Source organism: Tamandua tetradactyla, chromosome 7, assembly GCF_023851605.1.
Source record: "Tamandua tetradactyla isolate mTamTet1 chromosome 7, mTamTet1.pri, whole genome shotgun sequence".
In the NCBI taxonomy this organism is placed as follows: domain Eukaryota; kingdom Metazoa; phylum Chordata; class Mammalia; order Pilosa; family Myrmecophagidae; genus Tamandua; species Tamandua tetradactyla.
The window spans coordinates 29,787,505-29,855,948 of record NC_135333.1 but is presented as its reverse complement, the minus strand read 5'-3'; the positions used below and the strand labels follow the sequence as shown (position 1 = coordinate 29,855,948).

The following is a 68,444-nucleotide window of genomic DNA, read 5'->3' as shown; positions in this document are numbered from 1 at the left end:
CCATCTAGGAGCAGCGCGGATGGACGCTCCAGCCTTGTCCCTGCCCCGCGGAAGGCGAGTCCAGCCGCTCCTGGGGTCCGCCGGCCGCTCCACACACAACGGGTCTCACGGCAGGAGCCCGAGGCTCAGAGAGATTGTGACTGGGCAAGGTCCCCACAGCCTGCGCTTCTCTTGGACTCCGATGCCTCACCTTGTTGACCCACAAGCAAAACCCGGATGTGCGTGAGGTGCGGCTTCTCGGGGTCTCGGACCCCTGGTTTGTAAAGAGTGGGGTAGTGAGCCCCCCGAGATGACCCCCTCCCAATTCTCCTACGCGGAGAGAAACCCTAAGAAACCAGACGGCCATTCCGTTCGCCCTGTGCATCTCGCTGCGTTCCAAACGCTGGTCTTTTAAAAATGTCGAGTGTTTATCGTTTTTCTCTAATCACTTCCATATGTGTGAACTATTTAACAATTTAAAGTATATACTTGCAAAGTAAAAGCTTTTATGCAGAACTCTAGTTCTCCTCTGGAAGGCAGTGGCTGATGGTGCTTTTTTCCATATTCATCCAGAGATGATTTATGCATATATATTTGCATATGGATATAGATATATGCATATATAGATCTATATTCACCCCTCTTTTTTTTTAACGTTTTTTAAAATTGTGAAATATATATACAAAAAAAGCAATAAATTTCCAAGTACATTTTTTTTTTTTTTTTTTAAAGAGAGAGGGAGGAAGGGAAGGAAAGACAGAGAGAAGGAAGGAAGGAAGAAAGGGAAACATCTTCAAACATTTTCTTGTTTTATTGTATTTTGTTTGTTTGTTTTTTACATGGGCTGGGGCTGGGAATCGAACCGAGGTCCTCCGGCATGGCAGGCAAGCACTTTGCCCGCTAAGCCACCGCGGCCTGCCCCTCCAAGTACATTTTAACAAGTAGTTCTAGGACAGATTTTAAAGTTTGGTATGGGTTACAGTTTCATGATTTTTCATTTTTTCTTCTAGCTGCTCTAAGACACTGGAGACCAACAGAATTATCAATATAATGATTCAGCAGTCATACTTATTTGTTAAATCCTATCTTCTCTGTTATACTCCTTCTCTTTTAATAACATATGTACATAAAAGCAATAAATTTCAAAGTATCTTGCAACAGTGAGTTGTAGAACAGATTTCAGAGTTTGGTATGGGTTACAATTCCACAATTTTAGGTTTGTATTTCTAGCTGCTCTAAGATACGGGAGGGTAAAAGAAATATCAGTATAATGATTCAGCACTCATACTCATTTGTTAAACGCGACTTTCCCTGCATAACCCCACCATCACCTTTGATCTTTCTCCCACTCTTTAGGGGTATTTGGGCTATGCCCATTCTGACTTTTTCATGTTGGAGGGGACTGGCAATTATATGGGACAGGGATATGGAACTAGCTGATGTTCTGGAGAGTCTGGCCCCTCTGCATTTCAGGACTTATGTGGTCCAGGGACCCATCTGGAGGTTGTAGGTTTTGGAGAGTTACCTTGGTATATAGTACATGGAATCTTTGTAGAATCTAATATAATGCCCTAGGTGTTCTTTAGGATTGGCAGGAATGGTTTTCCTTGGGATTTGGCAAGGTATGATAGGTAGCGATGTCTAACTGAAGCATGCATACGAGTTACCTCCAGTGTATGCTCTCAACTCTGAACTCTCTCAGCTACTGATTCCTATTTGTTGCACTTTTTTTCCCCTCTTTTGGTCAAGATGGAATTGTTGATCCCACGGTACCAGGGCCAGGCTTATCCCTGGAGGTCATCTCCCATGCCACTGGAAGACTTTCATCCCTGGATGTTATGTCCCATGTAGTGGGGAGGGCAATGATTTCACTTGCAGAGCTGGGCTGAGAGAGAGGGAGAGGCCACATCTGAGCAATAAAAGAGGTCCTCCGGAGGTGACTCTTGTAAGCTTCTCTGCTATACACATGGGCTTCACAAGAGCAAGCCTCAAGATCAAGGGCGTGGCCTATTGATGTGGTCTCCCTAATGTTTGGCACATTATCCGGGCTTTCCCCAGTGGTAAAGTTTAATAGTTCCTTAATTTTTCACCCATCCCTCAAAGTCAAAGGACTTTGCCAATACTTTTTCATTATCTACTTAATAGATCCTGGGCTGTATCCAGGCATTACATTAAGCTACACAGGATTAGAGACCCTCATTCTTGTTCTGGGATACCCCTCTCTTTTTAGACAATGGTGGCATACATTGTAATTTGCTTTTGTCACTAAATGACATTTTGGCAATTATTCCATACCATTACATATAATATATTCATTTTGGGGGTACACTTGTTTACTGAAATATCTGCACAGAAATCTTACGTGTACACAAAATGAATGCACCGATTAGCTGGCATCCAGACAAGAAGACACAGAACATTACTAGTCCCCCTTTGTGCTCCCTTCCAAAAGCTCCCCCCAAATAACCACTGTCCTGACCTCTCAGACTGGTCTGTTTTTTTATGTGATGGAATCATTTATAGTATATCCTCTTTTTTGTGTGATGCTTCTCTGGCTTAACGTTGTGTTTGTGGGATTCACCCACATGGTTGCCTGCCATATGTTATTCATTCTCATCACTGTCTAATACTCCACTGCGTGAATATACCACGGTTTAGTTTACCCATCAGGCAGTGGCTAGTTTCCAGGTTTTAATGGGTAGTTTCCAGGTTTTGCCTGTTACAAAGAGTGTTGCTATGAATAATCTAGCGCAGTAGATGTCATTTGCTCAACATGTGTATACATTTCTCTTGGGTAAAAAAGTAGAATTGCTAGGTCAAGGGTCCACATATGTTCTGCTGTAACAGAAACGGCCAAAAAGTTTTTCAAAGCGATTGTACAATTTACACTCCTACCTTTTCTGATTGGGTAACATCCCAACCAAATACTTGGCAGGATCTGCCTTTTTTGATTTAGCCTGTCTGGTGGGTGTACACTACTATTGTATTGTGGTTTTAATTTGTATTTCTCTGATGACTAATGAAGTTGAACACCTTTTCATGTGTTTATTGGCTATTCATTTGGGTATCCTCTTTTGTCTGTTCAAGTCTTTTGCCTCTTTTTCTATTGGGCTGACTGATTTTTCATATTATTTGTAGGCGTTCTTTATATATTCTGAGAAGGAGTTCTTTTGTTGAACATAAGCTCTTAATTAGTTCTTAATATGGTCCAGTCTATTATTATTATTTTTTAATGGTTAATGCTTTTGTTTTTGGTTTAGGAAAGGTTTGGTTGTTCCAAGGTCATGCTTTCTTCTAAAGCTTTGTTGTTTTAATCTTTCATGCTCAGGTCTGGAATTATTTTTGTTTATGCTGTGAAGTAGGTGTTGTGTCAGCTGAAAAGTCGCTCCTCCAAAGATGTCCACCTCCAAATATCTAGAATCTGTGAATTACCTTATATGCCAAAGTCTTTGCAGGTGTGGTTAAGTTAAGGCTCTTGAGATGGGAGATGAGCCTGATTTATCCAGGTAGGTCCTAAATGCAATCGCAGGTATCTTTATAAGAGGAAGGCAGGGGGAGATTTCACACACGTGTGCATGCACACACACGCACACACATACCAGAAGGCCAGGCGAAGGTGGGGTAGAGAGAAATCTGAAGATGTTGGCCTTGAAGATCAGACTGATGTGGTCACAGGCCAAGGAATGCCAGCGGCCCCCCAAAAGCTGGATGAAGTCAGAATAGATTCTCCCCTAGAGCCCCTGCTGTTTGAAGCCACTGACTTCATGGTGATATGATACAGAAGCCACAGGAAACTAATACAGGGGTGAAAATACACTTTTTCTCCATATTCTATCCGGTTGACCCAGCACCATTTACTGATAAAAACATCAGTTCCCCTCTGCATTATGGCTTCACCTTTGTCATAAAGTAGGCAGCTGTTACGTGCGAGTCTGTTTCTGGGCTCCATTCTGTTCCATTGGTTTGTTTACCTTTTGTGGCACCAAAGCCACGCTGTCTCTGTTACTGTGCTATTAATAGTTCTTGGTATCTGGTACAGTAGATCCTCTAGTTTTGTTCTTTGTTTTGTACTATATAAATGGTGTTTCCTTTGTATTTCCATATAAATTTTAGAATCAGTTCATTAATTTCAAGGGGAGATCTGTAGATATTTTGACAGATTGCATTGAATCTGTACAGTAAATTGGGGAGAATTGATAACTTTACAATATTAAGTCCTCCAGTCCAGAAACATGGCACATCTCTCCATTTATTTAGCTTATCTATACTTTCACACAATCATGTTTTAATTGTTTTTAACCTTTGAAAAAATTGAGATATAATTACCTGCTATAAAATTCACCCATTCAAAGTATATGTTTCTGAGGCTTTTAGAATATTTGCAAAATTGTGCAAACATCACCGGTATCTAATTCTAGAATATGTTCATCATCCTGAAAAGAAACCTCAACACCGATTAGCAGTAACTACCCATTTCCCTCTTCCTCCAGCCCCTGGAAACCACTAATATACTTTCTCCATGGATTTGTCTATTCTGGCCTTTTTATAAAATTGAAATAATGCACAATGTGGCCGTTTGTGTCTGGCTCCTTTCCCTTAGCATAATGTTTTCAAGTTATGTCTGTGTTGAAGCATGTATCAGTACGTTCCTTTTTAAAACCGATTCATATTCCATTGTGTGGATAGACCAAATTTTGTTTATCCGTTCATAAATTGATAAGCAGTTCAATTGTTTCCACTATCTCCTATTATGGCTAATCTGTTGCGCGCACACGTGTTTTTGTGTGGCCGTCTATTTTCAATTCTCTTGGGTACATACCTAGAAGTGAAATTGCTGGGTCATATGGTAACTCTACATTTAACTTTTTGAGAAACAGTTGGAACCGGTTTCCAAAGTGGCTGCACCATGTTACATTCTTGCCACCAATGGGTAAAGCTTCTGATTTCTCCACATCCTCATCAACACTTGTTATTTTCTGTCTTTTTGATTATAGTCAGCTTAGTGGGCGTGAAGTGGCCTCTTATTGTGGTGTCAGTTTACATTTCTCTGATGATCAATTCACAATGATGTGTCGTAGTTTTTCATGTAGAGGTTTTGTACCTCTTTGTTTGATCCCTGGGAAGTTATTTTTGATATTCTTGTAAATAGCTTCATTTTTTAAATGCCATTTACTAATCGTGGCTAAGTAGATAGAAATGCAGTTGATTTTTTGTATCTAGCTGCCTTGCTAAATTCAATAAATGGGTTGAAAGAGATGTGTTAAAATCTCCAACTGTGACTGTAGGTCTGTCTGTTTCTTCTGTTAGTTCTATTAATTTTTGCTTATATTTCGAAGCTCTGTTATTGGGTGCATGCAGATGTGAAATGCTATCTTTCTGCTTTATGGGCCCCTTTATCATAATGAAATGCCCCTTTTATTTCTAGTAATGCTTTTTAACTAAAAAGTATTTACCCGATATTTAACACTGGGACAACTACAGCTGCTTTCTCCTTTCTCCCTTTCCTATCCCTTCTCTCCCCTCCCTTCCCCTCCTCTCTCTCTCCTTCTTTAACTTTTTACTCTGAAATAATTTCAAACTTATAGGACAGTTGCAGAAAATAGTACACCAATTAGCTTTATATTCCACGGAGAAGCGGCTATAGGAACACCAACTTTTCAAATAATTCTTGAGTTTACTTTGTGTCCGTAAACAGAGCCTGAGAGCCCACACATACACATAACATCTGGGGCCGAGGAAATGTGTGTACAGCTTCTGATTTGCTGCTGGTGCTTTGTGAACAAAGTGAAAATAACAATTGTCAAGTCACTTGCAAAAAGCAATTAAAATAGGGTGGGCCACGGTGGCTCAGCAGGCAGACTTCTTGCCTGCCATGTCAGAGACCCAGGTTCAATTTCCAGTGCCTGCCCATGCGGAAAAAAAAAAAAAGCAATTAAAACAATGAACACAATCAAGCTCACCTTAGAGCTAATGTGTAGCATCCTGGCTGGCGCTGGCTTTCTCTAAGGATGTATGCCACCTCCACGCCTCCAAGAAGCTCATCTGCCTGCTCCCTGGAGATGATCCCGTGAAACCTATGGGGCAACAAGAGCTTGCTGCAATGAACAGATCTCATGCAAAGCATGGCCCACAAAGAGCTAGGACAAAAAGCACGGTGGGGCCACAGAATCTACAGCCCCAGCGGAATGGAGAGGGGCCCGATGACTGCACACCTTGAACACCGACATGGCCCCGCCTCTCAGCATGCACTCAAACAGGTAGTAAGACAAAAGGAAGGATGCCCAGTCCACCTGGCTTTCTGCGATTGTTTTACTCTCAAGCTGAAAATTAGCTGAAACTAAAAGCCAGGTAAGACTCCCTTTTTAACCGTGGGGAATATAACAAAAGGCCAATTACCAATTTAGCCCTCACTCAAAGAGAACTATGTATTAACCTGATTGCAAATGAACACTTATTGATTATCAGCCCAACTTGCTGAAGGTGCGGGGTGTTTTTAGAGGTTCGTTGTCTGGAAAGAATTGTGAGCTGTTATCAACTTTCTTCCGTTTCTTTAAATTTTAGGAGCAGCAGCTTAGGGAAATGTTTGGAAAAGGCACCTGTTTTTCTTTTTGAAGATAAAGATTATTTTTTTTTCTATGACTCAAAAAAAAAAAAAAATAGTACAAAACCCAATACCTCACTAGCATTCATTAGGTTATTGTCTGCATGGTATTTCTCTTTCTTTCATTTTCTTATATTTAAATTATGTCTCTTGTAAGGAACAGTTAGTTGGGGGTTGTTATTTCTATCCAGTCTGACAATGTTATCGTTTATCTAGATTATTTGGAATCATGTTTTAAAAGCTCCTTGTTTTAATTTAGTCAATATGAACCAGCTCATTGTAATAAAAGATGAAGTAATCAGTCGTTTGCAATTCCCCCCATTTCCCTCCCCCTCCCCCTTCTCACTTAGTGTTAGTATTATTTTTACTTTGCCAGGATTTATAACACTTAAATTCTGTTTTTCTACCATAATCTCTCCATTTGCTCAGTTTTAATTCTGTACTGAAATAGATTTGATGTTCACCCTCATTCATTTTCCCATGGCATCTCCATTTCTGAGTTCATTTATTTGGAGTTGTCTCTTGGTTGACTGTATGCCGCTGTCAAGTAGTTTTTTTTAAGAAGGGATCATATGTGCTTTAGATGGTTGCTTCTTTCTACTGTTAATTCAGTTACACAAAGATACCCTGTTCTAGTTGCTAGCTGCCGGACACAATATACCAGAATCAGAATGGCTTTTAAAAAGGGGAATTTAATAGGTTGCTAGCTTACAGTTCTAAGGCTGAGAAAATATCCCTATTAAGTCTATAGAAATATCCAATCTAAGGCATCCAGGGAAAGATACCTTGGTTCAAGAAGGCCAATGAAGTTCAGGGTTTCTCTCTCAAGTGAGAAGGCACATGGTGAACACGGTCAGGGCTTCTTGCTCATCTGGAAAGGCATGTGTCGAACACGGCGTCATCTGCTAGCTTTCTCTCCTGGCTTCCAGTTTCATGAAGCTCCTTCTTCATCTCTGAAGGTCGTTGGCTGGTGGACTCTCTGCTTTGTGGTCCTGCAGCATTCTCTGCTCTCTCTGAATCTCTCTCATTCTCCAAAATGTTTCCTCTTTTATAGGACTCCAGAAACTAATCAAGATCCACCCAGATGGGTGGAGACATGTCATCACCTAATCCAGTTTAACAACCATTCTCGATTAAGTCACATCTCCAGGGAGATGATCTGATTACAGTTTCAAACATACAGTATTGAATAGGGATTATTCTGCCTTTATGAAATGGGATTTAGATGAAAACATGGTTTTTCTAGGGAACATGCATCCTTTCAAACCAGCACATACCCCTTCCCCTTCTCTCTATATGTATGTATGTAGATAGTTAGATAAAGCAAAACCAAATAATACAACTGTGTTTTCTTCATTTTCTATAGTATTTCATTTCACTTTGCCTCTTCTTTGATCTGTCTTAGAAAAAGTGGGTCTTTGCGAGATTTCATTCAATAAACTGTTTTCCACTTCACCTCCAATTGAATATCTAAAAATCAAACTACCAACAGCATCAAGTGTTGGTAAGGATGTGAAACTGGAACTCACACTGTGCTGGCAGGAGTGTAAAATTGTACAAGCACTTGGCAAGACTGGAAGTACCTACTGAAGCCAAACACGTGCCTCCCCTTTCACCACGCAGCCCCGCCGCAGGGTATGCACTGACAGAAATGCACGTTTATTGAAAGAGGTATAGGCAAATGTTTGCAGCCACACTATCCATGTTGGTGCCCAAAAAGGAACTACCCCACAGCCCATCAGCAGTATATGTACGTGATTGAATATGGAATACTATACAGTCATGAAAAAGAGCTATTTAGAGATACAAGTAACTACACTGAAGAATCTTGCTGACATAATGGTGAATGAAAGATGCCAGACGCCAAAGAGCACACACTGCATGATTCCATTTGTGTGAAAAACAAAAATAGGTGAAATTAATCTATGGTCTACTGCCGTTGAAGACCCGGCAGTGGTTGCCTCTGGGGAGGTCTGGATGGGGAAGACCATGGGGTAGGCTTTGGGGTGCTGGAATTGCTCTGAGTCCTGGTGCCTATCTTGGTGTATTCGTTGGTAAGAACCCATTGAATTGCACCCCTACAATCTGTGCATCTTGCTATAGTCTATACCTAAATACAAAAGAAAAATCAAAGCTTTAAAAAAGATTCTGATCAAAGGAGAAGGTGGAGTTATACCTGAGAAGGTAAGGTTTAACAAATAAGCATGACTACTGAATCGTTATACTGATATTTCTTTTAGTCTCCAGTATCTTGGGACAGGTAGAAGGAAAAACCTAAAATTGTGGACCTGTAACCCATACCAGACTCTGAAATCTGTTCTATAACTAATTGTTATGATGTGCTTTGAAGTTTATTGCTTTTTGGACTATATTAACACAATTAGAAAGAAAAGGTTCTGAGGCATAAGGCCACCTCCATGCAAGCCCCAGAGACCGAATCAGGTGTGCATGGGCTGTGCAGCCTCCTTGGCTGACACTCTGCTCCAGCCCCAGTCACCCCCATGACATGAATTTCCCTAAAATGTCTGCAATGGTATTTCCCACCTCACGCAGGCTCTTCCAGAACTTCGCCCTTCCTTCATCAAGAGGTGGAGTCCATGTCCCCCTGGCCCCGGGCTCAAACCTGTGACAGGAAAGGATGACAGAGTGACACTGGCTAACTTCCAAGGCAAGGACTTCCCTGGGCTCTTTTGACACACGTCTTTGGCACTGGCAACCACCATATAGGAAGTCTGGGTGCCCCGAAGCCACCGTGATATAGAGACTGTGCAGTGAGACCACAGAGAGCTAGAGGGGCCCCCGAGCAGTGCCAGCTGTCCAGCCTCTTGCTAACCTTTGACCTGTCTTATTTGATGCCATGTGAGCTGAGCTGAGTCCTACCGAACTGTAGACTCATGAGCCAAACGATCGCTGTTGCTGTATGCTACTGTGTTTTGGGGTGATTTGATATGCAGCAATGGATCAGAAGAATGCCTGGCAACCTTGTTGCGCATGATTCTCCCAGGTCCTCTCTACTTCACTTGGGCCGAATGCCCTGGATGCAGTGTCTACTCCGCTCGCACCAGCTACCTCAGACGTACTGCCTGCTGCGGAATGCCCACCTGTGTCTGTGCTGCAGGAATCTGCTCCACTCTTTGAGGCCCAGTTTCCACTACACCTCCTTCAGGAAACCTTCCTGCCTGCAGTACCGGGCCGCGTCTAAAAGCAGGCAGACTCCAGAACCAGAATATTCCTAAGTTCCCGTCCCAGATTTCCCACTTTCCAAGTCTTCTTGGCCAAGTTATTTAACTCTGAGCCTCAGTTTTCTCACTCATAAAATGGGGATAAGAACAGTGTCCACCAAACAGGCGTGTTGTGAAGGTTAAGGGTATTCATCTCTGCAAAGCGCTCAGAGCTGTCCCTGGAGCACAGGGAGGGGCCTGCCATCTCTGAGCTCTGTGAGCCCATTCAGCTTGTGGGACTCACTGGGAACGGGAAACCTATGTTTCATTCACTCACTATGCACATCTCGTGAGTGCCAGCTGCACGCCAGGCTCTGCACGCAAGACCCCCAGGATGCAGCAGTGAATGAGGCAAGCACCCTCTCTGCCACAGGGGCTCACACTCTAGCAGGGATGGACAGACAAAATGCCAGTTCAAGATTATGATGAGAATGTCAAGGGGAAAAAAAATAAAGGGTTGAGAGAAAAAACTGGAGGCTCTCTTTTTCCAAAGGACGGCCGGGAAGACCCCTGGGGGAGGGGGACATATGAGCAGAGAATCCAAGGGGGTGGAGGAGCCAGTAATGGGCAAAGGGGAGAGAAAAGCATCCCAGAGGTGGGGGTGCTTGTTGGGGAGATGCTGCAGAGTGCCAGTGGGCTGGGATGCAGGCTGGGATGAGAGTGGAGGAGGGGGCGGTGGGGGAGGGAGGAGAATCCGCTGCCCCCCTGCACTGCGGTCTTCCCAGCAGGTGGGTACGCAAGGAAAATAGCCATTAGCTGAGCACCTATGCACAGGGCACAGGGAAGCCCTTTTTGGGCATTGACTCATTTGGTCCCCTGACCAGGCCTAAGAGGACCCATTTTACAGGGGAGAAGTCTGAGGCTCAGACACAGGGTTCGAATGCAGGTGGTCTGGCTCTAGAACCTGGGCCCCTGACCCCATGCCTTGCTGCCAGTTCTCTTCACTCAGGATGCCCCCATTGCACAGATGGGAACAGGAGGCCAAGAAAGGAGGTGTCTGCTCCCCCAAGTCCAGTCACAAGGGAGGGGCAGAGTCAGGATTTGAAGCTGGGTTTCTTCATCCACAGGCCAGCTGCTCGTTCTCCCCAGAGGATGTTGAGGCCAATATAGGATCCCTGTTGGGATGGGGCTTCTTGGCCTTGACCCCGCCTGGGGGTGGGGGTTGGGGGAGATTTGCGTGAGATCAGATGAGTTCAGCACCTGACACAGGGTCTTGCTCCTTCTCTGAACCCCAGTGGGATGATTATTCACTCTCTCTTCCAGGCAGGGCTGCCCACTCAACTAGTCTCCCTGGCTGGAGGGGGGAGGCTGAGTCACGGGGCTACGGTGAAGAGGCCTGATGGCTCGGAACACTGCAAGTTACAACAAGTGTGGAAATGAGGGTCTCTTTGGGAAAACAAGGTGAGATTTCTCACCTCTGTGCCTTTGCACTGGCTGTTCCTTTGTACCTGGACCACCCTTCCCTCTCTTGCTTTAGCCTGAGATTTTATGGCCCTGGGAGGAGCTTTAAGGTGGTTGGGTGTGGCCTATTCCCTCTGGGCAGGGTCTGGGCTGATTCATTTGGGACCCCAAGGACCCCAGGGGGGCTGGGCACAGAGACGAGAAAGGGAAATGAACAGGCAGGGGAGAGAGGGTCATGACCTGGGCTGCTGGGCGAGGGGCCAAGGAAGGGCAGACTGTCTCCCCCAGACTCAACGCAACACCTACACTAATGCCTGTTGAGCTCCACACGCACTAGTTGTGTAATTACTAGATATTCCTCACCCGGAAAAACGGGGATAATAGGCGGGCTCATCTCTCAGGTTTGTAAAGAAGATTTAAAGAGCTAATCCTGGAAAGCACTTGTATCTAATATGCTAGGTACTTAATACATGTTCAAAAGTATTTGCCATTGTTGTCACTGAGCCACGGTCACTCTTGTTCCCACTGCCTTGGGCCTGGGAGACCCACCCAGGGTCATGGCCTCAGAGAAGCCATGAACTGGAATGAACCTGGGTCCCAGTGACCCCCTGTGGGGGCGGGGGGGGACTGGGCAGAGGAAGGTGCACCGGCCGGCCCAGCCGGCAGTGATTCAGACCTGGCAGGTCCTCCCGGCCCGCCCTTTCCCGCTGACTCAGCCTGGATGATTCTGTGGGCCTTTCTCTGGAATTCTGGCCCCCCAGGCAGCATTCCCTGGGGGGCCATCTCCTCCAGGAAGCTCTCCCAAGAGACACCGGCTTGTGGTTGGGGCTTCTGTGGCAGCCCTAAGCTGCATCTCGTGTCCCCGCTGGGGGTCTGTGTGACTTGTTGGCCAGACATCTCCCTCCACGGCCTCAGGGTGCAGTAGGGGAAACCGAGGCACAGAGGGGCCCTGCGGCATGGCTGCAGCGGCACAGCAAGGGACAGGCAGGCTGTAGAAGCTCGAGTTCTGGCTGCCTTATCTTGCTTTCTCTCAATCCTGCCAGGCCCCCTTCTGAGCCCCATGCCTAGTCCAAAGCCAGGGGTGCACAGAGAAATGTCTGCACTTGGTCCGAGTTGGGGTGAGGACAAGTCAGGATTTCTGCTCCCTCTTACGGAGGCCGGTGGCCATGGAGGAAAAGGAAGGTGGAGGCAGGGCCACCCCTCCTCCCACAGGCCCCTGCCCTGGACCCCAGCTTTCCTGAGGCAGGAGGACCACTCCTGCTGGTCTTTCCCTCCTTTGCTTCCCTAAGCAGTAGAGAGCTCAGGGCTGCCAGGGACCACAATAACCCCAAGCCTCAGATTCCCCAATTAAAGTTCAATGGTGGTCCTAAAGACCCATTCAGCCTCAACTCCTGTGATTGCACACGGCAGCAGCCCCCTCATCCCCCCCACAGAATGGAGTCTCAGGGAAAGATGACAGTACAGGGGCTCTGTGAGCCCTGGCTGCCGGGAGAGGAAGGGGCTTGGGCGCATGGGTGTAACGGAAGATGTGTGCTGAGCATCTCCCAGCGCACAGGCTGTGCTCGGCCCCGCTCGACGGGGCTGCGGAAAGGCCTGGCAACCTGTCCGGGCTCACGAGCAGGTGTCGTGCTAGGATGGGAGCAGTCCGGCTCTGGCGTGGTGCAGCCCATCCAAAGGAATTACCCCTCAATAGGCCACTCACCAATCGCCTATTGAGCACCTACTGGGTGCCAGGCCCCGTGCTGGGCCGCAGCAGGCAGAAATCAATATGCCCCAGTCCCCTGCACTTGGTGGAGGATGGCTTGACAAAGTCAGATCGGTCTGTGGGCTGCAGTGGGGAAGCCCAGGCTCACCCGCCTACCTCCCTTTTCAGTCTAGCAGGAAAAGGAATTTTTTTTTTAGGAAAAGGAAATTAAGACCCCAATTTCTGGGATGCAAGCAGGAGTTGGCAGAAAAAGAACAGAGAAGGCGCTGGGGCTGGGCATCCTTGAAGGAATAACGGAAAGCAGATCCCCCCCCCCACCCCCCGCTCCTGGGGTGGGGGGAGGTTTGCGGCTGAATAGGGAAGACAGTAATAACAGTTTTGCTACTGATAAAAGTGAAAGTCAAAGTCCTAATAGTGCTTTCAAGGCCTTTGTGCTCTGCCTCCTCTTCTTCTTTGGCTTTGTTTCCTCCTACTCTCCCCTCCCTCCACTCCTTCTCATCCGCGCTGCCCCTGGAACATTCTGGCACACTCCTGCTGACTGAGGACAGGGCCCCATGCTCATGATTTTCATTTTCAGGTGCAAGCAGGCAAAACAAACAAACAAACAAACAAAAAACCAAGGGAAGAGAGGAGCAGAGTGGCTTGGGAGTCATGCAGGGGGCACTTTCCCTGCCTGGAGGCTCCTGTTCCAAGGGACTTGACATTTGATCTGAGGCCCAAATGGCCAGAAGGAGCTCTCCATGCCAGGAGTGGGTGGGCCAGCGTTCCAGGCAGAGGGAACAGCCTGGACAAGGGCCTTGAGGTGAAAAAAGCCAATGGGTTCCAGGATCCTTCTGAGGATGGTGAGTGAGAGGGGGCAGTGGTTGGAGATGTGAGGCAGTGAACAGGACCTGGGGTAGAGTTGGCATTTTATTCCAAGTTTGGTGGGAAGCCACTGGGAAGCAGGGGAGACAACTGTGCTGCTGTTTTGAAAGAGAACTCTTGGCTGCAGAGCGGAGAATGGACTGTAGTTCAAGGTCCAGTGGGGAGGGCATGCCTGGCTTGGACCAACAGGGCCAGAGATGGCAGGATGTGGACCTGTTTGGAATGTGGAGCACAGCCTGGTTTTCCCAGCCCCTGCGGAACCGGAGAGGGCTGCTGTTCCAGGGCCCTGTTCACAGGTGAGGGAACTGCAGCCTGGGGGCATTCGGGGACTGGGGAGTAGGGAGCCGGGCCTGGTGCCAAGGCACAGAAGGACTTTGGGCATTTCCCACTGAGTTCGCTGGAGGAACTTGCCCCTTTCTGAGGGAGAGCACCGGAGCTGGCCGCAGGTGAGTCTGCAGGCCTGATGGCTGGGGGCACCCACCAAACTCTCCAGTCCCTGAACAGGTGCCTCTGCCACCCACTTGCTGGGGACAAACCATCCAGCCTCCCTGGGCCTCATTCCTCACCCATAAAAGGGGGAGAATTCCAGCAGCCGCGGACTGAGCACCGACTCTGTGCCAGCCACCCGACAGCCTTCTCACATGAGGTTCCCAAGTTTCCTGGATAAAGCGATTATTAGCCCCATTTTACAGACCCAGAAATTGAGAGGGGAAGGAATTTGCTCACAGCTACAGCTGAACTAGAACCCTGGGACACTTTCTCTGCTCCCGGACAGTCTTCCTCCCCTTATGGCTGGGAAACTGAGACTCAGAGAGTTTTTAGTAAGAGGTCTAGGCCTCTTGTATCCCCGCAGTTTGCCTGCCTTCTTGGCTATAGAGAGATGGATGTAGTGGAATCTATGAGAAGGCAACAATGAAGGCAATGTGTAATGATGTGCTCCCAGCCTCAGTGCTGGGACACACAGGGATGGGGGATGGATGCGGAGGCTCCACCCCGGCGGAACTGTTTGCGGAGAGGCATGTACGTCCCTTTTGCCTTCCACCTGGCTCGCTGCCCACAGCGGGAATGTGCATGTGTCTATGAGTTGTGTGACTGCGTGTGCGAATGTGTGCATGCAAATGTGTGTGGGGGATGCTCATGGAAACTCAGACTTTTTTTTGGAGGCCCGGGCACCCAGGGGGCACTCCACCATGGGCTCTGCTCGGCCCTGGTGCCCACTTGCTTCCCGCTCCGTTTATCTACAGGCCCCTCCATTTCCGGGTCTTATCTCTGGGCCCTGCTTAGGCTTTCTGACAAGGAAATAATTAACCACAGACACATTTTCCAAGGCTTCCACTCTGTTCTTGGGCCAAGTTGAAAACATTCACGAACGGCGGAACTGCTGCTGGGAGGTGCTGCTTTGTGTGTGTGGGTATGGGTGCGGGTGTGGGTGGGTGTGTGGGTGTGGGTGTGGATGTGGTTGTGGGGGAGAGGCAAGAGGCTGAGGGCACCAGGCGGAGAGTGAAGGCGTGCCCTGAGGGTGGCCCACGGGGCCTGGGCACCAAGCTTGGGAGAGGAGAAAGAGAGGGCAGGCCCTGGAGCTCCTGCCGCCTCACCCTGTGAATTTGGGCAAGTTACTTCCCTCCGTGGGCCTCTGCTTCCTCTATGTGAAATTGCACTAGAATTCAGCATTTCCAAAGCGTTTCCCCCGGACATAAAGAGGTAACACCCAAAACAAAAACAAACAAACAAAACGTACATAGTCAATTAAATTTGGGAACTGACAAGATACAGAAAGTTAAGCCAGTTTCTTTACTGCAGGGCTTTTATTTATTGAAAACATTTATTTCTTCGGATGAGTATTCCATGTGCACATGGCATCTAGTTCAGAAGGTATGCAAGGGGTTTGGGGGGCAGCATGCCTCTTTCCTGGACCAGCAGTGCCCTCTCTGCGCACCCATCCCCACCTCACCACAAGCACCACTGGCAGTTTCTAAGGCATAGAGAGCAGGTACCATAGATGCAGCCGAAATGGAGATAGACCAGGCTTTGTCATGGAAAGCTGCCACCAGTCTCCCGAGGGAGGGGTAATGGATGCATCATTTCTCAAATTTTCTAGACGTTGACCACGAAGCCCCATCTCTGGGACCAGTTTTCTGAGCAACACCCTTTGGGAAGTGTGGGGTCCCTGATCCCCCTGCTCTCCATGGGACTTTATGTAGAAGGGGAGCTTGCACTGGGACCCTGGGGCTCAGAGCCCCGTCTCTGGGAAGGAGGCTGTATCCTCTGTCCTGGCCGCCCCACTGCCCAAGGCTTGCGGGAGGGTGCCGGGGCTGGCAGGCCATGCTGGGAGACTGAAGACCTGGGTGTGGACACCTGTGGGTCAGGGGCCCGGCTGGGATCAGGATTGGGTGTCTCCAGGAAGTCGCCCTGCACGGGAGGCGCCAGTGGCCCCACAGCTGACCAGGGCTAAGGAAGGGCACTGGGTATGTGGGGATTTCAGGGGGAGAGACACGGGGGAGCTCATTTCCCCAGAGGTGGAACAGATAGGACTCCGTCACGGGTGCATAGCAAATGCCCAGGGTGTGATGGTTAGCTTGTGTGGGGGCCATTGTGCTGTGGGTGTGACGTGTGAGCTCTGTGTTAAATACACTGTGTTGAGGGTGATGTACGAGTCTTATGGTGTGATGCTGCATGCCGTGTGCCATATGGTACAACACTGTGCGCTGGTGTGTACAACGTGTGCTGATGTGATGTGGCACTGTGTGGTGTGACTGTGTGCTGGCGTGATGGATGCCCGTAAGACATGTACATTGTGTGTGATGCTGTGTGCTACTGTGACATGCATACCCTGTGGCAGGTCACTGTGTTGATGTGTACCACGTGTGCTGATGTGACATGTGTTCTGGGACGTGCGTGCAGAGTGATGTGCGTTGTACGGGCATGACGTTGTGTGTCGGTGTGATGTGCGGCCACGGCGGTGGGATGCTGCGTGCTGGCGTGACGCGTGCCCGTTCGGTGTCTACAAAGTGTGCTGGTGTGACGTGCGCGCCGTCAGGTGGGCCGCGTGTGAAGGCTGTGTGTGAGACGCGGGCCTCCCGTCGGGCCGGGCCGGCGGCTGGCGCAGGGGGGTGGTGTACGCGGTGGCGGGCGGGCTGTGTGTGCCGGGCGCGAACGGCCCGCCCGGGGGTGGGCGCCGGCGGCAGCGGGAGCCGGCCCCGCGAGCCCCTGCGAAGGTGTGTCCGGGAGTGCGGGAGGGTGTGAGCGGGCGTGTCGCGCCCCGCCCCGCCCGGAGGCCGGGCAGGTGTGGGCGGGCCACCCGGACCCCGCGGGAGCCAGGCCGGGAGAGCCGGCGGGAAACAGGAAGCGGGGGGGAGGCGCGCGGCCGGCCGGCCGGAGGGAGGCGTGCGGGCGGACGTGCGGGGTGGCCGGCGGGCAGGACGCTCGGTCCGAGCCCCGGCGGCGATGTGGGGAGGCCCGGGCAGCCCCGGCGGCCTCGGGGACGGGGGCGGAGCCGGGGGCGCCGCGGACACTGCCCCCCTGCGTCGGCGGAGCCGCCGCCCGAGCGCGGACCCTGGAGCCCGAGGCGGCTGCGGCGTGTGGGGTGAGTCCCGGGGGCGCGGGGACCGCGGACCCTGCCCGCCGACGGGGCGCAGGGAAGGGTGTCCGGCGGCGACGGGTCCTGCGGGCGACGCCCCGAGGTGGGACCGCCCGGCGCGCCCTGCTCCCGGGGCGCCCCCGCCGACCCCCGTGCGCCTGTCGCCCGCAGACCCCGAGGACGCGGCCATGCCGGGCGGGGCCGAGGCCGGGGAGGCGGAGGAGGAGGCAGGGGCCGGCTCGGGGTCCGAGGCGGAGGAGGACGCGCTGTGGGAGAGGATCGAGGGCCTCCGGCACCGGCTGACGCGCGCGCTGAACCCCGCCAAGCTCACGCCGTATCTGCGCCAGTGCCGGGTCATCGACGAGCAGGACGAGGAGGAGGTGCTGAGCACCTACCGCTTCCCGTGCCGCGTCAACCGCACCGGTGAGCCCGAGCGGACAGTGCCCAGGTCCTGCCCCCGGTGAACCTACCATGGGTGCTAAACGCAGTGCCGGGAGCGCTGGGTCTCCACAGCCGTGGCGTGGGCCGGTCAGATGTGTCCACCATCTCCCTTTTTTCTGAACCGCCTCTGTGGCTTAGCTGGTGCCCGCAGTGCCCCCAGCAGGGCTGGGGTTTTGTCTGTCTCAGGGTTTCCTCCCACTTTCTGGGCCCAAGTTAGTGCAGGGGGTTGGATGGAGTTGCCCAGGGCTGGCTAGATCACTGGCCTCCTGGTCACAGCTGGCGGACTTGGGACCTTTCCTGTACCCTTTGATCCCTTGGGTTCTATCTGCTCCTGCCTGACTCATTCCTTGCAGAGTCATTTCTCCTTGAGGGCTCAAGACCCATGTCAGCTTTGTGAGGGTCCCCTTTCCCACAGGGTTTGTCTTTGAAGTAGATCTGGCAAAGAAATGAGGGCCGAATGGTGGAATTCCAGGCATTGGCCACCGGGAGAAGTGTTTTTGCTTTGCTTTGGGGCATGGAGGGGCCTTCCTTGTGCCATGGAGAAGGCAGGCTGCTGGCCCTACATCTGTGTATGTGTGTTGGGGGGTGTTGGGGAACTGTTGAAGCGAGGAGCCATGGGGAGGGGGGACTCTCTAGACTTTGGAGGACAGGCTCCCATCCCTAATGTGTTGGGACAGAACTGTGTGTGTGTGTGTGTGTGTGTGTGTGTGTGTCGCTGACTCAGAAATCCAGGGATCCCCATGGGGCATGGGGGGTGGAAGTGGCCAGGCACTGGGGGATGCCCTCACCTCGACCCCTGGTCACCCCCCCAATCCCACCACTCCTCAGGGCGCCTGATGGACATCCTGCGCTGCCGTGGCAAGAGGGGCTATGAGGCCTTCCTGGAAGCCCTGGAATTCTACTACCCTGAGCACTTCACACTGCTCACAGGCCAGGAGCCCGCCCAGCGCTGCTCCATGATCCTTGGTGAGTGGGCCCCAAGTGTGTAAGGGAGACACTCCTTTTATCCCTGTGAATGAATAGGGAAACTGAGGCACAATGAGAGCCCATAAGGTTTTCCCAAGGCCCCGCAGCAATCTGATTATGGGGCTGGGATTCTAACCCAATTAGTCTTGCGTCCACAGTGACTTGCTGAACTTGGCTTTTCCCCTCTAAGATGGTTTTCAGCCACGTATATTTCAGGTATACGTGAGTTTATAGTTTCTTCTAAGAATCAAAATGTTATAGCAGCTTTAGAGTGAACAGATCTTCACTTCTTTCTTTGGCTCTGCCGCTAACAGTTTGTTGGGTCTCCTTTTTCTTTACATTTATATGCATACAAGCTCACAAATACATGGGGTCCTTCTGTATGTAGCTCCAGATTTTGCTTTCTAGAACAATTGATTTTAGGGATTCCTATACTTGTTTAAATGACCACATAGTGTTCATTAATGAAATTGTGCCATGATTAATTTAACCCATCCCCTTTTGATGGATAGCTAGTTTGCTTCCAGTTTTGTAATATTACAGACAGCGATGCTGGGGACATCCTTCTCTGTGCATCTTTGTGAAAATATGAGTGTGTCTCAGGAAGAGGTTCTGAGCAGCAGAATTTTAAACATTAAGCCAATAAACCTCCCACCAGTGTGTGTGGGTGCCTCGGGGATCACTTAAACATTGTTTACTAGTCTGATATGTAAAAAAAAAATTATTTAAGTTTCTTCTTCATAGGGAAATGCAGCTCACAGCTTATTATCTAGTGAGCCTTGAGCAGGTGACTTGACCTTTCTTTACCTTAGTTTCTTTGTCTTCAAAATGGGAATAATGACAGTACTTACCTTATAATGTCATAAAGATTACCTAAGTTAATATAGTTGTCTAACGTAAAGAGTGAAGTCAACAAGTGATAGTGGTTACTGTTATTATTGCTGATGAGTATGAACATATTTTCTTATGTTTATTAGCCATTCCTTTTTATTTATTTATTTATGAAATGTAACCACATAGAAGCACAAACATTCTTATCATATGGTCATTCCATTCTTGTTATATAATCAGTAATTCACAATATCATCACATTGTTGTATATTCATCGTCATGATCATTTCTTAGAACATTTGCATCAATTCAGAAAAAAAAATAAAAAGAAAAATGGAAAAAAATTCATACGTACCATACCCCTTACCCCTCCCTTTCATTGATCATTAGCATTTCAATCTACTAAATTTATTTTAACATTTGTTCCCCCAATTATTTATTTACTTTTAGTCCGTATGTTTTACTCTTTATCCATATGATTTATGCTATAGCTTTTGTCATATCCATTAGGTTGTTTGCCTTTTTCTTATTGATTTGTAGGAGCTCTTTATATATTAGGGTTCTGAATCCTTTGTTTAATGTTATAAATATTTTCTTCCATTTTGTCACTTTATCTTATAACTTTGTTTATTGCATTTTCCCTCATTGAGAAGTTTAAAGATTTTTGTATAAAATTGTCTTTTCTTTTCTAGCTTCTGGGTTTTGCACCTTAAGAAGGTCTTCTCTACCCAAAATTTGTTCTATAATTTCCTTTATGGTTTGAGTTTTTCTGTGCTGTCTGTTCTCTTCCTGCATTTTTTTTTTTTTTTTTTTTGCGTGACCTGAATTTTCTGTCCTCTGTCCCGGCAGATGAGGAGGGGCCTGAGGGCCTGACCCAGTTCTTGATGACAGAGGTGCGGCGGCTGCGGGAAGCTCGCTCCAGTCAACTGCAGCGGGAGCAGCAGCTGCAGGCCCGGGGCCGGGCGCTAGAGCAGGAGCGGGCAGGGCTGGAGCGGCGGCTGCAGGAGCAGCAGCAGGCGCAGGAGCGCTGCCAGCGGCTGCGGGAGGACTGGGAGGCGGGCAGCCTGGAGCTGCTGCGTCTCAAGGATGAGAACTACATGATTGCTATGCGCCTAGCACAGCTCAGCGAGGAGAAGAACTCGGCAGTGCTGCGCAGCCGCGACTTACAGCTGGCGGTAGGCCTTGGGAGGGCAGATGGGGTAGGCCGGGGACAGGGCAGCCTCTGCAGAAAATCGTGGTAACCTACTAACCCACTCGTTTCCCAGAGACACTGTCTGCCTGCCTGGTAGCCATGGGCAAGTCTCACATCACTGCCTGTGTCTCAGTTTTCTCATCTCTCACAAGGGGATGTTGGTAGCACTTACTGGATTTGACCAGAGTTTCTTAACTGGGGGCAGTTTTATCCCCTAGACTCATTTGTCTGTATCTGAAACATTTTTGGTTGTAACAACTTGGGGGGTGGTGTTACTGGCATTTGGTAGGTAGAGGCGAGGAGACTGCAATCCATCGTACAGTGCACAGGGCAGCTCTCCCCCCACCCCCTCCCTACACACCCAAAAGAACTGCTCAGTCCAAAATGCCAGGAGTGCTAAGGCCAAGAAACCCTGGGTTAAGAGGAGTCAGGGAGTTTGAGACATGAACTTAGCTCGGTGCCTGGCAGTAGGTTGGCACTCAAAAACCTGGCTTGTTGTTGGCTGTTGTCATCAGTGTTGTTAGTGCTGACCGTGTGCTCCTCAATTGACATGCAGCATGCCATTTAATCCTCACTAAAGCGCCTGCACCAGGTTCTCCTTCCAGATTGCACACACTGAGGCCCAGAGAGGGAAGGGGTCTGACTCCAGGTCACACAGCCAGCAGGCAGCACTGCCCGGAAGGGAACTGGTCTGCCTGGCACAGCGCTGGCCTTCTAAGCACAACGCTGTCCTGTCTGTTCTCCACCCCGTGAGCTCTCACTCCTATCTAGCTGCAGGTGGGGCCACATCTTTTAGCACCTGAGAAATCGCACCTCATTTGCTTAGTTTTTTATTGGTTCTTAGCATGGGGATGGTGGTGGTAATGCTGTATTTTACTGCCATAGGGCGTTGTCCCGAGGGTTTAGTGGGTAAATTCATGTTGAGGGCCTAATGGGTCCAGCAGTAGATTCTGTCCAATAATACTTTACGAGGAGCCACGATGGAGACTGATTTGGATTTTGAAGTCCCCTTATCCCATGTTCCTTGGGTTGGGGTTGTGGTGCTGCAGGTAGAGGCGTGCCCCTGTGGTTGACGGTCGGTGTGTGAGGTTGTAGGCGCGTGAGGTTGTAGGCGTGGGTGCAGCAGTCTGTGGGTGCCAGCGGCTGTGCCTGGCTGGGTGGGTTGATGTCTGGGGGAACCAAGTCCCAATCAGGGTTGTTGAGGCTCCAGGTTGAAGGGCCCAGGCCGCTGGTCCTGCTTGAAGATTTTGGTGGCCGGTTGGCAGTCGTGAGCCAGCATGGGGCTGCTGTTCAAGGGCTTGCTTAGGGTGGAGCCTGGGGTAGAGGCTGCCGGAGGCCCCCAGGCTGGCCGTGGACTGAGAAGCACAGGGTGGTGGGCAGGGCTGTGGGCCAGGTTCCAGGCCCCGCTTGCCGCTGATGAACGGTGTGGCATGGGCAAGGCTTCCTTCTCTGTGCCTCAGTTTCCTCCTTCTCAAAGTAGGGAAATTGCTAACGAGGGTGATGTAGCAGTTATACAGCACTACCTGTACACCAAGCTCGGTCCTGTGAACTTTCCACCCACAGACTCCTTTTAATTTTCCAGCAGCCTTTGTGGGCAGGGGGAGAGTATTATTATCTTCCCATGTACAGATAAGGAAACCGAGGCACAGAGCGGTTGTGAAGGGCATGTTCCCAAAGTCCCAAGACTGCAGAATTTCTGGCTTTGCTCTTGGCACCCAGAGGGGTTCTTTTTTTGTGTGTGCGAGACAGACGTGCAGCTTGCTGGGAGGTTTTCTTGGAAGAAAGTGAGGACAATGTGGTGGCCAGATGGTTAGGGGAGGCTGTGCCCAGCATGGGTTGGCCTGTGGTCCCTTTGGTTGGTGTGATTGTGAGTTGGAACTTGTGGGCTGGCGAGAGGCGGGGAGCATGTGACATTGCATGGGGGGTGGTCCTCTGTGTTTAAGGCCGGCTGGGGTCGGCTCTGGGGTAGGGGGTGGAGAACGACACACTTGGAGCTCGGAGGTGTTGTGTTTGCTGGGCGCACTTAGTGTGACCACGTGGGGGCAGGTATTATGCCATTTTGCAGAGAATGGCTGCTTCTTCCCGGTTTTGAGACAGAAGGTAAGGGGTTATATTAAACTAATAGATATAGTTATCTTTTTTTTTATTAATTAACGGAAAAAAAAAAAGAAATTAACCCAACATTTAGAAATCATACCATTCTACATATGCAATCAGTAATTCTTAACATTATCACATAGATGCATGATTATCGTTTCTTGGTACATTTGCATCGGTTTAGAAGAACTAGCGACACACCAGAAAAAGATATAGAATGTTAATATAGAGAAAAGAAATAAAAGTAATAATAATAGTAAAAAAAAAACCAAACAAAAACAAACAAACAAACAAAAAAAACCTATAGCTCAGATGCAGCTTCATTCAGTGTTTTAACATGATTACTTTACAATTAGGTATTATTGTGCTGTCCATTTTTGAGTTTTTGTATCTAGTCCTGTTGCACAGTCTGTATCCCTTCAGCTCCAATTACCCAGTATCTTACCCTGTTTCTACCTCCTGCTGGACTCTGTTACCAATGACATATTGCAAGTTTATTCTCGAATGTCCGTTCACATGAGTGGGACCATACAGTATTTTTCCTTTAGTTTTTGGCTGGACTCACTCAGCATAATGTTCTCTAGGTCCATCCATGTTATTACATGCTTCATAAGTTTATCCTGTCTTAAAGCTGCATAATATTCCATCGTATGTATATACCACAGTTTGTTTAGCCATTCTTCTGTTGATGGACATTTTGGCTGTTTCCATCTCTTTGCAATTGTAAATAACGCTGCTATAAACATTGGTGTGCAAATGTCCGTTTGTGTCTTTGCCCTTAAGTCCTTTGAGTAGATACCTAGCAATGGTATTACTGGGTCGTATGGCAATTCTATATTCAGCTTTTGAGGAACCGCCAAACTGCCTTCCACAGTGGTTGTACCATCTGACATTCCCACCAACAGTGGATAAGTGTGCCTCTTTCTCTGCATCCTCTCCAGCACTTGTCATTTTCTACAGTTATCTTTATTGAAAACTTAGCTACTGTAGATTTGCCTTAACTTTGGGGCACTTTCCTGCCACAGAGGAGTTGCAGGTGGATATTAACAGAACAGCTGATTCTGTCTGTCTAGGCAGCTTGGCTCCCTCCCCCTCCCAGACAGGTGTGCCGGTGGCTGCAATTAAATACCATGTTTTATAAAGTGGAAATTTAATGAGCTGTTATTTCTAAGCAACATAAACTTAAAGAATGAATGCTGTAATTTTGTGCCGAGTGAGTTTGTACACCAGGATGAGACGCTTCTGTGTTCCCTGGCGTTCAGCAGAGCCTCCCAGGTGCCCTGTCCCCTGAGCTCATTCTGGAAGCCGTAGGGCCGCAGGTCGGGCAGGAGGCCATGGTGTGCGGCTGCGGTTTCCTGGGTGGGCGTGACCGAGTTTGCCCTTGTAACTAGCTGTCTTTCTCTTGCAATTCACAAAGCATGTTTTGTGAGTGGGAAGGAATGCCCGAGTCATGAATTTCTTTCTGAGTCCTTTGTGGAGGAGGAGTAGACTGTTAATTTATGCAGCTGTCTGACCTGACCTGCAGACTGCTGTGTGTGTGTGTGTATGTGTGTGTGTGTTGGTGCGGGGCTGGCAAATCGTTTTCCAAGAGAGGCCGGGGCACCGCTGGGGCACCAGACACCAGCATGCCTGTGTGTAGCCCCAGAGGTCATTGTGACCTTTTCCCAACAATGACTTCACTTTGTAGCCTGCCACCTGCTGCTGCCCTTGTCCCTGTCTGGCCTCAGAACCCCCCCACAGATTTGGAAAATGATGACCTTGGAGGACTGCAGCCGTAGTCCATCACATTGGCCCTGCATGTCACATCAGATTGGCCCTGCATGTCACATCAGATTGGCCCTGCGGCCACCACACTTCTGCCCACCCACCAAACCGGTCGTGGTCCTGGGATTTTATTTAAAGCTGTTAAGACTGTGCAGTCATGCCCTTGGCAGCTCTCCAGCCAGCCCTTTACAGTTTAAAGGCAGCTGCCTACCCAATGCCTTGTTGGATTCCTGCAGCAACTTTGGGAGGCAGATAGTGGGGCAGAAGGTTGGCTGAGCCCATTTACTGATGGGAAAACCAAGGCCTGGGGGAAAGGAAGCAACTTGCTCAGGGTAAAAATAGATAAACCAGAATCCGAACCTCGGACTTAGGGCTCTTGGCATGGGCACACCAATAGCACAGTCTTGCTCAGGACAGGCTGTTAGGGATTTCTTTAAGGAATGATCAGACTCACATTGCTTCCAGGAGTGTGTGTGAGCTGGGAGGTGGATAGAATTGGGACAGCCTGGTTCCCTGCCTTCCCCCAGAGAGTCTCTTTCCTGGGCTGGTTGTGGATGCAGGGGCCAGGGCGTAGAGAGGGGCCAAGACTTGTCCCAGGCCATGCTGAGTTACGGGCAGAGCTGGGCACAGATGAGCCTTTGGTGATGCAGCACATCTACCCACAAGTCCTTGAAGCAGAGAATTTCCCTGGGATGGGGCCTTGGCCTCACTGTCCCATTCCCTCCTCAGCACATTTGGCTAGCCTGCCCTTTCTTCGTAGATGAGTCCTGAGAGGATGTCTGCTCAGCCCTCCTGGGAGTCTTGGAGGTGCCAGCAGTGGGGGAGTGAGACCTCTCCCTCCGCAGGTGGACCTTGCTGGTGGTTCCTGGGGCCCTGCTCCCTGCGCTGACCCGTGTCTTGGGCCGTAGGTGGATCAGCTCAAGCTCAAGGTGAGCCGGCTGGAGGATGAGTGTGCGCTGCTGCGAAGGAACAGGGGGCACCTCCCTGGGTCCGAGGAGAAGGAGAAAGAGCCAGACAGCGTGGACCTGGTCTCGGAGCTGCGTGCGGAGAACCAGCGGCTGACGGCGTCGCTGCAGGAGCTGCAGGAGGGCCTGCAGCAGGTAGGAGGCCGGCGCTGGTGGGGCCGGGCCCGGGAGGCAGACCCTTCTGCTCCTTGCTCCGACACCTGAGGCCTGGAACGTGTGGGATTTCAGAATCAGGGCAAGTCCGGGACCTGATGAGAGCCCAGGCTGGCCTCTAGCCCAAAGCTGCCTTTGGGCCATGGGAAGTGGGGTGAGAGAAGCCAGGGCTCTGGCACGTATCAGGGGTTGGGGGTACCTGGCCGGGATGTGGGCCTGGGGCCTGGATTTTGGGCCCAGGGTCTGTCTGGGTTCTGTAAGATGCTTTGGGCTTGGGGAATAGCCCTCTGCCGCTGCCCTGGGTGTGGGGGAGCCTGAGCGCGAGAGAGCAGGCCTGCTTCTTGTTAAGAATAACAAGGAGGCCCTGAAAGAACCTCGTCAGAGCAGGCCCTGGGCCTCTTACCTCATTTACACCCAAGACGCTCCGTGGAGGGTGGGCAGGGCTGAGGGTGCCACACCTACTCCTCAGAGGCAGGGAGAGACAGCGATGAGGTCCAGAGATGTCAAGGCCCTGGCCGAGCTGGCAGAGCGAGTGGGGGTGTGTGTGTGGGGGGTGGGCTCAGGGGCCCGGGGGCCGGACCCGTGTCTCCCCCTGCCTTCCCTGGGCCGAACACCGAGGCAACCCTGCACTCTGACCGCCAGGAGGCTAGCCGGCCAGGGGCCCCGGGCTCAGAGCGAATTCTCCTGGACATCCTGGAACATGACTGGCGGGAGGCACAGGACAGCAGGCAGGAGTTGTGCCAGAAGCTGCACGCCGTGCAGGGCGAGCTGCAGTGGGCAGAGGAGCTGCGGGACAAGGTAGCGTCAGCCATGTCCCCCTGTCCTGTCCCACCCCCTCGTGCCTTTCCCCTTAATGCCTTCTCCTGCTGACAGCCCGGCTCTTGGGGGTCCCGTTGGGCATCACCAGTTCACTTCATTTGACCTTCCCTGATCACCACTGTGTGCCAGGCTCTGTGCTAAGTCTCAGGGGATGTAATGCAATCATGATAGCATTATTGAGTACCTACTGCATGTCGCGTTCTAAGGACCGTGCATTCATTCCTTCTCAAGTAGGTGTCCAGGCACCATCCTAGGCCCCAGATACATCAGTGAATAAAACAGAGGTCCCTGCTTCTGGAGAGTAAATTCTAGCAGGGGAGACTGTATGCCAGACACATAATACCAAGTCTGTTATTTTGTGTAGTTGATGGCAAGCATTCAACTACATGGGAGTTGCAGATGGGAGAAGCAGAGCAGGGGAAGGGAGCTGGTTGTAGTTTAAGTGGGGAGGCCAGGGTTGGCTGGTAGGTGTTATTCCCATTTTACAGGTTAGGCAGCTGAGGTCCAGTGAGGTAAAGTCGGTGGCCCAGGCCCCCAGTTAGGGGTGGGGATGGGTGGGCCCCTGTTGTTCTGGGGCTCCTGACCATGGAGCCTGGCCTCTCTCACTGGCCCTTGGGCACCTGCTGGATAGCTTCCCCCTCGTTCCTGTACATACAGGATGGCTTGGGGTCTGTGGCTGTAGCTGGGGTCTGAGCCCGACCCATCCTTCCCTGCCCTCAGTATCTACAGGAGATGGAGGACCTGCGGCTGAAGCACCGCACGCTGCAGAAGGACTGCGACCTCTATAAGCACCGCATGGCCACCGTGCTGGCCCAGCTGGAGGAGATTGAGAAGGAGCGGGACCAGGTGAGCCCCACAGCCCACTCAGGTAGGCCAGGCCTCGTCCCAGGCATTGGTTCTCTCATGGGGATATGAGAGGTGGACAGGACTAGAATTGCAGAAACAGAGTTGAACAGGTCGCTAAGTGCTTTAGTATGGGACGTGCAAGCCTAGGAGAAAAATACAGACGTGGGACCTTGAACTTTCAAGAGCCACCAGCCTTGTACCCTGACCCTACCTGTCTCACCTGAGCTCCCGTGGCAGTTACGAAAGTTGGTCCTGGCACAGAGCTTGCAAATATTTGCTGATGAAGAAATTCTCAGAAGTTCTGACTCCCAGTACTTGGACACTGTGGCCTTCATGTGCTGAGGCCGTGGGGCAGGCTGAGGACCCTGGGCCCAGTTCCCCCAGGCCCCCAGCCCTCCTTGTGTGAAACGCACCTTGCAGCAGGGGAGAGTAGGTTTTACCCTTGGACCACATTGGAATCCCAGCAGCTCCACTTAAGCAGTTGGAGTTTGCAAATTTGAATGGGCCTCCCTTGGTGAAAATGCAGATTTGGGGCTTCACCTCTAGATATTCTGATACAGGTGGTCCTGAGAAGGGCCCAGGAATCTGTGTTTCTCCATGCTCCCCCCCAGCCCTAGCTCCCTCTGAGGCAATGGGGCACACATCTGGGACATGGGCCCAGCTGGCAGGGACTCTGGTCCTTCTTGTGGGAAAAGCATCTTGGATACAACCTGCTGGGTTTGACCCTGATTCCTCCGCTAACCGGGATGCTGTGGAGTCGTCTCCGGGAGGGGCGTAAGGTTGTTCCTAGAGAAATGGTAAGAACCTGGGGTCTGGACTAGATGTCCAGGGCTAGAATCCCAGCTCTGACCCCACCGCCTGTGTTACCTTTGGGCCTTGGTTTCCTGTCTGTAAAATGAGCCTCACAGCCAGGCTTAACTTACGTGGAGCTATAGCGAGATGGAATGAGTTGATATTTAGCCCAGGGCCTGGCACGGGAGTCACTCAATAATTGTCAGTGTTGTCACCTCCCACGGTGAGGCCAGGACAGCTGGGCCAGCGCGGCTTGGTCAGTGACTGGCCTTCAGTGCCCCGCTGCCCACCCTCCCCAGGCCATCCAAAGCCGCGACCGAATCCAGCTGCAGTACTCGCAGAGCCTCATCGAGAAGGACCAGTACCGCAAGCAGGTGCGGGGCCTGGAGGCCCAGCGAGATGAGCTGCTGACCACTCTCACCAGCCTGGAGGGCTCCAAGGCCCTGCTGGAGGCGCAGCTGCAGCGGGCTCAGGGTGGCCCCTGCCTCAAGGTGAGCAGGGTCAGGAAGGGGAGGGTCCTGTGGGGAGCGCTCGGCTGGGGTTGGGACTCGCAGGGCCAGGAGGGAGACCTCAGTGCGGGGTGGGAACGTGGGGGAACAGGCAAGCTCCCTCAGCTGGGATTGGGAATGCACAGGACCTTTTGGCCAGGGTCAGGAGTGCATGGGACCCAGTGGGCCCCTGCAGCAGGGATTGGGAATGAGCTGGACCTGGGGGGTGGGGGAGCCCGGGAGTCCTGGCTGGAAGCCTCACTCTGGGTCAGAAACACGCTGGTCTTGGAAGGTGCTTGCGGCCAGGGTGGGGAGTGTGCAGGTCTCAGGGGCGCACTCAGCTGGGATCGGGAACACTGATGGGCAAAGGTGGGTGTGTGTTGGTACCTGAGGGAGTAGGATGGGAAACAGAGGTGGGTCTTTTAAGTTTCCAGGGGTGCCCCTGAACATGAGAACAGTTTGATGCTTTCTTTACATACACCCAGTAGAGCTTGGCTGCCCCAGGGATGTGAGCATCTTGGAATGCAAAACATGGGACCTGAAGTCCCTCAGAGACTACCTAATGCAATCCCCTTATTGCACAGGCCCGAGAGGGTCAGGGGTTGCCTGAGGTCACATGACCTATCAGCCCTGGAGCTAGGCCCAGACCCCTTGGAAACCAGACACTGGCCTTTGGGGCATCTGCCTCGGGCTCTGCATTTTCTTGTCATGGGTTTGTTTGAAGACAGCTCAGGTAGCCAGGGATTTGGTCCATGGCCTGGAGGAATGGAATGAAGGAGGCATGAATCTAATTTCCTACTTTGTAAAATCCTTAGTGCCTTTTTATCTCTTAGGAATAACAAAAGCCCTTATCCTGTCCATGAGGTCCTGCAGGGTGGGCCCCCCAGCCCCTCCCTCTCCCCAGCCTGGTTCTGTGTGTCTCAGCCATGATGGCCTTTTAATTTCTGGAATGGGTCACAATTCTGCCACAGGGCTTTTGTATATGCTTCTCTTTTGCTTTACCTAATTAGCACCCACTCATCCATGAGTTCTCAGCTCACATCAGACATTCTATGGAGTCCTCCAGGGCCCTAGGCTGTGTGTTATCCTTGCCCTGACATCTTTTTTCCCTGCTCTGAGCATAGCTTGGGGCTATTTTATTCATCTGCTTGCTTGTTTATGTCTCCCTCTCTAGGCTATGAGCTCCCTGAGGGCCTGGATTGTAGGTCCTTTGTTCCCCCCTGTATCCCTATGCCTGGCACATGGCAGGCACTCAGCTGCCCTTCTCTTCCCCTTCCTCTCCCAGGCCTGTGCCTCCTCCCACTCCCTGTGCTCCAACCTCAGTAGCACCTGGAGCCTGAGCGAGGGCCCCTCCCTGCTGGGGGTTCCGGATGCAGCTGGGGAGGTGGCCGTTGTTGGGGGATCTGAGCCCCATGCCTCGGTAAGACCCCCACCCTGCCCTCGATATGGGGAGGGGAGGAGACTGCAGATCACATTCATACAAATGCTGTTATGTTGAGTGTTTTCCAGTTTGCTGACTGTTCCTTTTCATGGGTGGGGAAACTGAGGCCCAGGGAGGCCAAGTGCCTCATTTAAGCTCACCCAGAACCAGCTTGGTGCTGGGCCTGGGTACCAGGAGACCTGAGGGTGCTACTCACACACTGTCATCTTGCTGAACTCTAGTGATGTGCACAAGCTAGGTGCTTTGGGTCTGGGAGGGTGCCAGGCACTGGGGATGCCCCAGGCACTGTCATGGTGTTGCAGGAGGAGGCCACAGACAATGAGAAGGAGATCAACCGGCTCTCCATCCTGCCTTTCCCCCCCAGCGCTGGTTCCATCCTCCGCCGGCAGCGCGAGGAGGACCCTGCACCCCCTAAGAGGTAAACAGGCCCAGCGTAGACCCCAAGCAGCCACTTTCCAGAGGCCCTCATGCCAGGCGGGTACAGGCAGCCATTGCCCTCTGTGGCCAGTTAGTGCCTTTACTACCTGATCATAGCTGGTGCCCTGGAAACCCAGGCCCACGCACGGAGGGCTGACCCAGGTCAGAGGTTCAGCCAAGGCCAAAGGGCAGAGTGCGTGTACCCGCCCTGAGTAACTTGGAGGAAGAGTCCCTGGAGGGCAGACCTCTAAGATCCTAAATCCAGGGGGAAGCCTGGGAGGTTAAGGACTAGGAGATGCAGGTCATGGGTTGAGTGAGATCAGGGGTGAGAGGTCGGGGGATGCTTCTGCAGGGGCTGGTATGGAGCTGGCTTTGAAGGGCAAGCTGACTTCCAGGTGGAACAATGTGGAGCAGAGGCCTGGGGGATAACTTCTTGCCCTGTGGGTTTAGGGGAGATGGGTGCCCTTTGCCTGGGACCCCTGCCTTGGGTCTAGCTTGGGTTTGCATGGGGGCTGCGGGACCCTGTGATGGGCGTGGGGACAAGAGGAGGGTGTGGGCAGAGTGCCCGCCGTGCCTGACCTGCGCCCTCCCTCCCTCCCCACCCAGGTCCTTCAGCAGCATGTCGGACATCACAGGTAACAGCCCGTGGAGACTCTGCGGGGACGGGCGTCATCTGGGGGCTTGGCGACCCCCAGAGTCCTAGGCTCTGCCCTGGGAGGCGGTGAAGCCTGCTGAAGGCCTGCATCTCCTTTCCTGAGGCTGCCCCCTCCTCTGACCAGGCAGGACGGTCCTGCTTGTGGGAGGCCTGAGGGACAAAGGTCACACCTCTCACTCTAAGCCGGTCCTGGGTCACCCCGGTCCCAGCTGGGCATTGTGAGGCTTCTCCTTGGATCCTGCCCGCCCTCCTCCCTCTTCTGGGAAACCGTGGGGTCAGCCAACAGGCCCTGGCCAGTGGGTCTGAGGGACTCCTGGGGCGTCAGGCCTGCCAAAGCCCAGGTCTCAGGGCTGCCCTCAGGTACCCTGGCCTTGGGGACGCAGAACTCCCTCTCCAGTCTGCCCCAGTTTCCCATCCCTGGGACCCCTGGCCCTCATTCCTCCCCTCCCCTCTCCCCAGTTTCCCAGCTCAGGACTCCTGACCCTCACTCCCCCCCTCCAGGGAGCGTGACGCTTAAGCCCTGGTCCCCCGGCCTCTCCTCGTCCTCTTCCTCTGACAGCGTGTGGCCCTTGGGAAAGCCGGATGGCCTCCTGGCCCGCGGCTGCGGCCTGGACCTCTTCAACAGGTACTGCAGCTGCTGGTGCTGGGGGGTGCTGGGGGGTGCTGGGGGGTGGGTGAGCTAGGTCAGTCTCCTTGGGAGAGGGCAGGCAGGGCTAAGGGAGAAGCGAGCCCTGAGCCTTTGCTTTATGCCGCTGCTGCTGCCTCCGCTGCCAGAGTAATAAAGCCTTCTGACACGGGGGCCTTGGGTTCAAATCCTGCCACTACCGATTATCACCTGTGTGAGCTGGGCTGTCCCTTCTCCTTGTCAGTGCAGGGGGCGCCCACCAAATGGTCTCTTTTCCATGTGGGTGCTTTTTATTGATTTTTGTTTACTTTTAGTTGTGGTGATGTCTACACGACACAAAAACATAGAATTCGGTGGCATTAATTACATTCAAAATGCCTTGCTACCATCACCACCTTCCGCCACCAGACCCTCTGCCATCCCAGAGGGACACTCCGTGATCATGGGTGGGGAGGTAAGCAGAGCACACAGCTTTGCCAGGTGCATCAGAACACCGGAGGGGGCAGCTGTTTATTCATTGGGGCTGTCTCCTGACACCCCTGTCCCTCACTCCTCCCTCACTCTGAGCTCCCCGCAAGGCTGAGCTGTCCGGCTGCGGCCAGGCGTGGGCCACCGTGGGAGTCCCCATGGCTGGTCTGGTCTCAAGTGGCACAAGTCAGGAGACACCTTAGCCCCGAGTGCAGCGCAGGCCCAGTGTCCTGGTGATGTGGCCGCTGAGGGTGACCAGTGGTGCTTGGGGGCTGGGAGGCAGCAGGGGCTGCTCTGAGAAGGTGGCCTTTGAACCCAGCCAGAGGGAGCCGGCAAGGAGGGCAGCTGGGCAGCTGTGGGAGAGAGCAGAAGGCGTCCAGGGAAGCGCCCAGAGTTTGCTGGTGACTGGTGCGGTGATCGGGGGGTGGGGGGTGGGGGGGGAGGTGAAAGTTGAGTCTGGTTGGAGCTTTGTGAGTCAGGCGGGGAAAGTGTGGACTTTGGCTTGCAGACCCTGGGGAAGCTGGGAGGGTTTCACTGTTATGAACACGACTGCTGACCGCCTTACAGGATTCTCTCTGTCCTGAGAGGTGGGTGTTATTATGATCATCGCTGCTTTATAGAGGAGGAAACTGAGGCTCAGAGCGGTTATGGGACTTGCCCAGGGTCACACAACTGGATGTGCCTGGAGCCAGGGTCCGGAGTGACCTGATCAGATGTGGATTTTGGAAAGGGCTAAGGAAGCCGTGAATGTCAGCGGTGGGCTGTGGAATGTGGAGAGGGCGCACAACAAATCAGGGCCTGAGCAGGGCCGGTGGCCTCCTGCGTCCTGCCAGCAGCTGGGCCCGGGCCCGGCCCTCCCTCCACCCCCAGCCCCGGCAGCCAGCCCAACGCGACATTGTTTCTCCCTGTGCAGGACGTGTTCTGGGGGAAGGGGCGGAGGTGACTCCCTTCCTGTCTGCCTCTGCCCTTCCTCCCGTACGGGCCTGTGCAGGGGTCCTGGCTGCTGTCCAGTGGGTGCTGGGCTGGGGGCAGAGCTGGTGGGAGTGGGCGCCGTGATCCCATGGGCTACCTCTGCTCCCGGTGCCTGGGGGGAGAGAGTTGGGGGGCAGAGTACCGATTGGGCTGGGGGTTGGGAAGATGCGGAAATGAGGGGTGCTGGATGTGGGGGTGGACTGAGAGAGAAGCAGGCAGACCCACAGATGGAGGGGGAGGCTGGGGCTCTTGCTACCTAAGGCCTTGACTGTGGCCAGTGCCCCTGGGGCTGGGGGCTGGAGTGGGGGCTTTGCGTGAGTCCTGGGGCAGTGTCACGGCCTCGTGGGGGTAAGTGGGCTCAGAGCCCAGATCTGATACTTGCTATTGTGGGGCCTTGGGCAAGTCACTTAACCTCCCATGCCTTCAGTTTTCTGCTCTGTAAAGTGGGACGCACCATAGATCCCTGTGCCCTGGGGTGGCTTAAAGTGCTTAGACCCATGCAGGGCTCTGAGTGAGCTGTTACCATGTTAGCTCTTTGCCGTTATTTTTATTTCTGCTGCTGTTCATAACTCTCGGGGTAGAGCCTGGTATGTTTAGTCCCACTGAACAGATGAGGAAACTGAGGCTTAGAGAGGGTCAGGAATTTGTTCCAAGTCACAAGGCCACTGGGGGTGGAGTTAAGGGTTCCAGCATGCTCCTTTCAATCCCCAGTTTTCTGTTGGGCATCCCTGGGCGTGGGCCCCTTCCCACCGCCCATTTCTTCCCCTCAGCCTCTGCTGCCTCCTCCGTCAGCCCCTTGGTCTCCCCTGCCCTTCTCTGCTGCCTGGGGCCTTAGGGTGGAGCAGAGGATGGGTGGACAGTGGCGTACTAGAGCAGGCTGAAGGATGGGCAGACAGATGGCTGGGCTGGAGATGTGAAAGAGCTGAAGAAAGAGTTTGGTTCCGAGGGAGAGGGGCAGGGAGGGGAGAGAACTCCATCCAGGTGCTATCTCCATGAGCGCCCCCCACCCCCGAACCTTGTGCTTGCTCATGTGTCCCAGGGGGTCCCTGACATTTTCTGTTCTTGCACAGAGAAGGTTCTGGTTGGTCTGGGGGACTGAGGTTAAGAGTGTGGGTTCATTTCTTGACTTTACCACTCACCCCAGCTTCATAATCCTCAGCAAGTTACTAACTGGTCTGTACCTCAGTTTCCCTCATCTCTAATAGAGGGATCATGCCTTTATTATTAGGTATATATTATTAGTTGACTGGCACGCCATCAAACTAGAAAGTGTCCTTTCAGCTCTGTTGTCAGCAGTGTCAGTGCCGTAATGCATGGGCTGAGGGGAGTGGGTGGTCAGGAGGGCTTTCTGGAGGAGGTGAGTGTAGAGTTGGGTCTGAAAAAATGAGCAGTGGAAGAAGTGTAACACACGTGACAGAGGGGGACGGGGAAGTTAAGATGGGCAGAGCAAAGCAGGGCAGACTTACAGAGGAGGGGGTCCCAGGCCAAGGGAACAGGACCTGGAGAGTGTAACTGAGGCGGCAGCTTCTGGGGCAGTGTGGGTCCCCGAGCCTGGATCCCGTGGGCCCCCGGATCCCCTGGGGGGGGGGGGTCAGGGAGGCCTGGGGCTGGGGTAGGTCTGGCTTCTTAAAGTCTAAGGGCCCCTCTTTAAGGGCCCTCAGTACACTGCCCAGAGCTCTTCCTTCAGGGCCCTGGGGTCTAGGGGGTGGGTGGGGGGAAAGGGAGGGTTCGGGGGTGGGGGTAGGGAGTCTGGCCCATCAGGCCTTGCCCTTTTCCCTCTGCGGGGAGCCCGCACCTGTCCTTCCCACTGCCCCACAGGGTAGGGGTGAGGCTCTTCCGATTGTGCTGCAGGAGACGTGGGGGTCCCGGGAGGTCGGAGCAGGCAGCACCCGGCTCTGTGTTCCCCTCGGCGCACCTCGTGCTTGTCTGTCTGGGCCTGGGGACGAGAAGGAGCCATCCCCAGGCGGACCCTGAACATGCTGAGAGCGCTAGTGCTGTGGAGGCCAGTGGGGTGCTTGGTCCCTCAGGAGCTTCCTGGAGCAGGGGATGGGATGGCTGAGCTGGGTCTCCGGGGAGCGGCTGGCCGGTGCCAAGGGAAGAGCGGCAGAGCTGGGAGCTGGCCTGTGCACAGCAGTCCCGACTTCCAGTCCCGGGGAGGGGTGAAGTGTGCAGGGGCTGGCAGCGGGGGTGGGGTGGGGGTACTGGGTGCCTTGCTGCTTGCTGAACCCTCCCCTGGGGTCTCCTGTGGGTTTGAAACAGGTGGGGAAACGGAGGGCCAGAGAGAGATAGCTTGTCCTAGTGACAGCAGATGCCACATTTTGCACCCCTAGCCCCATTTTAGACCTTCCCATGTCTTAAGCCGTTTGGTTCCATGGCAAAGTAGGTAGAAGCGGATGGGAACCCCGAGGGTTAGAGGTGAAGCGGCCAGGCCGGCTGACCCCCAAGTTCCTGCCGGTGACCTCCATACCACGGGTTCTCAAACTCGTCTGGCCTGACCCACAGTGAGAAGTGCATTTTATACTGAAACCCAGTACCCCTTCCTGCAACAGAAGGGTCACGGGCAATAGTGGGATGTACCCGGTGGGAGGCAAGCTTCTAATTTTTATTCCATTCCATTAAAAGGCAATGCCGGCTGTGATCCAGGACGCCCTGGGGCAGACATAGTGTTAGCACCAGGTGGGGTCCTGCCCCAGCCCCTCAGACCTGGGGCTCTGTTTCGAGCTCACCCACCCTGGGCTGTCAGCAGGGGGCAGCATAGCTGTCTGCAGCTGCAATCTGGGGAGGCAGGCCACAGACCCCTGGGCCCTCTCTGGGCTCCTCCAGCTGGGGCCCATCATGGACCCTGGCTTCACCCCCTCCCCAATACCAGGCTTGACACTACCCCCTTTGCCAGGTCCCAGGGCCTCCCTAGTTCTCATCCAGGGGCAGGCAGAGCCATGTTGCACATCTTGGGACTCTTGTCTTAGCCTTCAGCGGTTCCCACAGCTCAAAGGAAGAAGACCAGACACTTTCGTTCTGTGCCCTTGCAGGCTGGCTCCAGCTTGCCTTTTCTGGAAGGTGTTTCCCGGGTTCTTAAATGAGTTCATCAGTGTGAGGAGCTGAGTGTATGTGCCTGGCACATGGGAGCACCCAGGAAGGGCCCGCGGCTGTTGTTACTGTTTAACAACTGTACAGCCCGTGGTCTATCCTCACTTTTGCACTTGCCATGCCCTCAGCCTGGCGCCTGCTCCCCTCTCCGTCTGTTCCCGGATACCTCTTCCCCTGGGAAGCCCCCACCTCGGTCTTCTCTCCCTGTAAACCCACTGCTCCTGGGAATGCCCTCTGTTCTTTTGTGCTTTAGTGGGGGCCTAGAGCGTGAGCATAACAGACGTGTATTAATCACCTACTACGTGCCAGACCCTGTGCTTGGTGAATACAGAGCTGAATGCAGAACTCCTGTTTGGAGAATGCTCTTTCTGCTGGAGGAAGCCACAGGGAACAGTAAAGCTGCTGCATGGCAGATGCGAAGTGACCGTGTGGGAAGCTGGGGCCTGGGAGGGAGAGGTTGCCGGGGCCTGAACTTTGAAGCACGCCTGGATGGCGTTCCAGGCACAGGGGTCAGCGGGAGCAGCGGCCCTTGGTGGAAGACATGGTGTATTTGAGGAATCTCCGTGGTTCTTCAAGAATGCTGGGCCGAATTGGTACTGATGGCAATTTAATTCCCGGCCCCTTTCTCCTTTCTTAGGTCGCTAGCCATCCACGTGTCAGGCTGGAGCCCCCCGGGGGGTCCTGAGCCGCAGGACAAGAGCCCAGACAGCCTGCCGTTCCTTGGGGACAGCTGGCCGGGGGCTGTGGTGCGGCGGGTGCTCTCTGGGCCGGGGTCTGCCAGGGTGGAGTCTCGCGAGGTAAGCCCCCTTCCCCATTGAGCTGCGGGTGGAGGGCTTTGGCCTGGGCCAGACACCTTCTCATCCGTGGATTAAGATGCCTTGGTGGAGCGTCTGGGGTTGGCCAGAGTGGAGGCAGCGGGCGGGGGTGAGGGGTGGTGGGGTGTTCCTTGCCCTGCCGCAGTTGGGTTAGTTGAAGCCTCAGTGGGCTGGGCTGAGAGGTGGGGCACGCTGGTGGTACCTGGACAGATCCCAGCCCTGGGACTGCCCCAGGGTGGGCCATGCTGATTGGCGGGTCTTGTTGGTGGGTGGGGGCTTAACTGGGCCTGACATGTGTGTGCCCCGGTGGGCGCTGGGGACTGAATTATGAGACAAGGCCACTCCCGCACCCCGGTCTTCCTCCAGCCCCGGAGTTGGCCTGCTCCAGCAGCCTCATTTCTTTCCCTCCCTGCCTGGATTTTCCCCCCAGACAAGGGCCGAAGCCACTGGCCTGGAGGGGGCCTGCCTGGAAGCTGAAGCCCAGCAGAGAACCCTGCTCTGGACCCCAGCGCCCACACCTCCCTTCCTGATGGACCGGAAGGGTGAGTCTGGCCCTGTGCAGAGGCTGGGGGTGGGGCTGGAGCCAGGGGTCCCCGAAGGTCAGAACTAGTGGCCCAAGAGAGAGCTCGTCCAGCCGGTGGTGCAGGTGGGAAAACCAGGGGCCAGAGAGGTAGATGGCCTCCCCCCCAACTCCTGGCAGTGCTCCCACCCCCTCCCCGAGCCGCCCACGCTGCCACCTCTTTGCCGGTCATCTGTTCTCACACCCTTTCTCTGCCTCCTCAGTGAGCAGCTTATAGTGAAAGGAGCACTGGATTGGGAGTCCAGGGACCTGGGTTTGCATCCTTGTTCTGTCCCTAGTGGGCTGGGAGGCCTTGGGCAAGTGTCCATCCCCTCTGGGCCTCAGACCATCGCGGGGAGGGGAAGTGGCGTCTCAAGAGGAGACTTCCCCACCAGCCATTCCCTGACCTCCCCGTTCTGCTCCTGTCCTCCTGCCCCCTCCTTGCCCAGCCTGCCAGTCCTTTCATGAGGCCCTGGAAGCCTGGGCCAAGGGGCCGGGTGCTGAGCCCTTCTACATTCGCGCCAACTTCCCCCTGCCGGAGCGGGCAGACCCCCATGCGCTGTGCGTGAAGGCGCAGGAGATCCTGCGGCTCGTGGGCCTGGCGTACAAGCGGCGGCAGGAGTGGTTCTGCACACGGGTGGACCCCCTTATGCTGCGGGACCTGGACCGGGGCACTGTGCCCAATTACCAGAGGTGACGGGAGTGGGCTGAGGGGCTCCCTCCCTCTTCCTGTCATCTCTGTCATCTGTCACCATCCCCTGGGGCCGGATGAGGGGATGAGAGAGAGGAGGCGAGGGGCTCCCCTTGTCCCTACGAGCACCTGACTCCACGCCCTCCACAGAGCCCAGCAGCTGCTAGAAGTTCAGGAAAAGTACCTGCCCTCCAGCCGGCCCCGCGGCCCCCGCCACAATGTAAGCTGGGTGGGAGGGAGGGGACCTGCGGGGGGCCAAGGGGGATGGTCTGAAAGGGAGAGGATGGGCTCCATCCTCCGGCAGCCCCAGGGGAGGAGAGGAGGGAGGCCCCTACCTGGCTCCTTCACTAGGATTTCATCCATCTCCGTTAATTGATTGTGTTTGGGGTGATTGAGAGGCTGGAGGGAGACTGGGTGTGCCCCGTGCTCAGGGGCATGCCTGGCACAGTGAACAGTCCCCTTTCCTGTCCTCGATTGTCTCCGGTGGACACGGGGTGGACACTGGGCAGTGAGCTCGGAGGGCTTCGGTGACTCGAGGCTGGACTCAGAGGGGAGCTGGACGCTGCACCCCAGCTCTGCTTCTGATGACTTTGGGACCAGCATTGCCGTCCTACCCTCCCTCAAGGCTTTCCTTCTCGTCTGTAAAATGGGAGCTGAGTTAACACGTTGTGGGCACCTGAGATGTGTTAGGGATTTGGTCCAGTTAGCATTCTAGCTATTAGTTACATCGATCTTGCCCAAGGTCACATTGAGAACTCATTGCCAAAGACCCCAGGATTGTCTCCCCTGTGCCCTGCCGCCTGGGAGGTGGGGTTTCTACTTCCCCACTGGCCAGGCGGAAGCCCACGTGGTTGGTGTGACGGCCAGGGCAACGGAAGGAGGGATGTATGTGACATTAGATTCCTCTCGGCTTCTGGGCCTCAGTTTCCCCATCTATAAGGTGGGGGGCAGACCAGCCAGTCCCTAAGGCTCTTACTCTAACTGGCTCTGGCGAGCTTGCGTCTCTGGTTGCTCTTGCCTGCCTGGGGGCTGTGCCGGGCTGCGCGGAGCCAGGAGAAGTGCCTGGTGGCTGAGGGGCTTGTTTTGACCTGGGCCGTGGCAGCCGGCCCTCCCTTGGTGAGGTGGAACTGAGCTCTCAGGTACTCCCCTTTCCTTACCCCCTTGCCAGCTGAAGAAGCGAGCCCTGGACCAGCTACGACTGGTGAAGCCCAAGCACGTGGGGGGGCCTGCAGGGGACTCCCCGGAGCAGCTGCTGTTGGAGCCCTGCTCAGGTGAGCACACAGGCGTGCACGCATGTGGTGGCAGGTGCTACAAGGGCCTCTGGGATGGGGTCCCTGGAGGCAGTAGGGTGAAGCCTTAGGCCAATGGTGGAGAAGAGGCTGGGGGAGCTCATATGAGGCAGTAGCACCTCTCAGGGGCAAGGGAAGAGGTTAGTTAGTGAAGCCTTTTGAAAGAGATGGTGTTTCAGCTGGGCCTCCAAGGATGAATAGGAGCTTGTTTCAGGTAGAAGGCCCAGCTTGTGCAAAGGCACAGTGAGGACAGTGAGTGGGTATCGAGTGCCAACTCTGTCAGGCATTGTGCCTTGGCCCAGGGGACACAGTGGTCCCTGCCCATTGGCACAAGCTCACCCCACCTGCCAATCAGATAAACAGACCCAGAACCCTAGTTGTCAGGTGTGAGGTGCACAGTCAGGGAGAACTGGGTGCTGTGGGGTACCTGCTGAAGGTCCTGCCTGACTGGAAACGAGGGAGCCTGTGACTTGGGCTCTAGGGGGAGAGTAAGAGTTTACTGGGCTGAGCGGGCATGGGCCTGGGCTGTGCAAAGGCCCTGTGCTTAGAGGCCTGTGAGGCAGGAACGGTGGCCCACTGCCTCTCCTGGCTGGCCCGGCAGGGCTGTGTCACCAGTGTGGAGCCTGTGGCCTTTTTTCCTGAACATCATGGAAGAAGTCACTGGTGTCTTCAAAGCAGAAGAGTGCCGGGATCTGACTCGTTTTAACAGCCTCCCTGTGGGTGCCGGGTGGAGAATGGCCTGTAGGGGGCAGGGGTGAGGCAGAGGAGCAGGGAGGAGCCGACCACTCTGCCTCCTGCGTGTGTGTGTGTGTGTGTGTGTGTGTGCGCGCGCGTGCGCGCGCACGCAGAGCAGCAGTCCCTAGGAGAGGGCGGAGGATGGGTGGGAGTGAGCTGAGGTTTCTGGGGGCAGGTGATAGGGTTCCTGGGTGTTGAGGGTGTTGGGACCCTGCGTGCACCCTCATCCTCTACACCCCTACCCCAGAGCCAGAGCGGAGCCTCAAACCCTACAGCCTCGTGCGGCCGCTGCTGGTGTCTGCCCCACGGCCGGTGGTGCTCCTGCCCGAGTGCCTGGCGCCCCGGCTCATCCGCAACCTGCTGGACCTGCCCAACTCCCGGCTGGACTTCCACGTGTGCTCAGCGGGTGAGCCCACATGCATGGGTGGGAGGCGGCCCTGCCCTGGGGCAGCCAGCCTGCGGGTCCTCACCCCGGCCTCCTGCTCCCTCCTCTGCAGAAAGCCTCCTGGGGGAGGAGCAGTGCCCGTCCTCCGCGCCTGGAGCCCCCAAGGCCCGGCCTGCCTCCCCTGGCCTGGGCAGCCGGATCCGCACCATCCAGGAGTCTGTCGGGAAGGTGTGGTGCTGGGCGGGGTGTGGGCGGGCGAGCGCACGAGAGTCAGAGTCTGCTCGCCTGCGGGGTGGGCCAATGAGCAGCAGTGGCCTCACCTGCAGAATGGGTGGGTGGGGAGCAGTTGGCCACGTTTGGTGTGTGGGGGCCAAAACATCTTCCCTGAACTTGTCCTCGCCCTTGACATTGTCCTGGGCGCTGGCCAGGAGCCCCGGGGGTGGGTGGTGGATCAGCTCCATCCGTAGATGGGGAAACTGAGGTCCAGAGGGACAAAGTGGCTCATTTTCCTGATCTCCCAGCTTCCCTTAGGCTCGTTCCTGGCTGCCCTGGGTAGGGAGGCAGGACTCACTGCTGTGGGAGAGGGGGTCCACCAGGGCTGGGGGTGGGGAGGTCGGTGCCTCTGGGCTGGGATTAAAATGTAGCCTCGGTTTCCCCGAGAAGAAGCACTGTCTGCTGGAGCTGGGTGCACAGGGCGTGCGGGAGCTGGTGCAGAATGAAATCTACCCCATCGTCGTCCACGTGGAGGTGACTGAGAAGAATGTGCGGGAAGTCAGGTGAGGCGGGTGGGGGGGGGCCGGGTACGCAGCTCCCCCCTCTCCGTCTGCGTCTCTGCCTCTGCTGTTCTCTGTCTCTGTGTCTCTCCATCTTTTGGATTATATTGTGGTTTGCTAAAGCTGCCAGAACATAATATACCAGAAATGGAATGGTTTTTAAAAAGGGGATTTATTAAGTTTGCAAGTTAACGGTTCTCAGGCTGTGAAAATGTCCAAACTAAGGCATCCAGGGAAATGTACCTTGACTCAAAGAAGGCCAGTGGGTCCGGAACACCTGTGTCAGCTGGGAAGGCACGTGGCTGGCATCTTCTGGGGTTTTTGGCTTCTCATGACAAATAACTTCCCCAGGGGAATTTTCTTTCTTCATCTCTGGACATCTCTGGCTGTGCGGGCTCTGAAGCTTTTTCCCAAATGGTTCCCTCTTAAAGGGTTCCAGTAAGCAACCCCACCTTGAATGCCTGGAGACACATCTCCGTGGAAACCATCTCATCAAAAGTTACCACCCACAATTGGGTGGGTCACATCTCCATGGAAACAATCAAAAAAGATCCTACCCAACAATATTGAACGAGGATTAAAGAGCGTGGCTTTTCTGGGGTCCACAGCAGTTTCAGACCAGCACAGACCGCCATCTTTTGGTTTCTCTCATCTCTCTCTCTTTGTCTTGCTCTTTGATTTTTGCACATCTCTGTCCTCCATCCCTGCATGTCCGGCGTGGCCGCCCACCCGACTGACCGTGGCTCACTCTCTCTTGGCAGGGGCCTGCTGGGCCGGCCAGGCTGGCGGGACTCTGAGCTGCTGCGGCAGTGCCGTGGCTCGGAGCTGGTGCTGTGGGGGCTGCCCTGCTCCTGGGCGCAGGTGCACGCCCATGCCTGGGGCCATGCAGAGGAGCTGGCCAAGGTGGTCCGCAGCTGCATCCTGCAGGAGCAAGGACGCCTGGTGTGGGTGGAGTGTGGCCGAGGCTGCAATAGCAGCAGCGAGGCCTGAGAGCTCCATCGGACGCCCGTGGCCTCCTCTGACCATTCAGAATCCTCCAGCGGGAAGCCTGGTGTCTGGTGGAACTGGAACTCCCATCCTCAGCCTTCCTAGACTCTTGGCCTCTAGGGGTTTGGGCTCTGTCACCTGAGTTCGTGGCTGGTGCTCCTGAGCCTCTGGGAGCCCCACCGGGTGGAGCTCCTGCCTGCCCTGGCCTTGCTGCTCTGGGCCCCTCCCTGCACCCCACGTGTGTCTCCGTGTCCCCACTTGTGGGTCTCGTGCGTGGGGCCGCATCCTGTCCTTAAATGTTCTCCCTGGAGCATCTGAGTTCTCATCATTGCACGGGTTTGCACACCCAAGTTCTCAGGGGGTGGCTCACACCTTCCACTCCACTCGAGGTCTCACGTTTGTCCCTGCTCCCGGGCATGTGAGTCCCATGTCTGCCCTGTGGGTGCATGGCCCCCACCCTCACGGAGCCCTCCTCCTGGATCCTCATGCCTTCTCCCTGTGTCCTCTCCCACGGGTCCGTGGTTCTCTCCTGTGTAAATGTCATGCCCCTACCCCATTACACTTGCACACTAACACACGTGTGTTCCCCGTGAGCACATGCGGGACCATGTTCTCACAGCACCCGCTCCCTGCCCTGCGTCCCGCCTCTCAACGCAGGTGGGGAGGGGCCGGCTGCTCCGTCACCAGAATGTACTGTGGCTCATGGATCCTCAGCGGGCCCTTTCACTCAAAGGCTGCACATGATGGAACATTAAACACTTTGTCATACAAGCTGGTGGCCCTCTGTTCCTCCCCCTACTTCCCTGCTTTGTCCCCACCCTGTCTCCGCTGATACCCCCTTTCAGGTCCCTGCCTGACCATGGGGAGGGTCAGGTTTCGCTCCTGACTCATCCCTGAGCCGCCTGCCATCTGTGCTGGCATCACCTTACCTGCCCCGAAATGACTGAGGGAGGGCCTCACTGCGGGGCCACCCCGATGCTCAGCCCTGCCTGCATTTGGTCATTGAAGGAGTGTCCCCTGGAGTGGGTTGTCTCAGGTGCCAGATTCTGAGTCCAGGAGATCAAGAGCAAATCCTCTGTGTGTGATCAGGCCCCAGAGACAACTCCACTAGAATGGGGACAGCCAACTCCATTGTGAGAAACCCAGGCGGGCTTACTGGAGGAGGTGCCACTCGAGGTTGGAGGTTGGGATTCCTTTCTTCAAGAAGCACCTATTGGACTTACTGTGTACAGGCAACTGTTTCTGACACTGATGGTGATGCACTTTTTGGGCAGGACCCTGCTCTGAGGGAGCTCGGATGGGGGACGTGGTAGTACTATACCAGGTGGAGGCTCAGAGGCAGAAAATGGATTGGAATTGGCCAGCAGGGGAGCCATAGGAAATGAAACTGGGAAATTAGAGGTGGGGCGTCCCAGAGTGGGGCAGAATGCCAGGCTTGCCTACAGGATGCAGCGGGGACCCCTGGAGGGTGTTGGAGCAGAGCTGTGGGCATACCAGAGCTCAGCTTGGTCATGGGCCGAGCTGGGCTGAAGCAGGCCTGAGTGGGGGAGTTGGGTAGTGGAGGAGAGGACTCTGGTTGGGGGGGGAGGGGGACGGGCAGGGTTTGGGGAAGATGAGGTAGAGGGGCTGGACCTCCATGCTGGACAGGCAGGTGGAAATAGGCCCTGAGCTTTGGAGAGGGTTTGGGGCTAGGAACTGGGGATGTGGGTGTGGAGGGGAGCAGGGGAACTGAGATGGCCTAAGGGGGTCTGGCTGGCTGTCCCCATGAACGGCACCAGGAGGGGTTGGAGTGGTAGGGGGTGGGTGAGGGGCCTCAGACGCCTCCAACTGGTTCCACGATACAGGCTGGACCACAAGGATGAAGGTGGTTGGGAAAGGAAGTGGGGAGCCACCTGAGTAGACAGGGGGCCCAGGCTGTCCCAGGAGCCAGGAGAAGCATTTCTCAGGGATGGAGTGCAGGGTGCGGGGGGCAGTTTGCTTTGGTGGAAAGACTCTTTGGAGCCTGCTCTGGCTCCCCGCCTTGTCACTGTGTGACCCACAGAACCCCCATTAGCTCCTGTAACCTCTCTGGGTCCCAGGGCCCTCATGAGTGGAGTGGAGGCTCATGATGCCATGTGCAGGGATGGATGGTGTTGGCTGTGATGTACAGCCGCCTCTCGGGGAAACTAAGCTCCTTCTACCCCTCCAAGAATTGAGGCACCTTTAACAAGGTGCAGACTGGGGGAGCCTTAGGGAAAGTGGAGCGACTAGGAGTTGAGGCCACTCTCCTAGTGTGGGGCAGGGACTGGGGAGCTGCACCCTTAAGTGATAAGGGCAATTCCTACTGCCCAGGCACCGGGGTAAACTCCCTCGCCACTCCTGGCCTTCTTGGGTGTAGGCCCTTCTCCCATCTGAGCTGCTACTTCCATCTAAATCTTATTTATTCTTTGAGGGCTGGCTTAGACACCACCTCCAGGAAGCCCACCTGATTGTCCCAGCATTTGGGATTTCTCCTGGGCTGTGCCTTGTGTTCTGTGGCAGGGTGGTGGTGTGTGTAGCTGTCTCTGTGGGTGCTTGTGGGCTCCCTGGTTGTGGGGACCAGGCTCTGCTCATTTGGGCATCAGTCTCCCCTTCGTGCACCTGGCCCAGGGCCTCGTCTGTGGACTCATGAGTCCAGGCAAAGATGCAGGGTCCCAGTGACCTGGCTGCCTTTGCCTAGTCTCCATGTTAGGTATCTGCCTTCCCATGGGGCAGAGAAGCCCACTAATTTCATAATCCTCACCAAGGTGTACTTGTCCCTATTTTACAGTCAATGAAAGCAGAGCTCAGAGAGATGAAATAACTTGCCCACAGTCACCCAGCCAGGAGTAGTCCAGGCAGAATTGGACCCAGGGTCTGTAAGGGACAAAGCCTGAAATTGTCCCTTAGTGACAGTGCCCAGAGAAGAGTGTTGTAAGGGGCCAGGCTGCAGGAGTCACAAAGGCTGTTTTCCCTTCCCTCCCACCAGCCATTTGGTACTTTCATGCAGTTAATGAACAAATATTTACTGAGCTCCTACTTTGTGCCAGACACTGTTCTAGGCACGGGGTCTCCAGTGATTTAAAAAAAAAAGAAATCCCTGCCCTAACATTCTCATGAGGAAAGCAGGCAATAATAAGTCAGTAAAATACGTAGGATGTTGGAAGATGAAAAGGGCTATGGAGAAAAACACAGCAGACTTCTTTGTGGGGTCAGGAGAGACAAGTCTAGGGGATTAATTAAAGTGGCCAGGGAATGCCGAGAAGAAGGCGATATTTATGTAAAGACTAAAGGAGAGGGAGTGGGGCATCGGTGTCACTGGGGAAAGAGCTTCCCAGGTAGGGGCCCTAAGCAAGTGCAAAGGTCCTGGGGTGGGTGTAAAGTGGAGGAGCAAGGGAAGGAGATGAGTTGGGGTGATGGGAGCCAGCTCTCTCAGGGCCTTGCGGGCAGGTGTACAATCTTCAACTTTTACTTTGAGAGAAAAAGTTGGTGTGGGGTTTGAGCAGAGGGATGAGATACGACTGACCTTGAGCCAAATAAGGTAGATGATGGCTGGAGAAGGTCCCCTCTCTTTCCCCTGGCCTGGCTGGGGAGAGGGGTAGCCATAGAGACTGCTAAGAGAGGGTGGGGTGCATAGAGAGGGCCACAGCCAGGAAAGGTCCTCAGGGAGCCTTCAGTAGGCCAGGGCTGGGGCCAGGAACCCTGTGACCCAGTTGCCAGATCATCTGAGATCATTTTGCATTTTCAAGCCTTAGGTTGTCAGCTATAAACTGGGAATAATAATCCCACGAGGGACTAAACAATCTACTGTGAGAGTCCCAGAGGTTGGGGGGGGGATGGGGGGATGGGCAGGCCTTAGGGCGGACTTCCTGGAGGAGGCAAGCCTCAATTGGAGCTTTAATGGGGTTAATTCCAAATAGAATTAAATTTGGTGGATGGGGACGTGCATGAGCAGGGCAGGGCATGGGGAAGAACATCCAGGAGGAGGAACGTCCAGAGCAGAAGCTCGGAGGCTGAGAAGAGCAGGACTCCGGAAAATAATGGGTGTGGCATGGAGCCAAGCTGAAGGCTCTCTGGGGAGTGGGAAGGCGAGTGCCCCTCCCTTCCGTGCCGGCCCGGAGCATTTGTTACCACCCTCCCCACTAACCCTCCACCCCCATCCCCACCCCCCAGGCAGCAGCTGGCAGGGCTGGAGCTGCCTCTTCAGCCAGGGCCTCTTTTTGAGCCACCTCTGGGGCTCCCTGGCCTGGCCCCACCCCTTGGGCTGCACTGGAGGCGGGGCCAGGCGGCCCCCAGACGGCAGGCGGGGAGGCTGGTGGAGCAGGTGGGGAGGGCTGGGGCCAGTCGGCTTCCTTGGCTCGGCCCCCGGGGACCGGAGCGCCACCTCCCTCTCCTCCCCTCCCCGCCTGTCCCGATGCCTCGCCAGCCTCCCCTCCCTGTCCGTTGGGGATTTGGGGGCTGAACTTATCAGGGGGTCCCAGGGCCAATGCAGTGCCGGCTCCTCCGCTGCCTGGCTGGAGCCCTCCTCGCTCTCCTGTGCACGGGGCTCCTGTCCCTGCGCTACCACTGGAGCCCGACCCCTTGGGGGGTGCGGGGGGCCCCGGAACTGAGCCAGCCGAGCCCTGGGCCTCCTGAACTGCAGCTGCGTGACATCTTTATCGCGGTCAAGACCACCAGGGCCTTCCACCGCCCGCGCCTGGAACTGCTGCTCGACACGTGGGTCTCCAGGACCAGGGAGCAGGTGACAAACGGGCAACTGGTGACCCTGGGAGTGGCCCCTGGCCTGAGGGGCTCCCAGCGGCCTTCACCCTGGGCTGGGGTCCCTGGCGCTGGAGGGAGACGCTGCCTGCCCCAGTCTGGGGTCATCTCCCGGGCGCCCCCTTCCTCCAGGCCGCTGTCACCCGTGCTCTGGGACGGCCTGTGGTCCTGCCTGGGTCCCTTGCTGGCCCTGACACCAGGTGCTTCTGGGTTTCTCTAAGCCCCGGTGTGAGAGCCCTGCACACCCTGAAACTGGGGACAGTGATGGGCATGGGGCCGCTGGGACAGATGTTTCTGAGAGGTCCTGACCCTGACATGCCCCGGGCCCCATGGTCCCCAGTGCAGGCCCCAGATATGTCTGTCTGTCCTGGCCCTGAGGGTGGAGAACAGGGGCTGAGCGACTCCAGAGGGAGAAAAGGGCTTCCTGGCACCCTGCCCCACCCACCCCAGCCCCCCAGGCCTCTGCTGCCTCTCCTGAGCTTGTTTCCTGTTGGGGTTGTTTCCGCGGGAGTAGAGGGTGAGTGTGTGCCGCGGTGGTGGTAGTGGAGGCAGTGGGGACAAGAGGTGGGGATGGGGCCTGCTAGGTGGGATTGTGTGTGTGTGTGTGTGTGTGTGTGTGTGTGTGTGTGTAAGCGCTTGCTCTCCAATGCATGGAGCCAGTGGCAATGTTAGACGTGTAATGACAAGAGGCAAGTGGGTGCTGGGGAATGCATGGCTTATCCCTTTGGGGAGGCAGTTTTGACAAGCTGAGTCCCCTCCGGCTCTTGCCCTCCTGCACCTGGTGCCCGCTTCAGGCAGCGTCAGTGACTCGGAATGGGGGGGCCTGTCTCTGGGGCAGGTGGAGGGGCGGAGTTACCACGCTTGTCCGCCACGTGGGCAGGCCCCATGGAAGCGAGCGGCTGAGCCTTTGGAGGGGGCTCCTGGGAAACCAAGGGCAGGGCAAGCTGATGTCTGGAAAAGACCTGGGCCCCCCGGGGGATGGGGCTCCCCTGCTCCACTTTCCTGGCACTGACTTCCTCCCTCCCTGGATTAACCCTTGCCCAGCCGGCCGCAGCACCCCAAGAGCTTCCCCAGGACCCTGCAGAGCTTCGCATCTCAGGAAGGTTCTGGTTCCTCCCGCGGAAGCCACGGAGGCTGGGCCTCCTGCAGACCTTCCTGTTTATGGCGCTGTGTGTGTGCGCCCGGAGCGTGGCCTCACGTGGTCCGAGGCCTTTTCCTGCCCTGTCTCTGATCACCATGGTGTCCTGGCCCCGGATGAGGAAACTGAGGTCAGAGAGGAGGAAGCACTTGTCAGCCTGGAAGCCAGCGGGTGACCAGGTCTGGGTGAGGGTCTTCGGGCCTCCGGCCTGGGCGGCTGGGCCCGGCAGGGCTAGGCACGTAGAGGACAGGCCAGCCCTCATCCCCAACCCAGGACTCCCCCAACCCCATCTCCCCTTGCCCAGCTGGCTGTTGATAAGTGAATAGGGATGTAGATTGGCCGTCTCAGGGGCCAATCTGGCAGCCAGGGTGGCACCTGCCAGCTGTTCAGCTCCTATAGGATTGCAAATCAGACCCATCACTCTATTTAACCCTCACATCAATTCATGAGAGGTATTGACAGCCCCATTTTACAGGCCAGGAAACTGAGGCTTGCAAGGTTGAGCGGAGGTAGGCAATGAATCCAGTGTTAGACCCCAGCCCAAAGGGCAGAGTCTAGAAACCTTGTCCTGTAAGAGATAGCTGGAAGAAGAGAGGCTGCTCAGATGAGGAGAAAGTGGCTCTTGCCGCCCCATCTGGGTCCCCTTCGCCCCCCACCTTTTGGTCATTGCTCTCTGTGACCACGGCCAGATACTTGTCCCCTTCGGGCCTCAACTCCCCCCTCTGCACGAATGATGGGGGGGTCTCAGGGTCGCTTTCTGCTGGGCGCTGGGCGCAGTCCTGAGCTGGTTAACTCCCGCGCTGGGCGCCCGCCCCGGCTGGTTAAGGACGGCTGGTGGCAGGTGGACCTTTGTGGCAGCAGGCCGGGGCTCGTGCGCTGGCCTTTGTCCCTGGCCAAGGGGCTGGACTGGGGGTGGTTGTTTTCTGCTCGAGGGGAGCCTTTCTCCTCCCCAGAGGCCCCTCGCAGGCAGGTGGGGTGACGGGCGGGGGGGTAGGCGGGGCCCACAGCCCCTCTTGTCTGGCAGCAGATGGTCCTCAGCCACCCCTGCCCTGACCCCAGCTTGCTGCTTCTCCCTTTGTTTTACTGATGCCTGTGAAGTTTTAACCATTGTCAGCGTCCCTCCGTAAGCAAGTCAACCCAGGCCTCTGCTGGAGGCGAGCTCTGCCCCGTCGGAGTGAAGCTTCCCAGGGGATTGACACTAACAACCTCAGGGTCCTCCCACCCCAAGACCCCCCCCTCTCTCCCGAGGGACCCCTCCCCGCCTTTTCCTCACCCAGCTCAACTTCACCCCCTTCTCCCCACAACACCACTACACACCTATTTATTCAGTCTAACTAGTTGGTTTTTTTTTTTTTACGTTTAATAGACTTCATTTTTAGGGCTGTTGAATGATTACAGAAAAATTATGTACAAAATACACAGTTGCCATATTTGTTACAATTTCGCATTAAAAAATATTTATCTTTTAGAGCCATGGTAGGTTTACAGAAAAATCATGCCAGAAGTACAGCATTCCTATATATCCACTCCCTTACACAGAGTTTTCCATTATTAACGTTTTGCATTAAGGGGGCCCCTTTGTTACCAATTGATGAGCCAATTTTATTACAATTATATTATTGGCTAAAGTCCATAGTTTACATTAAGGTTTATTCTTTGTGCTGTATAAACTTTATTGGTTTTTAAAAAATTTATATTGTGGTAACAGATACACCCTGAAATTTCCCATTTGACCCGCTTTCAAGTATGCAGCCCAGTGGTGTTAATTATTCCCACAGGGACGGGCACTGCCACCGCCCATTCCCCAGACCCCTCCGTCACTCCAGACAGAGACTCCCCACCCCACTCCTGCCCCTGTTGACCTGTACTCTGGTTTCTGACTCTCTAACTTTGCATATTCTGATTATTTCATATAAATAAGACCATACGCTATTTGTCCTTTTTATTTCACTTAACAGGATGTCTTTGAGGCTGATGAAGTATTGATTGGAATTATTAACTAAAGTCTGTCGTTTGTATCAGGGTTCGCTCTGTGTAATACAGTTCTGTGGGTTGTGACAAATGCACAGTGTCATGTCCTTGTCATTATATTATCATACGGAATAATTTCAGTGCCCTAAAAAATACCCCTTTTTTCTATATATTTTTTGTATTTTTTATTTTTATTTTTTCTCTACATTATCATTTTATTTCTTTTCCTGTTGTCTTGCTATTTCTTTTTCTAAATCGATGCAAATGTACTAAGAAATGATGATCATGCATCTATGTGATGATATTAAGAATTACTGATTGCATATGTAGAATGGAATGATTTCTAAAAATACCCTTTTGCTCCACCTATTCATCCCTTCCTCAGGTTGGTCACCTGAAACTCATGGTAGATACCGACCTTTTTTCTGTCCCTATGGTGTCGCCTTTTCCAGCTTGTCATAGAACTGGAACCAGACGGTGTGTGGCTCTGACTGGTTTTCATCAACATGCTTCCCTGGCCCATTTGGCTCAGGTTCCAAACTCCAGAGGGATCCACTGTTTGCCGGTTGTTTGGTGCGAGGGAACTGGGCAAGGAAGGCCTGATCTTAGTTTTGTAGGATCCCTCAGGGGCTGTGTTGGAAATGAAGTTGGGGTGGGGGGCGGGGCAGAGCAGGGAAGAGGTGACTGCAGAGGAGCAGCGGGAGGTGAGGATGGTGGGCTGAACCGGGGGTGGCCGTGGAGGTGGTGGAAGAGGTTGCATCTAGATAATTTGAATGTTGGGTGGACAGACTTTGCAGGCAGGCTGCAAGTGGGGTGTGCGAGAGAGAGGGGAGCCACAGATGACTCCCAGGTTTTGGGCCCTGGCAGGCGGGGCTGCCATATGCCGAGGTGCAGAGTAGGGGAGCAGGGCTTGGAGAAGTCAGGAGCTCATGATGCTCAGGGAGAGGTCCCAGCCGCAGTGGGATTGGAGAGCTTGGAGCCTGGCAGGGGAAGCCGGGCTTGAGGTGTAAATGAGAATCTCCTGGTTATTGACCGTGTTTGAAGTTGAGAAGCTGCTGGCCTTGCTGAGGAAGTGGGGGGATGGGACGGAGAAGGGAGCCAAGACCTGGGCTTGGGCTTGCCAACTTTTTCCTCAAGGCAATCGAAGGGACCCCAGCATTAGCTAAATCTGACTGTGGGAAGAAGACCCAAGAAGAGGGACTCAGAAGGGGCTGCTGCCCAGACCTTCCCTGATGGAAGTCAAGTTCTAGGACAGGGAGTCCCATCGGAACAGGCCTGTATCCTCTAGGATGCCGCCGTCTGGTGGGGGAGACCAGGAGATAATCTCTGAAAGTGAGTGGTCTCACCGTGAAGAGGAACTGGGGAGGGCATGGCAGGGGCCTAATGCAGGTGGAGGGGTGGCAGGAAGGCTTCCTGGAGGAGGTGGTGCCTGAGCTGGGAGTTAGAGGGCAAGGAGGAAGTGCTCCAGCAAGAGGGCACAACACAGGCAGAGGTTCAGAGGGGGAAGTGGGGGATGTGTTTGGGGAACTGAAACCCTTCAGGCTGCGAAACCCCAGGGTGGGGCCCGAAGTGACAAGGGGGCCTGGCATGATGGCTCTCGCTGGCCACATTCAGGAGGCTGGCCTTTACCCTAAGGACAGTGGGAAGCCATGGAAGGTGTTTGTGGGGGGAGGTGGGATGGGTGGATGTGGGGTTATCTAACTCTGGACCTGTTGGGAAAACAGATCTGAGGGCATGGGGCAAGGTTCCAGCAATAAGATAATGCTGTTGTGTGCAGCGAGAGGTGATGTGGCTTAGAAGAAGGCCTGGTCCCTCCCTGTGCCCAACCCTGGCTTCTATCCTTCTGGCCTCCTGTGTCTCAGCTTCTCCTGAGATACAAGGAGCTGAGCCGAGCTTCACTGCCCAACTCTTCCTTGTTCTTTCACACACATTGCCTCATTTTATATTTATGGCCACATCTATTTACAGGTGGGTAAACTAAGGCTCAGCGATGTGAAGGGCTGACTCCTGGAAAGGAGGGAGAGTTCTGTGGCTAACTAGAGAGGGGGATTGCAGCTGGGGGCCCTGAACCTGGAGGGAGGGGGACCTGAGTCATAGGAAGGGATGATCCAGGGGCCTTAAACAGCAGGCTGCTTGAGCCTTGCTCCTTGCAGAACGGGGGTGGGGGGGGACCCTCAATGAGCCTGATGGATGAGAGGACTGGCTTGGGCTGTTGAAAGGCTATGTACATGCTGGGCTGGGCACCAAGTGGGTATTAGTCCAGGCCCCAGGCTGGACGCATCTGTCTGTCTGACTTGTCTGTCTTTCTCTCCTCTCTTCCCTCTCAACCACCAGCCTCTCACCTGTGAGATTTAAGGCTGAATTTCCCAAGTGACATGATTTCTGCTATTTCCAGACACCTCCTATGCTACAATATCACTTAATAGCAGGCTGAGCCAACTTAGAGCAGGGGCTGTGGGACCAGACAATGTCGGTTCGAATCCCAGCTCCGCTACTCACTAGCTCTGTGAACCTCGGCAACTCACTTCACCTCTCCGGGCCTCTCTTTTCTCAGCTGTGAAATGAGGAAAATAATATCTGCAAATGTCAAAGCACTCAGCACCAAGCCCAGTGTATGACAAGATTCATTGCATGGTCACTATTATTATTTTTCTTTAAAGCTGTTTGCTTGCTTAATTTTCAAGAGAAACTTTATATCATGAAATTTTATATCATTTATAACATAAATGTATCACTTGAATTAAAAAGCATCCATGTGTGACATTTCAAGTTCCAGTTAGGTAAATCCCCTTAAGAACTGTATTGGATCACTGCTATGTTTGTGTATGTGGATTCATTCATTCACTCATTTCTTCAGCAAACGTGTTAGTTCAGCAGATGTTTCATGGCTGCTCCATGGCACTCACCCCCTCACAGAGGTGGCAGCCTGTAACTTCATGACTCCAATTCTGAGGAGGAAAAGAAGGGGTTGTGATGGGGGCGGAGGATCAACCCTTGTCTGGGGGACCAGGGAAGGCTTCACTCAAGAACTGAAGGAGACAGAAGTTTTGCTGTATGAGGAGAGAGGAGACATTTCAGCCACGGGAGCAGCAGGTGACAAGGCTCTGGGACATGGACAGAGTGGGGAAGACAGACGCACACAGGCCGGGTGGGCTGGGGAGCGGAAGGGGGCGGGGTCACCCACTCTAGCTGCGGTGTGGTCAGGGGATGGAAGTGAAGTGAAGTCAGGCCCGTGGGAGAGGCCGACGCTGGCGATGCAGAGGGCATGAAGGCAGGCCCCAGCTCATGGAGGGCAGAGTTCCCTGGCAGTCTGTGCTGGCCCTGCTGTCCATGTGGGTGTGCCCAGGCCGGGTTCCCCTTGCTTCAAAGGAACTTCTCCCCTAACTAACTGTAACAAAAGGGGAAATAAACAGGACAGCAGAAATCCAGATGATCGTCTGGCGTGTGCTTCTGGCCACATCACTTTCCGGGCCACAGAGCTGTGGGACCGCAGCAGGGAAGGAGCTGGAAAGCAGCGGCCACGGCCTCGTCTGGCCCAAGCGCAGCCCCTGGAAGGCCTGTCTCTGCCTCTCATTTAGGGTGTGTGGTTGGCTTCTTTAGGGCTTGAGAAGCTTCCATCCGCCTGGGAGGTGGTGAGGAGAAGGACCAGCCCCAAGGGTTCCGATCCCAGCTTGGCACTCGGATTGACTCAGGCTTGTCACTAGGGCTCAGTTTTGTCATCTGTGAAGGGGTCAGGCTGCAGCACCTGCCTCATGAGGTTTAGAGAGAGTCGCTGGGGATGAGGCCGGGGAAAGCTTCCGGTGTGGCATGGGGCAGGGGAAAGCGCTCAGAGCACTGGCTGGTTCCTCCCTGACCACCCGCCTGCCTCTAATCCGGGGAAGCTGGATTAGGACCTCTGCCCTTACATGGGCGTCTCTGTGTGGCTTGAAAGTGTGACTGTCTCCCTAAATGGTGCAGTGTCCCAGTGTGTGACGGTGAAAGGACCACGTGACTGTGTATGTATGGGGGCGCCAGGAGAGGGTGTGATTCTGCCAAGGGTGTGTAAATAGGGTCCTGCGATGCTGGTCTGTAAAGGGGATAAGTGTGGAAACTGATGGGGTGTAGACCGTGATGTGATGTTGTTCCGTGGCGGGGCGGGGGGCTGAGAGAGTGCTAAGGTTCTAAAGGCGTGTGCTGCGAGACGGGTGTGTGTCTGTCCTGAAGGAGGCAGGCAGTTCGTCAGGGGGCTGGCGCGGGGTTGTCCCTTGGCGGACCTGAGTCCTGATGCCTCTTTCTCCTCCCCAGACCTTCGTCTTCACTGACAGCCTGGATGAGAGCCTCCAGGAGAGACTGGGTAACTCTGTCCGGCCTGGGTGGGGAGGCGGCCCCACGGCTGTTGCTAGGAAAAGTCGGGGTGGCTGCAGCCTGGCTTGGGGTCTTCCGGAAACAGGGCCGTCCCACCCTGAGCACATGGGGATTCCCCTTTGCCCAAGAGGGAGTAGCTTCTTCCTTTGAAATGGGGTGTGAGAAGGGGCTGCTCCTTCTCTGAGCCTCAGTTTCCCCACCTGGAAAACAGTAGAGGCTGGGCTGCCCCAGGCTCTCTGAAGCCTGGCCCTGCTCTACATTCCCAGAGGGTGCAGGGCTGTGGGGAGGAGCCAGTTGGAACCCCTGACCCCTCACTTCTCCAGGGCCCCACCTCGTGGTCACCAATTGCTCTGCAGAACACAGCCACCCAGCCCTGTCCTGCAAGATGGCTGCCGAGTTCGACACCTTTTTGGCCAGTGGGTTGAAGTGAGTTTGCCTGGGTTTCTTGGGACAGGAGTAGTCTTTGGCTCAGGCCAGCCCCAGAATAGGATGTCAGGTCAAAAGAGGGAAGCGGTCTGACCCCAGTGAGTATAACCATGGATCTGACCCCACCCACTTGCACCCCCACCCACCTGGCAGGCAGTGTGAGGTAAGCTGGGCAGACCATCCCATTCAGATCCTGCCTCTGGCTGGCTGTGTGACCCTGGGCCAATGTCTTAACCTCTCTGAGTCCTGGTCCTTACCTGCTTACACCTTCTTCGGGAACTTATAGGACAAAACAGGAGCCTGAAACATCAGCCCTTCCCTGCTTCATCCCGGTGCTGTTTGTAGACAGACTGGGAGGCACAGGTCGAGGCTGGGACTGGCTTTGTGCAGGGGGAGGGACTCTGGGATAGGGGCACTTGATTCCAGGAAACCACCCCGCACCCCACCCCCGACTCATGAACGGCATGGCCAGGTGGTTCTGCCACGTGGACGACGACAACTACGTGAACCCGCGGGCGCTGCTGCAGCTGCTGGCCACCTTCCCCGCGGCTCGCGACGTCTACGTGGGAAGGCCCAGCCTGAACCGGCCGATCCACGCCTCGGAGCCGCAGCCCAGCAACCGCACCGTGGGTCCCTCCCTTCCTCCTTTGCAGATTGGCTGCTGGGGGGGGCGGGGGGGACCGAGGAGGGACCGTAGCAGAGGAGCAGCAAGTTCCCAGGACCCACCAGGCTCCAGGTGTTGGGATGTCCCAGGCTCCCTTAGCCCCAGGGAAATGACAGGTCAGGGGCTGCCCCTCTCCAGAGGTAGTGCCTAGAGCAGAAGTTGGGCCCTTTGTGGGGTCCCTTTCCCCACTGCGGGTCACCATCTGCTTCAATAGGGAAAAAGAGTAGAAAATGCAAAGCCTTAAATTTCAGAAGCGAATCAGCCTTTGGTATGATAATGAACATGCTTCTGGGCCCTGGGCCAGCTGCCCTGGGGCCTAGAGTTGAGGGCCAGGAGGGATTCCCCAGGCTCCCACAGGGTCTCACCCTTGGTGTCCCACCTCCCTTAAGCAGTTTGCCTGAGGGGTTGAGAACTCAGCTCTGGCAGGGGACTGCCATGTCCTGGCCTCATTACTTTGAATGAAATTACCCAATCTCTCTGTGCCTCAGTTTCCTCTCTGTGAAACAGAGGTGATAACAGTCCCTACTTCATAGGGTGGTCGTGTGCATGAAGGAAATAATTAAATGAAGTCACCTATGCAGTGCTGGCAGCGGGCCCTGGCCCATGGCAGGTGCTAGGGAGGGCAGATGGTCAGTATGAGCTCAGCCCAGCCTTCGTTTCTGAGCCAGGTCTCTCCTGGGCACATCCAGTGTCCTGCTGGGCACACCCAGGCCGCATCCCCCATGATGTGTATGAACACCCTTCTTGGCACACTCGCAGTGGAACCCCAAGGACTCTGATTTGAAATGCATCAGAACCCCAAAAGCGTCCAGGCTGGTTCAGATCCTAGGGTCCTGGAGGCTGAGATAGCAAAGGGGGCAAGAGCTCCAGCTCAGGGTCCAGCTGGGATCTCAGACAAGTGATTTCAAGTCTCTGCCCCTTGGTCACCTGGCCTGCAAAATGGGGATCGCCTCTGCATCACAGTGTTTGTGTGTAGGACTCTTGGGGGGGGGGTATTGCTCATTGTTGCTGTGGTCACGTGGGAGCTGAAGCCACTCATTCATTAATTCATTGCACAAACGTTCATTGGGTACCTTCTGAGGGCCTGGTCCCCCTGGAACCTGCTAGTTCTGGCTTGTTGAGCCCAGACTTTAAAAGGGCAGCATTTGCAGAAGTAGCCTAGCAGAGGCCTTGGGCAGGGAACATCTCTGGGCCAGGAGAACTGCTGGATTTCAGAACCGGAGCAGATGTTTGTGCTCACCAGGGACAAACTGAGGCACAGAAAGGGGATGTAGGTTTCTTAAAGTTCCAAAGTTTGAGAGGAGACCAAGGAGGCCCCTGCATCCAGCTCCCTAACTCCCCACCCAGGGCTCAGCTCACGGCTGGGACACGGCAGATAGCTCAGTCCAGAGCACCCTGCATCAATTAAGCACCAACTGTGTCCTTAGGAGGAAGTAACCATAGGAATTTTCTAGACCAAGAGATGATACAGAGAAAGGATAGAGCATTTCCCAAAAAGCCTTAGAAAAACCCAGATGTGAAGTCCCGAGGTGATGTTTGGCAGGGTCAGAAACTGGTTTAGATCAGTGACTGGAATGTGGAGGGCTCGAGGCCTCAGGGGCTCCCAGGCCTGTCTCTCTTCACTCCATGATAGGCCTCGTTTTCTCCTGCAGAAGCGCGTCCTCAGGTGCAGCTGCAGGTGTGGGTGGGCCGGAACCTGGGCCCCCAGCCCCCAGCCCCAGCCCCCAGCCCCGGGGTAGAGCGGGTATCTTCCCCCATCAGCAGAGTGAGCACAGGGAAGGACTCTGATTGGCTGGCCTGCATCACGTGTCTGCCACTGGTCCAGAGGTGGGGCTTGGTGGTGGCTCCCTCCTGGGGCACCTGTCCATCCCTTTGGCCCGGGGGAGCGAGGGCTGTGTTAGGCAGCCTCTCCAGAACTTCATGGAGAGAGGTAGAGACATTTCTCAAGGGGTGGAGGGAGGGTGTGGTGTGCAGGCTGGACAAAAACAACCCAGGCCCCTTTAACTGGAATCCAGAGGGATTTAGATCTGATGGGTGATTGTACCATTCTTAATTAGCCATGTGACTTTGAGCCTCGGTTTTCTTGTCTATAAAATGGGCATAATAATGCCAGGCTGTAGCAAGACTCTAGTGAGATGTAAAATAAAGAGCATTTGAGTTTGGGGTGAGGGGTGGCCTGGCCACTGCCCTGCCCCCTGCCCCTAGCCCATACCACTCCGTCCTCCCCCGCAGAGGCTGGTACACTTCTGGTTCGCTACTGGGGGCGCCGGCTTCTGCATCAACCGCAAACTGGCTTTGAAGATGGTCCCGTGGGCCAGGTGAGCAGAGATCCACAGGTGGGCAGGGAGTTGGGGGCTGCTAGGGTGTGGAGGGCCTTTGCAGACAGAAGGGCTTGTGAGCCAGCACAGGAGAAACTGCCCCTCATTCATTGCATCAGAACCAGGCACTGGGAGTGAGTGGTGAGCAAGCTGCCTGTCGTCCTTGTCCTCAGGGAGCTGACCGGTGAGGGCACAAGTCAAGGGGACTTCAGGAGCCTCAGTCCCCTTGTCTGTAAAATGGACCTGATCATAGGATAGCCAATAGTTATTGTGTGGGCTAAATGAGAAAATGTCTGGGTTGGCCTTTAGGTAGGCTCTGAGCAGGCAAGCGATAGCTCCTGTTCACAGCTGAGCTCTCTTCTGACCTTGCTAGTGCCACAGGGGAGGTGTGAGCCAAGTGTGTGGGCATTCAGGGAAGGAGAAGGGCCATCTGTTTGGGGATGGAAGGGAAGGCTTCCTGGAAGAGGTGGCATTTGAGCTAGAATGGCATTGAACTTCTGTTCCTAGAGGGCCCTAGAAGAGGGGGGTTCTGGAAGTGCTGAGAGCTCTCAGATATGGGATGAGGGTGGGGGGGACTCTGGTGTTCTAGAGAGGAAGCGGCAAAGGCCTGGCCTCTCTTGGTCTGCCAGGTGGGCTGGCATTATTATGACAACATCAGTGGCCACTACCTGGTATTGAGGGTTGACCCTGATACCAGAGCATCACAGCACGTGGAAGGAAATGGTATAACCTTGTTTCTACAAGGCTAAGCATGTGACTGGTCCAAGGTCTTCCAGCCGCTGGGTTTGGCTCCAAGGCCTGTGGGCTTGGACATGACACCATCCTGCCCTGCTCTGCCCTGGATGGGGAGGGGTTTCTAGGGGAGATTCATGCCTGGAGTGGGGAGCAGCATGCTGTCCCACGCATGTCCTCAGCAGGCCTGTACGTAGGAGCCAGTGGTCATTCCTGTACCTGGAGTGGCCCCGCCTGGACTCCTGCCCACCAACAGGAGGATTAGTGGCAGGCACGCCCTCTGGGCAGGTATAGCCTGTGAGCACTCTAGTCCCCTGCACGCACTTGCCCCCTTGGCCAGACATCCTGTGCAGGGGTCAAGCTGCCCACTCATCCAGGCAGCCCTGGTTCCGGGGGGCATTAATGTGGGTGCGCAGTCAGCTTACACCTTGCTGGGACACTCTTCTTTCCCTCCCCCAACACCTGGCTGCTCCTGACTCAGGTTAGAAGACTCTAAATACTGCCACCTCCTCCGGGAAGTCTGCCTCACCCTCTACTTGTCCCATGGGCTATGTATTTCCCAGACTCACTTAGCATCAGCTCTACTGCCTTGAAATGATCTGCTCCTTTGCCTGTCTCTCAAGGACAAGGGACTCAACTTTGTGTCCTCAGCCCTAACACAGTCCGCTACCCCAGAGATACTCAACATTAAGTGAGTGAATGAAAAGAAAGAGAGTGAAGGAAAGGATCCCTTTATAAGGGGCTTCCCCTCCATTTAGTTCCCACACCTGTGCCTCTGAGGGTGGGGCCATTATCACCACTATTTCACAGATGAAGAAAGGGAGGCCCGGGGTGGGGAGTGGGGTTCCTGGCTTGCCCGAGGTCACGTACTCTGCCAGCTGGCCCTGGGGGAGGCGGGGAAGGCTTGGCTGGCCTGGGCCTGGGCCGGCGGCCACAGCACGGTTCTGTCCCTCAGCGGCCCTCGCTTTGTGGACACGTCCGCCCTCATCCGGCTGCCGGACGACTGCACCGTGGGCTACATTGTCGAGTGTAAGCTGGGCGGCCGCCTCCGGTCCAGCCCCCTTTTCCATTCTCACCTGGAGACCCTGCAGCTGCTGGAGGTGGCCCAGCTCCCAGAGCAGGTGAGCTGGCCATGGCTGGTGGGAGCGGACATGGAGGAGGCATGGAGGGTTGGGGCAGACTGTGAGCTCAGGAGAACATGGAGGTTTCTGGCCTGAGCCAACCCCTGTGAATGGGGAAACTGAGGCTCAGGGTGGCGAAGGACCACATAAGGGCACGCACTGACTCAGCCCCTTCCAGCTCTCAGTTTCCACAATTTGTGATACTAGAAATTTTTGATCTGGTCCCCAGATGCCACTGGAAGGGGCTGTACAGACAAAATGAAGCGTGTCTTCAAGCCCTCTCTAATTGCTCACTACCTCCACTCTTCAGCCTTCCACCCTCCGCTGCTGCCTCTGGGCCAGCCCCCACCCCCTAAGGCCTGCCCTTTCCAAACTTCCCATAGGCACGTCCTCCATCATCCAAGCTTGCCTGTCCACTGTGCGCTGCTTTTCTGAACCCAGATGTTACTTGGAAGGAAAGGGCCTTTTATGGGAACACTCAGGTGTCTTGTTTGGTTGGGGCAGGGGGAGAGGGGCCCCATTCCACCACCTGGCAGGTAATGGCTCTGCTCCTGGGTGGAGCTGGCGTGCCTTGCTGATGCCACCCATTGACTCAGGGGGTTCCAGCCCTGGAATGGTCCTGGCTGGGAGTGCCCCTGGGAACTTCCACCCACCTGTGTGAGTCAGAACCATTTTGGCTGCGAGTGATAGAAAATCAACCCAGACAGGCCCAAACAGAAAAGGCAGTGTATTGGCTCATCCAGCCGAGAAGCTGAGGGCTTGGCTTGCCGGGGACTGGCTGGGTTCCGGGGTCCCCTCTGTCTCCTGTCTCGTCTGCTCTCCTTGTTGGCCTCATCCTAAGCAGGCTCACCTCGCGTGCTGGTGAAACGGCCACCCTGGGATTCTGCTGTCCGCATGGAAAGAGACCTCCTCCGTCCCCCAGGTCCCAGGCCCGGAGCTCATTGGATCACTGGCCTGTCCTCAACTGGTGCCTGGAGTTACTGTTGATTGGCCAGTCCCATTAGGACCACAGGGCCTGAGGGTGTGTGTGTGCTGGAGCCAGGAAAGGGGGCAGCCCAAACCAAGGCACCCTAGCTGTTAGGGTATTCTGGGCACCTGCCATGCCAGGGTAGATCCCATGGGACCGTCTTCTCTCACTCTCAGTTTCCTGAAGTTCACATGGGGTCAGTATTAATATCATCCCCGTTTTACTGCTGGGGAAACTGAGGCCCAGAGAGCTGAACATGGCCCACAGCTAGTATAGGGCAAAGGGAGGGGGGATTGTACCTTCATAGCCCCTAAGCCCCAGTGTTCAGCCACTTGGCTCTACTGGGGGCATTTCCCCCTTTTCTTTGCAGAGTAGCATAATCCACGGCTCAGGGTGGAAGGGATTTTCCAAGGCTTGACAGTAAGTGGTGGGAAACCTCAGTTCTTGCCCAGGTGCACATTGACTGGAAAGGTGACTTCACCTCTTTAAGCTTCAGTTTCCTAATCTGTAGGTTGAGGGCATCATTTTAGCCTCTCGGGAGAAATGAAACTCAGGGGAGCAAATGGGATTATGGGCATGGAAGTCCTCTACAAGCTGTGAGTGCTATTGGGGGATGTGGCGGGCTCCTCCATGAAGCACCCATTGCTGCCAGTGGCGTTTCAGGTGCAGAGGCCGGCAGGTGGGAGAGGAGCCTTTCTGTGCTTCTCAGAAAGCCTTATGTGCCATTCCTGCCTGTGTCAAAATGCTGCCCCCTTGTGGGGATCTCCAGTAGGACATCCCCCAACACATCCCTTCTTGGCTTTTCTCTTTACCAGGTCACCCTCAGCTATGGAGTGTTTGAGGGGAAACTCAACGTCATTAAGCTACAGGGCCCCTTCTCCCCTGAGGAGGACCCCTCCAGGTGGGCCTGGGTTTGATCTTCTGGGATGGGAAGACTGGAGGCCGAGTCCAGGCGTCCAAAGGTGGGGGAAAGGGGGGGAGGGTAGTGGGATGGGCCCCCGTGACTGACAGTGCAAAGCTTGGAGTGGAGGGAGTGGGATTTCAGTTCCTGCTCTGCCTCTGGCTTGCTGTGTGACCTTGGACAAGTGCCTTGCCCTCTCTTGGCCTCAGTCTCCCTATTTGTAATATAAGGAGGCTGGGCAGAAAAGAGGGGGAGAGCGGCCTCATTTAGGGATGTGACAAGGGACCTCCCCCGGCCTTGCAGGGGCTTTGGACTTGTCCAAAGTGTCTAGGGACACTTTTGATTGTCACAGCTTGGAGGAGGAGTGCTATTGGCATCTAGCTGATGGAGGCCAGGGATGCTGCTACAGGACAAACACCCACCACAAAGAATTATCCAGCCCCAAATGTCAACAGCAGTGGGATGGAGAAACCCTGCTATAAACCACCCCTGTGATGTGTGCTCCTCTTGGGTGGAACCCGGCTCACTGGGGTGAGGATGGGCTCACGGCGACTCTCTTGTCCATTTCTGGTCTTTCCACAGGTTTCGTTCTCTCCATTGTCTCCTCTACCCAGACACACCCTGGTGTCCACAGCTGGTGGCCAGATGAACCCTGACCTCCTGGGCAAAGGTTGCGCCAAGACCTCTGGTTGTCCTGCATCCCAGGCTGTCCCTGGCATGTGTTCTGTGGCAGGCAGTCCCAGGCAGGGCATGCAGGATCTGGGTGGAAGCTGGCACTGAAGGCATCTCAGGCCCCGGGGAGGTGGGCTGGGCAGCTCAGGGACCAACTAGGTAGACCAGGTGAGGGCCAGAGAGGCCCCAGGGGCTGGGCTCCCATGGGCCTTGTGTGGTGAACTGGACAGAGGTGTTTGAGTTGGGCTCAGGCCCGGGGTTCCTAATCTTACAGAGAATGACATGCGCCCCTGCCCTAGGCTCTGGTCTCTCAGTCATTCCCCTGGAGCTCCTGGGCCACCTGCCGCTGTCTCCCTTGACCAGATCCCTGACCACTGAAGGGACCCGGGTAAAATGAAGGCAAAATATAGGGTCTGTAGTGTTTACCAATGCTGACCTGGTATCCTGCTCCCGATGCCTCTCGCCACACCACCTTTGCTAACAGAATCGATTTTGTCTAGAAACTTAGCATGCCCAAACCCAGATGATGGATCATGATGGGTCTCAGCCAGCTGTGATGATCCTTTCGCTCACTTTTCCAGCTCCCTTTGCTGTTAGGAGCTATCATGTGACCCAGCTCTGGTCAATGTGAACTAAGCAAAGTCAATAGAGAGACTTCTGGAAAGAGATTGCAACCTCATACCCCATCTTCCTGCTTTGAAGATGGATGCAATGGCTGGATCTGAGGCAGCTACCTTGCCACCATGAATGAAAGGCCAAGACAATCATCCATAGCTGTCCCCTCTAGTTTTTGGTTCTATAAGAAAATTAAACCCTTATTTGTTTAAGTCTCTCTGTGTCAAGTTTTCTGTTTCATGCAGCCCTGATTGGGTTAGGGTCTTTGATCTGTCTGTCACAGTGGTCCTTTTGTGGAATGGACTTCAAGATACTGTCAGTGATGTTGATGTGGGTCCTGGAGCTAGACTGTCCTCACTGGCACTTGACCTCTCTGGCCTGTTTGCTCATTTTGCCCTCACACATTGCAATAGGGGTGAGATGATATGGCATTTTTAGACAGCACAGCACAAAGCCTGGCAAGGAGGCAGGAAGGGCTCAATGAATGGTGACCATTGTGAGTGTGTGTATGTGTGTGATGATGTATCAGGGTGTATGAGGGCTTCATGTATGTATGTGTGGCATGGACTTTTCTACATATGTATGTGCACAAGGTAGGTGTGCACTGTGTGCATTTGTGGCTGGCATCACAATGTGCGCGTGATGGACATGCATGTGTCACATGTGCCAAGGGGAACTGGTGTGCTGGGACTTGTTCCCCCTTTTCTCTGACTTCAGGGCCTGAGTTGGGGGTGGGGTTAGACAGTCAGGGAGGCAGGGTGCAGACTCTGAGCCGAGGGATTCAGCCTCAGGCATCAGATAAACGGGCCATTTGACAGTCAAGGTAAATGCAAGTGCCAGTAGAATTTTGAGTCCCAAAGAGGCTGGATGAATGAAGGGAAGTGATAGTGGTAAAATTTCAGGCTTAGTGGCTCATAGGAGGGGAGAGGGTCAAGGATGAGGTGGCCTTTACTCCCCACCCCATATCATGCCCAGTGATGTTGGGGGTTGGGGTCATAGTGGGGCTTTAGGGAGGGGGGAGGGAACGGGGGAGTAGCTCTGACCCAGGCAGGCAGGGACCCCTTTGGAGCATGGTCTCCAGCCCTCAGAGACGACCAGAAGCCTTGTCCTGGCCACAGTGGAGCTGCCTGGAACCACAGGGCTAGAGCCTCAGCCCCTTGTTTCCCCAGGAGGAGCCTGAGGCCCAGAGATGGACCCCGCATACTTGTCACACAGCTGAGTCAGGTGCAGAGCTCAGCTGTCTGGACTCTTCCAAAGTCTGCTTCTTTCCTGGGCTGACCTAACACTGGGTTGCGGGATGCTTGCTGAGTGGGGGTAGCCTCTGGCCCTGCAGCCTGGTGGGGGATGGAACGGCAGCTCCCCAGCTGCTGACCCCCACCCGTGCGTGGAAGGCTGCCAGCGGCCTGCTTTTAGAGACAGCAGCAGATTTGTGGTGGTTCTCAGATCCTGAGGGTTGGGTGGAGGGAGCAGGACTGGGCCATCTGCTGCTTCCATTGTCCCAGAATAGCCTGGAAGAGGGAGAGGGGAGGGAGTGATGTTAAAAGGACCAGAACTGGGATAAAGGAAGGGGGGAGTCTGCTGTTTAACCCTTTGTGTACATGTGTATATGGGAGGTTATGAAGCTGCTTGTGCCCTGGGCTGAGGACACCCACTGCTCCCCAGAGCCATGGGGCAGGAGTAGAGGTGGGGGCAAGGCCAGACCATCCTGTTTTGGCCTTGCATGTGCCCCTTGGGCAAGAAGCCTGTCCTCAGTCTCACCCATGGCCCGGGGCTGGCGAGCCCACCTGCCCACCTCAGGATGTCTGTGGGTGTAATCGAGGATGTGCTAAGGGTTACCAGGTGACCACTGACCTTGTGGCTGGGTGACTGAGGGTAGGCCCAGTGCTAAGGGGGCGGGGAGAACAGAGGATGGCTGAGAGATGGGAACCCTGGCCTGGGGCAGGGGTCAGAAGGAGCCTGAGGATACTCCACAGTGGTCCATATCCCCCCAATCCAGCCCCCACCCCCAGCAAGGAATGAGCAGGGGGCCCAAGGTGAGCCTCCTTTCTCCCAGGAACACTTTGACTGACGCATCTGTACTTATACAAGGTACCAGACCTTGTGTAGTCAATGAACAATTTGGACAGCACCCTGGGAGACTGGAGATCTTCTGGAAGCTTCTCAACTTCACCCTGCTGTAAATACAGATGCTAATATAGAGATAAACTTAAATACATATTACTATGCACATACTTGGTGTCAGACACTGTTCTAAACACTTTGCACAAATTAGTTCATTTACTCCTCATCCGTGTGAGGCAGTTACTATTATTATTCCCATTTTATAGATTAACAAGCTGAGGCACAGATGCTCCAGGTCATGGGGCTTCTAAGTTCCAGAGCCAGGTTCAAGGCAGCCTGGCTCCATGGTGGTTATTTCAGTGTGGGGCACTTTTGGAGGGTTGGAGAGGCTCACCTGGCCTGGGCTCCACCCTCTTTCCCACCTCTGGCTCTGTGCCCTTTGGCAGGGACTTCAGAGTTCACTGGCTTCATCTGTAAAATGGACACAATGACTCCTAATATGCCATGAGACTTGAGAAGCTGCACAGAAAGCCCTTGGCGCAGGGTAGTTGCTCAATAAATAACACGTCCCTCTCCTCTGTGACCTCAGTTTTCTCAGCCATAGAAGGGAATATAAGGGGTGCTGGACTCTGTGTCGCCTCCATGCCACCATCCAAGTCTGGGCCACCGCCAGGGTCAGTTAGATGATCATAGGAGCCTCCTCACTGGACTCCTGCCTGCCTCTTTTCCCCTTCCCCTTTCTTACTGGCTTCAGCAACCTGGCCTCTTTGCTTCTTCCCCTGGCATGCGCCCAGCTTCTCTGCCTGCGCTGACTCTTCCCTTTCCCTGGAAGGCATCCCCCATCCCTGCATGGCTGCCTTGTGCTTGCCAAGCTCCAATGTCACCTCCTGGGGAAGACCATCCTTCATCACCCATCCTAAAGCAGCCACTTTGTCGCTGTCAGTAGTCTTACCCTGCTGTTGCTCTCTGCATAACCCTTCCCCCAGCAGAGGTGTCTCTTGTTTGTGCATTTGCTTTCTTATGTATTTGTTTGCTGTATACCCCCACCAGAATATTTGCTCCATAATCCCAGAGATTGTCTATGATCTGTTCACTCTAGCTCACTGCCTGGCATATAGTAGATTCTCAACAAATATTTGTGAGATGAATAGAAAAATGGGTGAAATGGATTCTCAGATCTCTTCCAACTCTGCCACTGTTTTAAGATTCAATGAGAGGTGCTAAAACCCCCGGTGACAAGCTAACAAGAGGCTTCATAACGGCAGGATCAGGCTGGCAGCACTTTCTCAGCATCACCCCAAACAGGAAAAACCAGAACTGAAGTGCCTCCTGATATGATGCAATAGGAAGGGCACAGCACCACCCGAGAAGTCTCCTTGCCCAAATAATTGAACCTACATCAGATCAACCCTTCTGGATCTGAATAAATATCAGCTTTTAGGAAATACAGGCAACGGTGAAGCATGTTAAATAACACCGTGAAGGTTCAATCTACCAAGTCAAGAATGAGGAAAATTCTACAGGGCAAATGGCCTGGTTTCTTCAAAAAGCAAAGTGGCATCAAAAAGGAAGAGAGGGATGTGCAATGGTGGCTCAGTGGTAGAATTCTCACCTGCCATGCAGGAGACCTGGGTTTGATTCCTGGCCCATGCATTTCCCCCCACCAAAAAAAGAAATTCAACAAGTGGTGCAGCAATAATGGTATAATCACATGGGAAAAGAATGAAATGCAATCCCCACCATACAGCATTAAAAAATAAAAAAATGGAAGAGAGGAGACGCTGTTAGAAGTCAAAAGATATTTAAGAGGCTTAACAACCAAATGCAATGTATGGCTCTGGTTTAGGCCCTGGTTCAAATTAATGGACCCCAAAAAAGACAACTTTGAGGAAAATGATGAAATTTGGACATGACTATAAGATGACATTAAGAAATTGTTAATTTTATTAGGCGTGATAATAGTGTGAGGTTATTTTGTAGACGGTTCTTGTTGGTGAGGTCACATCCTGAAATATTTATGGTGAAATGAAATGAAGTCTGGATTTTTCTTTAAAAAGGTGTTTGGGGAGAGGGATAAAATAAGAGTAGAAAAATGTGGATGGCTGTTGAAGCTGGATGATGAGTACATGGGGATTCATTATGCTGGTCTGGTCTACTTCCGTGTGTATTCGAACAGTTCCATAATAAAAAGGAAAATTAAAGAATAAAAGAGGGGCCGAGGATATACTGTTTTATTATCTGTAGCCCTTACCCTCCCCTCGTCTCTTTTCCTCCCCCTCTACCTCCTTCGTCTCCACATTCAGGCCCAGAAAACAACTGTCTCAACATGCACAGCCATCCCAGTGCCCTTCCTGCTCTCCCTGAGCACCCAGAGAAAGGAGAGGCAGACCTTGACCGGATGCTGGTCCCTGCTGATTTGCATTTGGCCCACTGCCTGGTTTCCCTGAGGGTCACCCCGATTTTTTGTCTGGTTCTGAGCGCTTGTCCCAGCTGCTTTGTAACCCGGCAGTACTTTCCCTGTGCACACGCACTGGGCCTGTTGTTACCCCCCTCACCACTCCCCCAGCGATGCATCTAGTACTCACTCATGGGGAAGCGCTTACTGTGCCTTCCTCTGGGGGGTCCTTGTGTTAGATGCTGCATGGAGCCCTCAAGAGAGTGCTGCTGTCCCAGATGGGACAGTATAGAAAGCATGTCACATATGACCAGTGCTAAATCACAACTCTGGGGTGCAGGGAGGGAGAGCTAAATTCTGGCAGGGCAGCAGTAGTCAGGAAGGGTTGATGCTGGAGGTGATGGTGGATCTGAGTTTTGAACGGTGGGGTTGGTGGCGGAGGCTGCACCCTCAGCTGCCTTGCAGACTAGCTGGGAGGACGCTAAGGAGAGACTCTATAAGTTTCTCCCACTCTTGGCCCAAGCTGGCTGTATTAGAATCACAGGTGCTTGTGGATGCCTAGCATCAAAATTCCAGAACCCCATCTCAGACCCTCAGAATCCAAGTGTCCAAAGAAAGGGCCAGATAGTATGTATTTTGATCTGGCTCCTCAGGAGGTTCTAAATTGCTGCTGGGTTAGAGAACAGGGATGAGGTGAGATTCAGCACCACGGACAGAGCCTAGGGTTCCTTCTTTTGCTCTCCTTCCTGGGGGGCTGGGTGGG

The 68,444-nt window shown here is 54.3% G+C and overlaps 2 protein-coding genes across 6 annotated transcripts; both read left to right on the top strand.

The window, feature by feature from the left end:
- The first annotated feature begins 13,824 nt into the window (after positions 1 to 13,824).
- CARD10 (caspase recruitment domain family member 10) lies at positions 13,825 to 43,372 on the top strand. 3 transcript variants are annotated; one of them, XM_077168752.1, is made up of 21 exons: positions 17,309 to 17,354; positions 17,520 to 17,771; positions 18,618 to 18,755; positions 20,436 to 20,761; positions 25,548 to 25,739; positions 26,400 to 26,555; positions 27,297 to 27,422; positions 28,514 to 28,705; positions 29,988 to 30,122; positions 30,446 to 30,561; positions 31,167 to 31,195; positions 31,675 to 31,840; positions 37,005 to 37,164; positions 37,613 to 37,724; positions 38,191 to 38,434; positions 38,583 to 38,652; positions 39,601 to 39,703; positions 40,704 to 40,862; positions 40,954 to 41,069; positions 41,505 to 41,617; positions 42,376 to 43,372. In XM_077168752.1, exons 2-21 carry the CDS (start codon positions 17,537 to 17,539, stop codon positions 42,602 to 42,604), a joined length of 3,117 nt encoding a protein of 1,038 aa, XP_077024867.1. In that variant the 5' UTR covers positions 17,309 to 17,354; positions 17,520 to 17,536; the 3' UTR covers positions 42,605 to 43,372. The 3 variants fall into 3 exon arrangements, with proteins under 3 accessions (XP_077024869.1, XP_077024867.1, XP_077024868.1); XM_077168753.1 differs by having other exon boundaries at positions 17,310 to 17,354; positions 31,717 to 31,840; XM_077168754.1 differs by lacking the exons at positions 17,309 to 17,354; positions 17,520 to 17,771 and adding an exon at positions 13,825 to 14,067.
- Positions 43,373 to 46,739: 3,367 nt separating this feature from the next.
- Positions 46,740 to 63,440, top strand: MFNG (MFNG O-fucosylpeptide 3-beta-N-acetylglucosaminyltransferase). Of its 3 annotated transcripts, none has more exons than XM_077168749.1 (9): positions 46,740 to 47,339; positions 54,750 to 54,798; positions 55,133 to 55,235; positions 55,708 to 55,861; positions 58,132 to 58,217; positions 59,905 to 60,070; positions 60,454 to 60,552; positions 61,853 to 61,938; positions 62,521 to 63,440. In XM_077168749.1, the coding sequence occupies exons 1-9, from the start codon at positions 47,085 to 47,087 to the stop codon at positions 62,585 to 62,587; spliced, it is 1,065 nt and encodes a 354-aa protein (XP_077024864.1). In that variant the 5' UTR covers positions 46,740 to 47,084; the 3' UTR covers positions 62,588 to 63,440. The 3 variants fall into 3 exon arrangements, with proteins under 3 accessions (XP_077024864.1, XP_077024865.1, XP_077024863.1); XM_077168748.1 differs by lacking the exon at positions 46,740 to 47,339 and adding an exon at positions 47,919 to 48,673; XM_077168750.1 differs by lacking the exon at positions 60,454 to 60,552 and having other exon boundaries at positions 46,744 to 47,339.
- The last annotated feature ends 5,004 nt before the right edge of the window (positions 63,441 to 68,444 follow it).

What these genes read in the sequence shown, in the direction of transcription:
- CARD10 (XM_077168752.1), top strand. Translation starts at nt 17,537, where the DNA reads ATGCCGGGCGGGGCCGAGGCCGGGGAGGCGGAGGAGGAGGCAGGGGCC. An exon ending in GATCTGAGCCCCATGCCTCG is followed by an intron (nt 30,123 to 30,445) that starts GTAAGACCCCCA and finishes ATGGTGTTGCAG; the next exon opens with GAGGAGGCCACAGACAATGA. An exon ending in ACTGTGCCCAATTACCAGAG is followed by an intron (nt 38,435 to 38,582) that starts GTGACGGGAGTG and finishes CGCCCTCCACAG; the next exon opens with AGCCCAGCAGCTGCTAGAAG.
- MFNG (XM_077168748.1), top strand. Translation starts at nt 48,335, where the DNA reads ATGGGGCTCCCCTGCTCCACTTTCCTGGCACTGACTTCCTCCCTCCCT. An exon ending in GGAAGCCAGCGGGTGACCAG is followed by an intron (nt 48,674 to 54,749) that starts GTCTGGGTGAGG and finishes TCTCCTCCCCAG; the next exon opens with ACCTTCGTCTTCACTGACAG. An exon ending in TTTTTGGCCAGTGGGTTGAA is followed by an intron (nt 55,236 to 55,707) that starts GTGAGTTTGCCT and finishes CGGCATGGCCAG; the next exon opens with GTGGTTCTGCCACGTGGACG.